We start from the raw sequence: 72,089 nt of genomic DNA, 5'->3' as shown, positions 1-72,089 counted from the left end.
AGAGCTCCAATTTTCACTTTTTTTTTCTTTTAACTGTCAGTTGAAGTATGGAGGAAAGGAAAGCAATTAAAAGAAATTTTCAGTTGGCTAGTCCGAGTGCTTGAACTTGTACATTTGTTAACTGCCCCTCCTACTCTCCTCCTTTCTCTGGCAAAAAAAAAATGTTCAGAAACACTGATGGGAGTTGCCTTCAGAATGGTTTCATAAAATTTATGCTCAGCTAAACACAAGCCATGGGCAGGGTTTTGAGTAGGGACCCTGACATTCGGATCAAATGAGGGTTCTGACCTCGCACTGCGTGGGAAACAGTCACCCAGCAGTGATTTTCCCAATGAGTGGTCTGAAGGCGTGCTCATTGTCCAATTAAGGGCAGCAGTAGTCTCTCGAAGCTGGAGGGCCTGTAGCACAGAAAGAGCTGCACCCTGCCATTGCAGGTAAAGGAGAGAGGGCCATCTGTGTGGAGGGGGAGCCCTATGCGGCTGAAGCTGTGGCCAGGTAGGCAACGGAGGCCTCAAAGCCAGCCTGGAGTGCTGGACCTCAGTCTGCCACTGGGTGGCTGCCTCCAGGCAGCTGGGCTGTTCCTGGGGGATGGGGAAGGGGCCTGGAGGCCAACTGGAAAATTCCTGTCTGCCTTTTATTCACCTTAATTGGCTACCCACCACTTGCAGGTGATAGCCATTTTATCTCCAGGAAATAGCCATGTGGCGGGATGGTACCGGCCAAATGTTTGCATCCTCCCGCCTCTGTACTCGCCTCCATATTTTGTCCAGTATGTCTGCATGATCGTGGTTGATCTTTTTCAATTCTTCCACAAGCTGTACATTCAGTTTTGTTGCCCTTTCAAAACTGGTGATTTTACCATGAATTTTGGGAATTGAAGGCTAGATATTTTGTGCCAGGCACGCAGCAACTGAATTTGACGGCAATTGCCCTCCCCACAATTACTAAATATGGCTGCACCAGTATGTTTTCACAGCTACTGAACTGGATGCAACTATTTTCTGTTTAATACATTTTCAGTTGCCCTTCTGGATAATACAGAAACTATAATCAACTTGTTGCTATGAGGCAGGGTAATGAGATGTGATTTGCGCAGAAATTTTCACTGGCAATTTCAGGGAAATGACTGGTTCCCTGGAGTGGCAACTTTTCAAGTTTTCAGGTCCCACAGTATTATGCGGAAACACTAAAATTACAGTAATAAAGCTACTGAAATGTCAAGAGGAGCTATATTATAACAAAACTTAACTATAAAAATAAAACACCATTCTAACTAATATGAACATCGCTTCCATTTCTTCTTTTTCCTCTTCTATTGTTTTAAAACATTGATTCAGAATAGATATTTCCACTTGAGTCAGCTGTAATCCACTTATGAAATGTTACTTCTCATTTGTGCAGAGATTTAGCATACCTGATTAATCACGAGCAATTCCATTTCCCATATCTGCCAATCTGTGGCTACTCTGGAATAAGCTTATCAATTACCAACAATTCCAAAATGTTCATTCCAAGTCCTCCTTGCATCAATGTAGAATTTTTAAGTTTTTCCCTCTAGCGTTGTCTAATTCTGATTTTAAATTGCTTATTAGCAGATGGTGAGTTCAAAACTAGTCACTAATAAATCCAATAAGGAATTCAGAAGATACTCCTTTTACTCAGAGTGGTGAGAATGTAGAACACTCACTATCACAGGGAGTGGTTGAGGCGAATAGCTTCCATGCATTTAAGAGGAAACTAGATAAGTATATGAGGGAGAAAGGAATAGAAGGATATGCCAGTAAAGTGAGATGAAGTAAATAGAGTGGGAGGAGGCTTTGTGTGGAGCCTAAACACTGCACCTGTGTTGTAAATTTTATATATAAAATAAATGATTGCAGATGTTGGCCACAGGTAATTTTTTAAAAAGTAGAAAATGCAGGAAACATCCAGCAGATCAGGCAGCAAGTGTCACTGTTGAGTGACAAATGAGATCCAGCTTGACTGTAATGTCCTCCATAAGCCTATCAACATTCACTGGGGTGGGGGTGGTAATGGTGGTGGTGGTGGGGAGTGGGGAAATTGGATTGCTCCCATTTTTGAGTGTGGAGATTCCAACTTGTGACTAGCACAAGCCCAGTTCCGTTTGAGGCAAGCAGCATGCGAACTTCATGCCACTTCCTCATTTGAATGATTGCAGCATGCAGCCCAGTGCCAAATGCATTGCTGGTGGGCTGCATGCTTGCCAGGGAGCAAAACAACATGCATGGCTAGCACATGTTTCATCTAGCCAGCCTCCAGCTCTTAAAGGCAACCTGCTCCCCTTGAAGAGGAGCTGCACTCATTATACAGAAGCTGCTGCTTGTTGTGTTTCCTCTTTCTTGAAGCAAACACACCAATCAAGATTGGCAAATCTAAAAAGTGGGTTCTTTTCTTGAAGATACTAACTTTTATATACAGCAATACTGGGAAGGTAGGTTAACGTGTCTTGTTTCTGTAGTTGCTTCCAACAACTGTTTAGAGATCACATGGGTCTGGACATAACATCCTGTCTGGTGATGGACAGCTGTTTTAGATATGCCCCTTAAAGCAATACAACACTGCTGACTCTATCTGTGGAGGAAGTGGCTAAAGGAGAAGTACACCAAATGGAGCAGCAGAGCAGAGAGAGAGCTCCCTAGTTTTCCGACATGGTGCTGGAGACATTGGTACAGGAGGTGCAAAGGAGGAGAGGAGCAATGTTTCCACAGGGGTCAAGAGGCCCTCAAGAAGGGAATGAGAACAAATGGCCAATAAAGTTAATTCCCAGAGTCTCACCCTAGCTGAGGACCTGGCAGCAGTGTAGCAAGAGGTTCAATGATCTCACATGGGTGAATGTATCTTCACAGAACATCTACCCACGGCACCACCAACCTCTTGTGCTGCTCAATGCACCACAAGTACATCACTCACTCAGCAATCAGGACTCATGCCTAACATTCAGAGACACCACCTCGCCCTCACACATGTACCATTGCTGCCAGCCTCACATCCACTTCTCACTGCTTCCACATGCCTCCAGCTATTCAGCTGTGACAGGCACATCACCCAAATGCATTAACACACTCACTGACATTCTTCCCTCTATTGTGGGAGAAGGTAGCCCACAACCACAGGGAACAAAGCAGAAGGGGATAGACATGCCTGCATCACCTGAGCCCTCTGGAAGAGACGACTCTCTGCATCATGTGACGGCTATGGCAGAGCCTTTGGCATTTGGCATCATCAAAAACATTCAAGATGTTGGTATGTTCCTGTTTTATGTCCCTTTTTCCAGTCCCGCCTCACCCTGATCCTACTGTATGGCATGAAGTGAAAGCTGCAGATGGTGTGACCATAGATCTCTTACTTTCCACTTCACCTACACATCCGTCACCCTAACCCTCCCTTTCTGCTTTTATGTTTTCAAATACCAAAGAACTGCCAACCGACCACCTGCTGCAGCCTCCTGAGGAAGGACGAGAGCTGCTACAGATCTCTGATTAGACACTCGCAGCCACCAGTTCAGATATTGGCACTGCAAATAACTTAGAGACTAATATAGAGTCGGGATTGTTGTGGGATGACTAAGAACAGATCACCTTAAGGAGCTGTAAGTGAAAATCACCAGAGGAAGTGATGGCGTGTTGCACGTGATCAGTCAGTTGTGGGTGGCGCCCAAAACGGTGAGACGTGCCTTGGTGTGCGTGTGTTAAAATCCACGTTTTCTTTGGATATTACTTGTAGTCCTGTGAGTCTTACAATACATGACACCCCAAAGGAACAAGTAATATTACAGGGATCTGCACATGGTGAGTTAACGGGCCTGACCGGGCTATAGTCAGAATGGGGGAAAGGACAGTTCTTCTGCCAGCTCCCTGGAGGCCACAGATGAGTTTTCATGCAGGGGACTTGTATGAGGACTTTGTTGGGGTGGCATATAGGAGAATTCTGATCAACATGCACACGGAGATGCTGGGTACATTGGCAGTCCTGCCAGACAGCTTCCTGTCACTCCAAAGGAGCACGGAAGAGTACGGCTCCAACTGACAGGACTTTTCGCACAACTTGGAACCTATCCTTTCAAGCATGGAAGTAGTGGCCAACTGTGTTACAGCACTTGCGGATGCAATTTCTGACGGCCAATGTCTCTGTTTCCATTGCAGCACAGGCGGCCACCCAACATCTCAGTGCTTCAGTGGAAGCTCAGACTGAGGTCATGAGATCTAAGCTTGCTGTCAACCAGTCTCAGACTGCTGCGATCATGAATGTGGATCCCAGTGTTCAAATGGACATGCAGACTCTTCCAGCAGTCCAGAAATCTCTGATCCAGCATATTTATTGCTGAGGCATTGCTTTGGGGGAGTGGCAGTGGCTCCCTGGAGCACAAACCTGTGGTCCTGTCTCAGGTTGCCCATATTCATGCTCCTACCACTACCTCTTCTCCAATGCCCTTGCTGTTGCCTCTCGGCCAGCCAGCCTAGACTGCTGCTGCCCCTGTCAGATGATGCAGTTCAAAGCCAGGTTCTTGAAGCCCAGAGCTGCTTGATGTTATCCTGCAGTCTTCCCCCACTGAAAGTCAGCAGCTTTCTTCCAGCCATGCTGCAACCACTGGGGTAGCATTGCTTAGGAACACTAGGACAGACAAAGACCCAGAAGACAGGCACAAGGGTGAAAAATTAGGTTTTGCATGCATCCTTGGATGCATTGTTGGATAAAGTTATTTTGGAAAGGCTTTTTGTTGGTGGCTTTTATTTCAGGATTTTGGCCAAGAGGATACTGTGATAGATTGAAAGATGGGGAATTGTCAAGCAATGGTGGTAATGGAATGACGTCTTAGGGGAACTGGAGTCTGATTATCTGCTCATAAACATCCTGTCTGGAATGAAGGGGTCCTGCATGCTTCTCTTCCTTCCTCCAGAGTTGGCCTTTGAATGCCTGGTTGTAAGGCCTGCATGTTCATGAGTGAGGTTGTGGATGGCACAGTAGATCAGCATGACTTGGACTCCCATTCTGGTGAGTACTGGAGGGCTCTCCCTGAGCATTCCAGGTAGCAGAACCATTGCTTCAGGACGCCAGTATTTGCTGCATGAGTCTTGTTATAGGCAAGTTGTTTGGATACATTGGTTTCTATCCCATCATCTAAGCCATTAATGACTACAGTGAATTGTTGAGGGCAGTTCTCCTCTGACCTGCCTGATAGGATGCTGCAACATTGCCTTCAAAATTCAACAAGTCATCAAAACTTCTCCAATAACACACCACCGCACTTCCCCAAATTTTGCAAAAGTAAGTCAAAAGCACCTTTTTATTTGCAATTTGGATCACTGGCCTATTAAATAATGTTAGTGGGGGCAGTCCCTCGTGCAGCTGGACGCATGAACAGCTGGGAGTGAATAGAAGAGGATGTTAACTAGTTCTGCACAATGCAAAATGGCAGGTCAGCATTAAATCAGCCAAACAGGCTGATTGATGTCACAATCTGCTCACTCTGCAGACATTCGGCACACACCCAGCATGCCTGTGCAGCATCCTGTCAGTCAGGGCACACCACACAGGCTGTGCCAGAGGTGCCCAGAAATGTTCTGGCCTACATTAGTTTCTCCAGCTTTCATAGCATCATCTTCAGTGGCACTACTGAGCCAAATTTGCTGCCACTTTCTAGGCCTACATGGAAAAAAAAGAATGCTTGGGATAGGGACCAAAAGGCAGCCACTGGCAATCAAATTGCAAAGGGCTAGTGTCCTGGAGAAGATTGGAAGAGGGGAGAAACCACATTGTTGCTCATCAGTATCATCTCCATGGTTTGTGTTTCTGCAGCTACTCAAATGCTCAGAAAACTGGAGCAGCGCTAGATTAGAAAGGGTGAATGTAGCATGAGATTTGCAGGTATGATTTGATCCTGTTCAAATTGGCCTAAATTTTCCAAGTCCGCACTATTGGCATGAAACTCTGCCAGCCTCTCAGTGCACTGTCTGCAATTTTTCAATTCAAAGCTTGCAAAGGCTGAGATTCCTCACTGATGGCATACACTCGGTAAATTTTGGACCATTCACTCCACCCAAAGAGCAGTTACATTACAAGAAAAACTAAGAAAACATTGCTTTGGATTCAGTATTTGTAAGAATATAACTACATTTATCATTTTGATCACCTGAGTGTATATTGACCTCCTTGGAATTTGTTTAAAAACTAACTTCACCTAAAATAACTTCAAAAATTGAGGGTGTTATAATTGCAAAAATGAAAACTAGTTTTATCCTTTTCCAACTCTGCTGTAAGAATTATTACTGCCCATTACTGAGAGCTGCCATTTATGTTTACTTTTTAGTAGGATACATTTGGTTGGCCTGTGTTGGCAGAATGTATTTTACCTTCAATAATCCTGGAGAGGATTTTAATCTTCACTGTCTGGGTAATAATATGCCAGGATGGATTGTCTGCCCTTTATAGAACACACCCATTGAAATCAATGTAATGAAAATCAACCGGGTTCTACAAATGGTAGATGATCCACCCTACTAGGTTGCTACCCAGGGCTGAAGAGGAAAATCTATCCCTTTTTCTTTACAATCTGGTACTGCTACTTCTGTTGCTATAACCAACATCAAGAACAAACTACAACAAATGCAATGTGACAAAAATACCAGGTCATCTCTGAACAGGGGTTGCACCAGGAATAAACAAAAACAAATCTCTTGCTATCATTAAGGGTAGACTGGGTGGCCTGGTGTTCACTCCTGTGGGATTTGGGTCTGATTCCAGTCCAGACAGCAGAGATTAAGGTCTCATCTCACTGGTTGATAATGGTTCTAAATTAAATAAAATAAATTTGGGCAATCTTGAGTCAAATCTCACTGCACCCAAGTCCATAGCCCTAAACCACCCACAGATCTAATACTGATTGGCATTAATTCTGTGTGAATTCAGAGGCTGTAAGAATAAACTGTATGGGAAAAGGATGTGTAGGAAGTTAATTTGCAAGCCCACGACAGTGGTGAGGAAAGTTGCCTGCTGCCAGCACATATCAAAACAGTAAGGGTATTGCTTCCAATTTTCTGACGTGTGGTTGTAGCGTGCACTCAAAAAGCATTTAAAGTGTAATATCTTTGTGTGCCAGTCCTTATGGGCTACTACATAAAGATAATTTGCTGGTAAAACCTGGGAGTCAAAAAGTAATTTGCTGAGGGGGAGAAAGTATTGGTGTTTGCTAGCGGCATGTTGCATATTGAGTGCAGTGCTTCAGGGATTGGTGTTAGGTCCTTTTTTTTCAATGTAAGTTCGTAAATTGATCTGGTTTCAGAAAGTTAGTGCAAGCTAATGAAATTTATAGACCATATCAAACTGGGAAGGTTGGACTATCAAGCAGCAACTAAGGACTTTTTAATAACTAGAAAAATGGCTGGTGCAGTTCAGCATAGATAAGGGTTAAGTATTGCACATTAAAAGAAAAAAATGGATGACATTATGTCATAATAGCTAAGGGTGAAAGTGAGCTAAGGACATTAAACATGGCACTTAATATTTCCAGTCACTGTGGAGATGCAATCAGAAGAGCAAATAAAAACATTGAGCTCTATAGGCAGATCGGAGTTCAAGCTGGATGATGATGCCACCCTGCAGTGGTATAGTCAGTCTTGGCTTCCTTTTTGTCCAGTTATACTCATCAAGGTATTGACGCATCGGAGGCAGGAGAATGGAGAGCCACAAGGGAAATGCTTGATCAGTGAACAGAGCAAATGACAGAAGAAATTTGGCTCCTCAGCCTTGAGGTTACTAAGAGGTGATCTCTTGTGAGGTATCAAAGATAAATCCAAAATGCTACTTCAATTGAAATCATAGTGGTGGAACAAAGGAACACTGGTTCAATCTGGACTGAGAAATTTCCTGATCCAGAATGATTAACGTTTGCACTGGATTTTTCACAGGGTAGTGGAGGTCAGAAAGCTTAATTGTTTAAAGAAATAGTTGAATGCTATGCTAGGGAGACCCTAAGGTATTTTTCTCTGGATGGATAGAATGGCATTTCTTCATCCATATTAATCAATTTGGTATAGCTACTCTGGGAGCAAGCCGTAAATTTATTTTTCTTTGTCGGGGGAAATAATTTCCTAACAGTGACCGCACATGTGTTGATGTAACTATTTTTGTTGAACAAAAGCGTGACTATACAGAAACCTTATTCATTACAGATAATCATATGAGTAGAGTGCATGGTGGATCACTGTGTACTAAAAATAGTTAACCAATTGCTTAACCCAAAAATAATGCTTTGTGAATTGGTTATAATCGTTTTCTCTGTATAGTTAAACGGCAGCGTCTTCAGAACCAGTATTTGGCATAGCATTTTTTATTTATGAACAAATGATACAATGCCATGAATTATAGGAATACATTCATTATGCCACTTGCATTTGTCCTAATGACAATGATACATTGCTATTCTTCCTTCCTACACAAAAGGAACTTATGTAGACACTATCCCTTTAAATATTGTTGGTGGTATTTGTCGGCCTGCCTCTGTTTATTCTAAGTGCATCATGAAAGTACCACTGAGTCAGCTTTTAAAAATAAACTGTGAAATAACTTCAGTGGAGTAAGTGATAAGTGATGTGCTTAGTATCTGGCTGTTGCACTGGAAAAGTTTCTTGTCTTTATGTGCTGTAACTTCGGAAGTTCCATGAAAACCTCACTTTACTCATGCAGATGGGCTTTCTACTGAACTTCCACCAAATGTTATGGCAGCGGACTGGGAGAAGCTCTGAGGAATTCCCCAGCGATGGACTCAAATGCCAGGCCAATTTTATGGACATGACATTTAATTTGTACCTATATAGTTTTGTTGATCTCAACCATGCCACCTGTTAAGGTGCTAAATCTCACACTTCCTGCAGGGAAACAGGCTGATCAACTTAGGAAGTGTTTGTACATAGTCTGAGGATCGCCAAAGAATGACATTTGTGGTCTCCTGGTAGGAGATCATCAGCTTTTTTACTCAGCTGAAGAAAACATGTGACAAATGAAATGGCCAAGGTGGTGGTGTGTATTTTATGTGTGGATCTCCAGTATAAATGTACCACTTTCATCTCTCCCATAAGCTTGTATGCAATTTCATAGACAAAAAAATGGATGGCCAACCTACTGCAAGGTTTCTATCAATGTTGCTTTACATTGCCATCAATCAAAGGTGTGTGAGTAGTCCAGGTTGACCTGCATTTCAATTCATCTCTTGATAGTCCATCTGAGATTGGAAACTGGCTGTGGGAATTATTTCCTCTGTGTACTGTATGTAATATCATAAAACATTTTCATAAATAATTTTTATTACTCTGAGCACTAAAAGGGAATCTCTTTCTTTCACCCATCTCTCTCTCTCTTTCTCATCCCCTCCCCCAATATGGAAAACTCACGTCACCCTGCCTTGGCACATAATAGCACAGCACTTTAGATTGTCTGTCTCTTCAAGCTCTAAAATTACATGTTCTCTTACACCACCTACATCTTTACAGTATTACAATTATAGTAAGAAGTACCTTTTTAAAATGTTGGTTTATTGACTACCTTGACTACTTTTTAACTACATTATTTTCTGATGGGGTTGTGTAGGTTTAAAATGTTGTTCTACCCTCTCCATGCACAGCGTACTACCACCACGCGGGTGCACACATTCACATGAACGCCCTGTCTACTGAGTTTGCTGGAGCTGACATACCATAACCATAATTTGACTACTGTGAAATCTTTTTGCTATTGGATTTCAATAGCAGCATTTTTGCATGTCCTGCTTTCTGCTTGTCAAAAGGTTTTAATTGACAATTGCTGTTAGTAATTCATTCTTCTTTATATGCAGGTTAAATTGAGATATACCTGGTAGTCAACTGAGAAAGGTGTGCTTTATTAAAGCCAGATAAAATATCACATACTCATTCATTAATTATTGATTCTATTTTTAAATTATGAAAATGGTGCTGTTTTTTTCCAATTCATTCTATGAGTTCTCCTCTGGCACTATAACAGCTGCTGCTGTTCACCCATCCTCATTTCTGACTTCAAAGCCTTCATCAAGTCATTAAGAATCTTCCACCTATGTTGTTCCTTGTTGCAGCTGCATCTTTGCAGATCTTCATGTACCCAGCGCTCAACCAGTTTGGTTGTTCACTGCTGAATTGACTGGATCATAATCAAGCATTCCCATATTTCCCTCCCTACAATCAACTGCTCTTATCTTGAAAGGCAAGAATGACTCAGGACGCCTTGTCTCTGACAAAGTGGCTCCGCAAATTCCTTTCACTCGTGGAACGTTTCTTCAAGAAACGTGTGGATTTCTTCTCCAAAGGTGAAGATAATTTGCACAATTTTCGCTCGTGCCATCGCTCCTCCTTTTTCCCCCACCTACCACTTCCTAATCCCTCACAAGTGGCACAGTAGTTAGCACCGCAGCCTCACAGCTCCAGCGACCCGGGTTCTGTTCTGGGCACTGCCTGTGCGGAGTTTGCAAGTTCTCCCTGTGACTGCGTGGGTTTCCGCCAGGTGCTCCGGTTTCCTCCCACAGCCAAAGACTTGCAGGTTGATAGATAAATTGGCCATTGTAAATTGCCCCTAGTGTACGTAGGTGATAGGAGAATTGAGGGAAGGTGGGGATGTGGTAGGAAATATGGCAGTAATGTAGGATTAGTACAAATGGGTGGTTGTTGGTCGGCACAGACTCGGTGGGCTGAAGGTCCTGTTTCAGTGCTGTATCTATGATTCACATAGCCTACCCTGACTCTCCACCTCACTTTGAACCTTCTCTTCCCATCTTTCGGCCTACTTCCTCCAAGCACATTTCCTTTATGAAATGCATCTCCTGTCCTCTCTATAGAAGTACATGAAACCATGTAGCAATTACAACATTGTACTACATCCGTCAGCCCAGCCAGTCTGTGTTTGTGTTTATCCTCCATGTAGGTAGTCGTCATGATGCCATTTGTCTGCTCGGCTTCTATTTTGAGGCAATTATCATGCTGTGGTGAGACAATGGGCATGAGTGGGCTGCAGCCAGGGCCATTCTACAATGGTAGAATAGATGCCAGCTTGCCAGAGAGTGAGGTTGCACAAGAGTTCTGTTGCAGAGGACCCAAATGAGGTGGCATAAAGAAGGATGATGGGTATGCACACTGAAATGCTTGGGCAGGCCTGCCAGAAGAACTGCAGTCAATGCCAAGGAGCATGGAGCAGCCTGGCACCAATGTTGTACAGGCATTGACCAGAACCTGGAGCCCATCCTCTCCAGTGTGGAGGTAGTGGCCAAATTCATAAGAATATTTGCAAACCCATCGATGATGCAGTGTCTGATGGCCAATGTTTCAGCTTCTACTGCAGCACAAGCAGAAGCCATCCAATATCTGAGTGGCGCAGTGGAAGCTCAGATTTAAGTCATGCAAGCTTGGCTTGCTCCCACACAAGCTCAGACTGCTTTCTTCCCACCCTGCCAGTGCCCTTGCTATGGCCTGTCAACCAGCCAGCCCAGACTGTTGTCGCCCATGCCACAGTCTTGCAGTGAAAAGCCTGGTCTTCTGGAGCCACAGCTGCTGCAAGGCCATCTACAGTCTCCCCTACTGAAGGTGATCAGCAGCCTTTCACCAGCCATACTGCAGCCATTGGCATAGCACTGCACAGGAGCACTAGAACAGGCAAAGGCATAGGGAAGACAGGCACTTTGAGAATGCACGTGGGTGATTAGTTGACTTTTGTAAGCAGTATTGCAATGTTTGATTTCTAAATTTTATTTGGAATGTTTGTTTTATGATGGCTTTATTTTAGTATTGTAGCCAAGAGGACGCAGTGATGGCTAGTAACAGAGGGGTGGTAAGGTGTGAGATTGTTGGTGACTGGAGAATTACGGTTGCGTTCTCTGCTATCAAATTCAGATGAGTCAATCATGGACAGTCTGGTCATTGGTTGCCTCCTCCCTCCCTTCTCCTCCACCTCTTCCTCCTCCCTCTCAGCTGCTCGCTATACCACTGGGGGCAAGGGCTGTTCTCTCATGATGGTGAGGTTGTGGATAGACAGAGGATCATGACAAATCTTGGCACATGCTCTGCCAAGTACTGCAGGGCTCCTCCAGAGCAGTCCAGAGAGCAGAAGCATTGCTTAAGTACCCTAATGGGTGTGCTCTATCACATTTCATGTAACAGCCTGGCTTTTTGTTATTACGCATGCTGCCCACATGTACCTGGGTAATGCACTGGAATCATGAGTCATATGGTCAGTGGATAGCCCTTATCACCCAGTAGCCACCCTCTGGGTTGTCACAGTGGCTCAAACACAAATGGTAAAAGGCATCCCGACTGCTGCTCGGATACTGAGCATTGATCTGCATGATTGGTTGGGTATGGTCCCACACCAATGGGGTGTTGAGGGAGTGGATTCCTTTCCCATTGTGGCATATCTCAGAACTGATGTGGTGCCCACAAAGCAATGTGCATGCAGTCAATGCCACCCGGCACCATGGGGAAGCCTATAATCCTTGTGAAGCTGTGTGCTCACTCCACCTGCTTCTCTTTGGCAAGAGAAAAAGAAATGTATTCAGCTCTCTTGGAATAGAGTCTCCATGAGCTCCTTATGCAACAGTGGACAGCAAACTGGAAAATGTTGCAAATATCACCTGCTCCAGCTTGGAAGGAACCAGATGCAGAAAGGTTTTTGATGACATTCACCCCCACAGCTGTTAGGGCTAATTTCCTTGTCCTACTGAAAGGCTGCAGTTGTGGCTACAGCAGGTGACAGATTTCAGTGACGACCTCCTTAGTGAAGCAGAGACATCTGACACATTCTTCCTTGTTGAGGTTCAGGTTGGAGAATTGCTCCTTGAACACTCTCAGCAGATATGGCCTCCTGCTGAGAGCCCTTCTCCCCGCTCCTCCTCCTCTCCCTTCCAGCAACTTATCTGCTCTGTGTTGCCTCTGCTCATTCTTCCTGACATGCTTACAACACCCATGACTGGGAGTGAGTGGTCCGTGCAGGATCCTCGAAGTGAGAACAAAGTCCTTCAACACATGCCACACCTCTCCCTGTGGACCTGCAACTTGAATCAAACAATCTCTTCTTCAATTGCAGCCAAGAGCCAGTAGAAATCAATCAGGAACTAACCTGAAAGCATTGATGATCTCTGTAAATAGTGCTGGTGAGGGATGGGATCCATCCTGCTGCTGAATGTGTTCAGTTGTGCAAGTTTAGTTTAGTTTAGTTTAGAGATACAGCACTGAAACAGGCCCTTCGGCCCACCGAGTCTGTGCCGACCATCAACCACCCGTTTACACTAATCCTACACTAATCCCATATTCCTATCACATCCCCACCTATCCCTATATATTTCCCTACCACCTACCTATACTAGGGGCAATTTCTAATGGCCAATTTACCTATCAACCTGCAAGTCTTTGGCATGTGGGAGGAAACCGGAGCACCCGGAGGAAACCCACGCAGACACAGGGAGAACTTGCAAACTCCACACAGGCAGTACCCAGAATTGAACCCGGGTCGCTGGAGCTGTGAGGCTGCGGTGCTAACCACTGCGCCACTGTGCCGCCCTAACTGCAAGGTTAAGAGAGAGCTCCAAAATGGCAGCACTGGCATCAAATCAGCGTTAATGTTGATCAGCGTCATGATCTGCCTACTCTGTATGCTTCTGGCATAAGATTCCTGTATGCGTGCTAATGCCCTCAACAAAATGGCGTCCAGTATGGCCAGCACTGGAAGTATGTGCGTTGCTATTTTGGAGGCAAAACGGCACCCAAAGTGGCGAAAAGATGAGTGCTACGCATTTGAATTTTGCGGCATTTGTATTTTGTTTTTACTGACTCTTAACAAGTGGAAAGTTTTTCAAAATGCGCTTTTACAATTTAGGCCAGTTTTGTTCTTGCCATTCTCTCCACAAAAGCCTTTGCTCAAAACTAATAGTTGTTAAGGTATCTGTCTTCATACAATTCATATAATTTGTTCACTTATTGACTCAAAGCATTGCATCGCCTTTGTAGTAAACTATTTGTTACAATAATCCCCTTAATTCAGGAGGTGATTTACTTCCAGTCATTCAGTGTGCTCTTGCTCCAACACTCATAAAACTGCTTTGCACAGGAAGTGATTCAATTTTGACAGAGGTTCTATAAGATTTCTTTAAATGGGACATAAACTGTGACTTGTTAATCTGGTTTTCATTATTCTGAAGTTGGCTGAATTTCACACAACATATGTGTTGCTAACTATATAAACATTTTGAAAACTTGTGGTTTGAATTATCAAATCATCAGCTTGATTTTTGATTTGTATGGATTTCTTTATTAATATACTCAAATCTCTTTGGAAAACACCACATAGGTTGATACAGATCAGCAATTAAAATCCTGCAGTTTAAGTGTTTAATTATGGTTGCTTTCTCTGGTTTTGCTTATTTAATTAGATACTGCACTCTGCTAATCAAAAAATATTGCTGTGTTTCAATTATTATATTCAAAAACAAATGTGGTTAGAATGCTTCTGTTGACTCTTCCACTAAGTAATACATGTTCTATTGAACATAATTTATATCCATCATATATGCAAGATGGTGGCAACAACAGAAGGGTAGCGGTGAGATGAAGATCAACAAAGCTTTGAATGTGATCTCTTTGAATTATTGTCTATGAACTTTAGATTTAACTTCTGCACCGGATCTGGTCTGGATGAATGTCATTTCAGAGACAGATCCTTATCTCTTAAACATTTCCTTTGTTTCCTTTATTCGCTGGGCTTTACCATCTTGTTTCATTATGAGCTGCTCCAAGCTTTGATCTTGCAGTAAGTTCTGGCACACATCAGAAACCTTTTCTTTAGTGATACGCACACAAGGACACGGCCGACTCATGCAAATCTAAACATTCAGCAGCCTGCCTCTCTACTGTGGTTATGACGTGAGGTAAATGGACTAGTTCCAGAAATATAGGCCTCCCATTATGCTATGGGAAACTAAAAATTCACATGAGTATTTCAATTTTCAGAAAGGCACCTGTTGATAGAGGAGGGGAGAAAGAAAGGCTACACTCAGTGTCTTTAATTGTTTCCGACTTCTTTGACTGATTAACAGAAGCATCTTATTTTCAAAATTTCCAAAGTTCGGAGATACTTTATTTTCAATCTGAGTATTTTTATTCTAATACATCCTGTTCTATTCCAATGGAAACAATGTTGTATGGCACTATAGCTAAGACATCACTCACTCGCATTTCCACTGTTTTGAGCCCCAGGACTGACTCAGATACAAATTCACAAACTCTAATGAATGGGGTGGTTGGGTGGAAATTATCCATTCTCGCATTCTCATACAAACATACAAACTAAGAGCAGGAGTAGGCTAGTCGGCCCCTCGAGTCTGCTCCACCATTCTACAAGATCATGACTGATCTGTTTGTGAATTCAACTCCACTTTCCTGCCTACCCCCAAAACCCTTTGACTCCCTTGTTTGTCAAGAATCTGTCTACCTCTGCCAAGGGAGTTCCACAGACGCATGACCCTCTGAGAAAATAATTCTTCTCTCTGTCTTAAATGGGAGACCCCTTTTATTTTAAACAGTGCCCCTTAGCTTTAGTCTCTCCCACAAGGGGAAATCCTTTCAATATCCACCCTGTCAAGTCTTATATGTTTCAATAAGATCACCTCCCATCCTTCTAAACTCCAATGAATACAGATCCTTTTGGGTGTTCTGTGGGTTATCCTATGGTAGTATTTGACACCCTGCCCCTACCCCCACCCCACCTAGAGAAAAAATGAATAGAGTTTAACTGTCTCTCTTCAATGGAGTCCGAAAATATATCTGACCATGAGTTATGCATTTCTTTCATTAGTACTGAAGGCTCCTAATTCACAAGCGCTACAGCGTTGCATATGTTATGGTATTTGCTGAAATCCTTGGTGCTTGTAAAGGCTGGCAGTAAGTGCTGCTGCCTCCGTCTTCTGCCCTTCATTTAATTCAAACCTTGCCTATCTCTGTTCAATGCTGTTTCTCTTCGATATTCTACCTGAGGCCACTCACCCTGTCCACAAAACCTACCATCTGCTCCCATTATCCCTGCCTATCCCAGCTCCTGACCACCCAATGTACCCTCCTCAGCCCCATGCTTGCTAGCATCATTAACCTGTCTCATTCCCTTGACATTTTCCCCACCTTTTTAATTCCACCATCACCAATCTTCTCTCCTCTAAATCTATTGCCTGTACCTAACCATAGCTTTCTTTTCATTGTCCTAGACAACAATGTGTTCCTGTAACTGTGCTTTCCACCACTCTTTGTTCAAGACCCTCTCCATCCCCTTTGATGACATTGATTATTCCATTCTCTTCCAATGTGTCTCTGCTGCAGTCCACTTCTGGGTGGGATTGCACTTGTATTCCGACTGATTCCGGTAAATCTAGGTACTAATTACCTACATAGCTCCAATTACCTCTCCTCCTCTGCTTACATGGACCCCTGGGTACAACAGTGGTGGCATCTTTGGTCCCCTTCATCATTTAGATGCTGCCCATTTGGCAGTACATCCAGAATCATGAGGCCAGCTTCCACATACAGCTAGATTTTTTTTTATCAGAATGAATAACCCCCATCAATCCAAATGTTGCTTCGTTCTCACACAGTCTGCCTGACATCAAGACAGATGAGTAAGCATCTCTCCGCTTAATGTTGATAAAAGCAAAGCCATCCTCCCATTAACACTTAAATTCTGGTCTTGACTCCATCAACCTCCCCAGCTGCCACCTTAGGAGCGAGGAAGTGCAGAATCTTGGTGGATTATTCAACCCTGAGCTCAACTGCCGTCCTACATCCACTTCATTTACCAAGACCACTTTCTTCTTCCAATGTAAATTACCTCACTCACTCACTCACTCACTCACTCACTCACTCACTCACTCACTCACTCACTCACTCCAACCAAAACCCTAGTTCTGTCTTTGTCACTTTAAGATTTGACTTCTCAAACATTTACTTACCTGACCCACTCACCTCAACCTTCTAGAAGTTATAGTTCATTCAAAACTCTGCAATTCATGTCCCAGCCAAGTCCTGCACTCCATTATTTTTATATTCGTTCATAGGATGTGGGCATCACTGCCAAGGCCTGCATTTATTCTCCATTCCTAATTGCCCTTGAGAAGGTGGTGGGTGAGCCACTGCCTTGAACGTCTGCAGTCCACGAGGTGTACGTACACCCACAGTGTTATTAGGGAGGAAGTTTTAGGATTTTTGACCCAGCGACGGTGAAGGAATGGTGATATATTTCCAAGTCAGGATGGTGTGTGATGTGAAGGGGAACTTGCAGGTGGTGGTGTTCCCATGCCTCTGCTGCCCTTGATCTTCTAGGTGGTAGAGGTAATGGGCTTTGGAAGGTGCTGGTGAAGGAGCCTTGGTGAGTTGCTGCAGTGTATGTTGTAGATGATGCATGCTGCTGCCGCTGTGCACTAGTGGTGGAGGGAGCGAATGTTTAAGGTGATGGATGGGGTGCCGATCAAGCAGGCTGCTTTGTCCTGGATGGTGTTGAGATCCTTTATGCTGTTTACAGCTGCACTCATCCAGGCAAGTGGGGAGTATGCCATCACACTCCTGACCTGTGCCTTATAGATGGTGGACAGGCTTTGGGGAGTCGGGAGATGAATTACTTGCCACAGAATTCCCAACATCATCTGTACTGCTCTTGTAACCACAGTATTTATATGGTTGGTCCAGTTAGGTGTCTGATCAATGGTAACCTTCAGGAAGTTGATAGTGGGGGGGGGGATTCAGCGATTTGTAATGCCATTGAATATCAAGGGGAGATGATTAGATTCTCTCTTGTTGGAGATGATCATTGCCTGGCACTTGTGTGGCACAAATGTTCATCAGCTCCTCATGCCTCAATGATTTTGCAAAATTTCATTTTCATGTTTTGTTATAGTTTTGCCACACCCTAAATTGGAGATCGACAGTCCCCACATGCATCCTGTACTGCTTTTAATATCAGGCTATTCCTTGTGTTATGACCAGGTGAGAAAGGGGTCTCAGGCTCCTCTCTGGCCCCTTTCCTGGTTTGGCCATAACTGGGTTTAACTTTTAAAACAGTATTTTTATCTTTACCTCAGTGAGTCCTTGCTCACTGCCCTCTGGTTCATTTACAATTACAATTAATCAGACAGGCTTTCTTGGGTTTAAACAAGAAGGATGTAAATTTATTAATATTATCACTATAACTCAGTTAAAATTACTAAAGATACGTGATGTAACCATGGTAGCATGCATACGAGATAAACACACATGCAAATAGATACAGAGGAGGAGAAAGAATTAAAGGGCAAGGGTTTGGTGCAGTAGATGGAATTCAGTTATTGACTTTAGTTTTGCTGTAAAGTCTTTAGTTGGCATTGCAGTCTGGTAGTTCTTGCTGGGGCCCAATGCACACGTTCAAACTTGCTTCTCTGGTACCAGAAGGCTGACTAAGTCCTCTGTCTTGAGGCTTAAGTTGCTTCCATGGGTCCCTGGGACTTTGCTTGAGAGAGAGACTGAGAGACAGAAGGAGATAGCTTCCTGTTCTTTCGTTTTCAAATTGCAGTCTGCCCCAAACCTTTCTGTGAGGCACAATTCAACAGTTCCCAGTCTGGCCAGCAGGTAAGTCATGTGACCAGCTCTTTGAAACAGCATCTTCTGGCAAGGACTGTTGATTCTTCAAAGCTTACTAGAGACATTCGGTGGGGTGGAGTGCTATCTCTTACAAAGCCAATGGCTCTCAATGCCCTTTGATCACCACAGAGACTGCTTGAGTTGTGTACCTATCATAACCTCTGCATCACCAACTCGTTCTTTCACACAAAAACCTGTCACCAGGTTTCTTGGAGGCACCCAAGATCACGTCGTTGGCACCAGCTGGACCTTAAACCTCCTTAAACAGCGTTCAAATCACATGCAGCTTCCACAGTGTCGACTGCGACACCGACCACTCCCTGGTGTGCAGCAAGGTTAGACTCAAACCAAAGAAGCTGCATCACTTCAAGCAGAAGGGCCACCCGCGCATCAACACGAGCAGAATTTCTTATCTACGGCTGTTACATAAATTTCTAAATTCACTTGAAAAAGCCCTTCAAAACACTCCCACAGGGGATGCAGAGACCAAGTGGGCCCACATCAGAGACACCATCTATGAGTCAGCTATGACCACCTATGGCAAACGTGTGAAGCAGAATGCAGACTGGTTTCAATCTCACTTTGAAGAGCTGGAACCTGTCATTGCTGCTAAGCGCATTGCACTGTTGAACTACAAGAAAGCCCCCAGCGAGTTAACATCTGTAGCACTTAAAGCAGCCAGAAGCACTGCACAAAGAACAGCCAGGCACTGCGCTAATGACTACTGGCAACACCTATGCAGCCATATTCAGCTGGCCTCAGACACCGGAAACATCAGAGGAATGTATGATGGCATTCAGAGAGCTTTTGGGCCAACCATCAAGAAGATCACCCCCCTCAAATCTAAATCAGGGGACACAATCACAGACCAACGCAAACAAATGGACTGCTGGGTGGAGCACTACCTAGAACTGTACTCAAGGGAAAATGTTGTCACTGAGACCGCCCTCAATGCAGCCCAGTCTCTGCCAGTCATGGATGAGCTGGACGTACAGCCAACAAAATCAGAACTCAGTGATGCCATTGATTCTCTAGCCAGTGGAAAAGCCCCTGGGAAGAATGGCATTACCCCTGAAATAATCAAGAGTGCTAAGCCTGCTATACTCTCAGCACTCTATAAACTGCTTTGCCTGTGCTGGGATGAGGGAGCAGTACCACAGGACATGCGCGATGCCAATATCATCACCCTCTATAAAAACAAAGGTGACAGCGGTAACTGCAACAACTACCGTTGAACTTCCCTGCTCAGCATAGTGGGGAAAGTCTTCGCTTGAGTCGCTTTAAACAGACTCCAGAAGCTGGCCAAGCGTGTCTACCCTGAGGCACAGTGTGGCTTTCGAGCAGAGAGATCCACCATTGACATGCTGTTCTCCCTTCGTCAGCTGCAGGAGAAATGCCGCGAACAACAGATTCCCCTCTACGTTGCTCTCATTGATCTCACCAAAGCCTTTGACCTCGTAAGCAGACGTGGTCTCTTCAGACTACTGGAAAAGATCAGATGTCCACCAAAGCTACTAAGTATCATCACCTCATTCCATGACCATATGAAAGGCACAATTCAGCATAGCGGCGCCTCCTCAGACTCCTTTCCTATCTTGAGCGACGTGAAACAGGGCTGTGTTCTCGCACCCACACTGTTTGGGATTTTCTTCTCCCTGCTGCTCTCACGTGCGTTCAAGTCTTCAGAAGAAGGAATTTTCCTCCACACAAGATCAGGTGGCAGGTTGTTCAACCTTGCCCGCCTAAGTGCGAAGACCAAAGTACGGAAAGTCCTCATCAGGGAACTCCTCTTTGCTGACGATGTTGCATTAACATCTCACACTGAAGAGGGTCTGCAGAGTCTCATCGACAGGGTTGTGGCTGCCTGCAACGAATTTGGCCTAACCATCAGCCTCAAGAAAACGAACATCATGGGACAGGACGTCAGAAATGCTCCATCCATCAATATTGGCGACCATGCTCTGGAAGTGGTTCAAGAGTTCACCTACCTAGGCTCAATTATCATCAGTAACCTGTCTCTCGATGCAGAAATCAACAAGCGCATGGGAAAGGCTTCCACTGCTATGTCCAGACAGACCAAGAGAGTGTGGGAAAATGGCGCACTGACACGGAACACAAAAGTCCGAGTGTATCAAGCCTGTGTCCTCAGTACCTTGATCTACGACAGCGAGGCCTGGACAACGTATGTCAGCCAAGAGCGACATCTCAATTCATTCCATCTTCGCTGCCTCCGGAGAATACTTGGCATCAGGAGGCAGGACCGTATCTCCAACACAGAAGTTCTCGAGGCAGCCAACATCCCCAGTATATGCACCCTACTAAGCCAACGGCGCTTGAGATGGCTTGGCCATGTGAGCCGCATGGAAGATGGCAGGATCCCCAAGGACACATTGTACAGCGAGCTCGCCACTGGTATCAGACCCACCGGCCATCCATGTCTCCACTTTAAAGACGCCTGCAAACGCGACATGAAGACCTGTGACATTTGATCACAAGTCGTGGGAGTCAGTTGCCAGTGATCGCCAGAGCTGGCGGGCAGCCATAAAGGTGGGGCAAAAGTGTGGCGAGTCGAAGAGACTTAGCAGTTGGCAGGAAAAAAGACAGAAGCGCAAGGGAAGAGCTAACTGCGTATTTTATCTGCAGCACCTGTGGAAGAGTCTGTCACTCTAGAATTGGCCTTTATAGCCACTCCAGGCGCTGCTCCACAAACCACTGACCACCTCCAGGCACTTACCCATTGTCTCTCGAGACAAGGAGGCCAAAGAAGAAGAGTCACAAAACCCATCTCACTAATTGAATATGTGAGCACGCCCATTGTGTCTCTATGCAACTGTCTCACGGAATGCAAATGTGCAACCATGTTTTAGCTGTTCAATTCTGTGGTCCTTTTAAACAAGTTATGGTCAATGTCCAGTAAAAAGGGTTCAAACAGAGTTCCATATAACAAAATTAATATGTTTCCATTTGGCTGGTGTGGTTTCCGTCACACTTGTTTCCTTCTACACCATTGATGACTGTTGTCCACTATGCTCCTGTCCATTGGAATAACCTGTCCCTTCCACCTTACCACCTGTCTTTCAAAGACATCTTTGATCTGCCTTAGGTCTAACCTAATCATCTCTGTTCTCCTCCATTTTCCCTTTTTTACTTCTGCTCGGTAACCCCATTTCCAGTAAAGCACTTTGCGACATCTTCCTGCACGTGTGGAATGCTATAAGAAATGTATAAGGTTTAGGTTTTGATAATTAGCTCCCACAGCTTAATTAATAATCTTGCCCACAGATTAAATTCTCTAATTTTGTAAAATAAGTTTTTATTTTTCTTGAAGAAAAAGCTTATGCTCCTGCTTCTCTGCCTGCCAAGTTAGCCATAGATAAAGTCCTTTGGAAGTTGTCCCATAAGTATACTTGAAAGATGTTCCCAAACACGTTTTCAGGCACACAGATAAAACGCCAAACTGCAATGGGCTGAGCTTCAAATTGCACTTTCACATTTATTCCTTTTATTAAAGTTATATCCCACAGGCTATTTTTGTGAGGTTTGGTGGTTGTCAGCTGAATGCAAAATGTCTTTGGAAGGGAGTGAGAAATCGTCAGCAGCCTGTCTGATTTCTAAACATTTAAAAAAGTTTACCACTGAGTGTGGAATAAATAAAATATTGGAAACGTTTAAAGTTTCAATGTGCAGGAATTGCATAGAAACCAGCTATATTCACATTATCTATGAATTAATTTCCAAACTCACTAAAGCAAATTCTGAAAGCCAACCTTTCTCCATTAATCAGCACCCTCAAAAAATCGATCACTTGGTCTTTCGTTTCATAGTAGTTTGTGGGACCATGTGCGTAAATGACTGCATTTATCAATATAGCAGAAACTGCACCTCAAAGTAATTTCTTGCATGTGAAGCATTTGTAACGCTTGAGCAAAATGACAATGGACTATATATATTCAAGTCTTTTTCACTTGTGTAATAGTCAATTCTAAAATGAAATGCTAGTAAATGAGTAGAGCAGCAAATAGACATCTGATTAATGTTTTCAAATCGCCCACTGAAAGCTGTAATGCATCTTCAGCTAAAGTTTTAAGAGTAGCTTTTATTTACTTCAAATAGCAAGTTCAAATGTTCTTCCTTGTGTTTGTGTCTTATTTTAATGATGCCTAAAGCTTTCTTCAGGACATTAGATCTTGCGTTTTGGGGGTGAAATGTCATTCTTCCCCTGTTTGCCATGTTTTCACATACTAGTTTTAATAACCTGGGAAAGCCTTTCCTGATATCACCTTGAGAATGCTGCAAAGCTGAATTTGGAAATGGAAAATACTTAAACTTTAAGAAAAATTTCCATGAAGTATAATGCTTCTGTCAACAACTTCCTTTGGCCTCCATGTCTCAAGAGACAATGGGTATGTGCCTGGAGGTGGTCAGTGGTTTGTGGAGCAGCGCCTGGAGTGGCTATAAAGGCCAATTCTAGAGTGACAGACTCTTCCACAGGTGCTACAGATAAAATTGGTTGAGGGGGCTGTTACATAGTTGGCTCTCCCCTTGCGCTTCTGTCTTTTTTCCTGCCAACTACTAAGTCTCTTCGACTCGACACACTTAGCCCCGTCTTTATGGCTGCCCGCCAGCTCTGGCGATCGCTGGCAACTGACTCCCACGACTTGTGATCAATGTCACAGGACTTCATGTCGCGTTTGCAGATGTCTTTAAAGTGGAGACATGTACGGCCGATGGGTCTGATACCAGTGACGAGCTCGCTGTACAATGTGTCCTTAGGGATCCTGCCATCTTCCATGCGGGTCACATGGCCAAGCCATCTCAAGGGCCACTGGCTCAGTAGGGTGTATATGCTGGGGATGTTGGCCGCCTCGAAGACTTCTGTGTTGGAGATACAGTCCTGCCACCTGATGCCAAGGATTCTTTGGAGGCAGCGAAGATGAAATGAATTGAGACATCGCTCTTGGCTGACATACGTTGTCCAGGCCTTGCTGCCGTAGAGCAAGGTCCTGAGGGCACAGGCTTGATACACTCGGACTTTTGTGTTCCATGTCATTTTCCCACACTCTCTTGGCCAACAACACCCTTTTGAATTTTGCAATGTGATGCAACCACCAGTAGTACCCCTCAGCCACAGTCTAGAAGTAGTCATAACTTCTGCTTCCGTTGCAAATCCTGTTTCCCATGCGATTTTGTATTTCAATTAGCCATGCGGCGACAGGTATGGGGAACACATGGGATCATGCGGCAGAGGCAGCCTTTCATTGGTGGAATCCACTGTCACTGCCCCAAGCACCAGGATCGCCACAGATATAAAATATTCTGCACTTGCAGCCTCAAGAATCAGCAGTCTTCCTTTCATGTATCTTAAGAACTTAAATTGAAGCTTTGACTTAAATCAAAAAGTTTTTGCCTCCCTTATTTTGTGAAAGTCACCATCAACTTCAGATCATTTATTTTCCCTATAGCCAAAGTGAATCAAATGGCAGCCAGCAGGCAGCGTCCCATCCCTTGGTTCAGTGATGCCTCCCTGAAGGTTCTCCTCCAGGCTATCAGGGAAAGGCGGGTGGTCTTCTTCCCTGCAGCTGGAGTGCGAAGACTCTCCTGCCTCACCAAGGTGGCCTGGAAGGAGGTAGGGGAAGAGGTATCGCGGGGTCACTCGGAGAACATGGATGCAGTGCTGTAAGCGCATCAATGACTTGCTCAGATCAGCGAGGGTAAGTGGTCCGGGCGAAGCTGCTCCATTGATTTCTTCCACGGCTCCGAATTTTTAAGTCAGAGGGTACACAAGGAATGCAGTGGAATGTTGCACCAAGATGAAGATTGGTATTGTTTGCGTGATTGGATGTGTTGTGCGAAAGCCAGTGCAGAATGAGTGATGTTGTTGCATGTATGCAATAGTTGTGATGCATCATTTGCCATGTCGTTAAATCTGCGTTCTCTGCTGCAGAATAAACAAAGCCACAACCAGCATGAGCATGCTAAGAAGGGTCCCTGACATATGGCTGCTGACCACAGCTGAGGAGCAGGCATCTGAGATCGCAAGAGAGGAGAGAGGCAGGGTGAGAAGAGATGATGAGGCAGGAGCCACAAGGCGTAAGAATGAAGTGACATCTCTGCTCTTGTAGCCGTATGTGGAAACTGAAGGAAATTGTGTGAACTCATGTGAAGCATGCTTAAAGTGTCTCTGTTTGTGTCTCCACTGCAGGTGTCCACACTCACAGAACGCTGCGTGGCCCAAGAATCCTCCTCTGGGGAGGAAGGATAAGCCAATGCCCCAGAGGGTGTACCATCACCTGCCTCTTCCACCACTGCCAGCGCAAATATATCCACATGGTCCGTGGGGGTTCAATATTAGAATCTGGGTCACAAGCTGGTGTGCACAACACAGACACGTCCCAGCAACTGAGGGAGCATGTTCCAGCTGGGTCCCCTGACAATTGGAGGACTGCTGAGGACCAGTCCCCTGTTCAGCCCCACGCTCATGATGATCCTCTGTTTGTTGGTACGAGAAGTCTGCTGGATGTGCAGCAAAGCCATGTGGAAAATATGTCAGAGATGCCCGAGGTCATGCACGGCTTTGCGCAAGCCATGGAGGAGTCTATGCAAGCCATGATGCTTGCCATGTCCCAGATATTTGAGCATATGACTTCATCAGTCGAGAGTTTGGTAAGCTCCATGGTGAGTCTGGTTGAGAACTCGAGCCATATGCGATCTGATCAGCACTCCATCGCAGTTGCTGTTGGCTCCATGCAGCAGAGTCTAAGCAAGAGGGGGTCGAGGAATCTGGACCTCCCTCCAGGTGCTCCTTCCCCTCAAGGAGACAGGCAGTTGTCATCGTGCACACAGATGGAGGAGGAGCGCAGGCCAGCTGTCCCAGGGCCTTCCTCTCAGAACACCCTAGGGTAAGCAGAATCTTGTCCTCCCCCCGACATTGACCCCCTTACCTCCAGGTGAGCACATGTGGGGTGGGGGGTGGGGGGGATACTCAAGCACCATTGCTGCAGCCCCCCATTAGGATGGAGCCATCAAGGCCCCGTTCTTCCAGAGGACGCCCACCATGGTCATCCACAGCAACAGGGCTGTGCACTGAGCAGACCGCCTTCACCTCTGCTGCTAATGTCAGAGTAGCACCTAGACGTAGTGGGAGAAAAACAAAATTAAAAGAGTTTTGATCACGAAGGTGGCATGGGTGCTCTACAAATTGACTCTATTGAAATGATTTAACATTTTTATTTCTTGCAAAATTTGATCCACTCTTGGTAATGGTTTTGCTTGGTTACAGATGGATACAAAGATGTTTTTTGGAGACCTATGGCAGGAAAGCAATGATGTTTGCAAAGCATCTCAGGAAATGTGCAGCATCTATATCTCATTTGAATTCAAGCCTTCAGTCTTCAATGATGGCAGTTTTCCTATTGATGATTAATAACTTTTCCAAATATGGTCATGCTTTAGTTTTCTACGGTCGTAACTTAATGCTGCTTGCAGTGGTGTGTAGGCACATTCATTGTAGTCCATAGATGATTTCAAATGCCAAATCATATGAAAGTGCAGCAAGGCTTCATTAAGATTGCAGAGATGAATAAGACCTCTTGCAAAAGGGAATTTCTGTAGGGAATTATGTTTCTCCTCCCAATGTTCCTTGATGATGTTGCTTATTGTTGGCTGAAACCTGCCTAAATTAGGTTCTCTCTGATGTCCCTTACATGTCTCTCCACGGCCCTCATATCGATGACTACATTGTTGTCCTCCTCCTCACCCTCTTTATAGTCATCCTCATCTGAGGAGGACTGGTGTTCCTCCGCCTGCAGACTGTTGCTGCATCTAATTGCAAGGTTGTGTACAGCAGAAAATGATTATTCGTGACACCCTCTGTGGCACGTACTGAAAAGCCCCTCCAGACCGGTCAAGGTAGCGGAATCGCATTTTAAACATGCCAACATTCCATTCGTGTCTCTAATTTTTAAGAAACTGGCTATTAAAATCTTAATTATAACAATAGCTCAGTAAGAGAAGGGTAGGTGTTGTCCATTTATGGCAATAACTATTATTTATAAATCAGCCTTTGATCTTATTGTTCCATACATTTAACAGATCATAGCAGCAAAAAATTTATTTTAGAACCTGAACATGATACATTTATTAGTTGTTATCAGAGTACCAAGTTTAAACCCCATTTCAGTTTATGCCTAGTAATGGGTAATGAATACACTAACTGTACTAGGACCACACAACACACAAAATTCTGAGTAGTTCACTTACATAAATTAATTCAAAGTAAAATGTAATCAAGTCTTTGCGGCCACATAAGTACAACCAAACAGAATATTTGGAGTTTATTCTTTTCAGCAAGGATATGGGGAATACAAATGTAGTTAAGAGTAGATAGATGCTTTTATGCCCTCCTTTCTCAATTTCCTCTCATCTTTCCCACCATCTCCCCTACTCTTCAAGTAAATTAACGGATTATAAAGTGCTCAGATATGTAAGCAACTTCAACAATAGCATTAAGACAATTTGAATGAGTTATAATTCTCTCACTGTACATGTATACCACCTCAATTCTGCTCTCTCTCTCTTATTTGCCTATTAGCAAATAAGTAGATGATTTTTCCACTTCAAAGCACAGGAACATAGAGCTTAGCTAAAGTAATTCATGATCTGGAACTTCTGCTCCTGCTGTCGGGAATGCCGCGGCACTCATAAGATTCCACCCTAAGTGTTGATGCATAATGAAAACTGAAGGTCCATTTTCAAGCTGCTCTACTCCTTTGCTTCTGTAAGTACAGTGCTAGTTAGGTTTTGTGAAACGTGTTGCCATTTGTGGTAAACTGTTATTGGACTTTGCCATTAAAAATGAAGAACTGAAAAGTGCTCATTAATCCTTGGGATTTATTTGATTTTAAACTCAATGTTAACAACTACTGAACAAAAGATAAAACATTTTGGTTTTTTTCCTTTAATAGTGACTATTCTTTATTGCAAGTTTGTCATAAATGAGAGCAAGATCATTGTTTTAATATTCATCAAGTTTCAAAGATAAAACAATTTTCCACCTATAAAATACCCCACCAACATGTGAAAATAATTACAAAGATAACTGGGAGTGACTATCCCAAGTACAAATATTTTACTAAACAGCAAAGCTCTGTTTTTAAGATTTAATATTCACCATCCATAAAAAGCTATTAACCTATTTATCCATAAGGTTTCTCTGTGTGGGCTGAGGGAAAATGATCTGCAAAAGATAAATCTCTTTATCTATAATGTTCCTCAGGAACTGTCCTACCAAAGTGAAGATAAACTGTTTAATGGACTTGATCAAGATAATACTTCTTGCTTGTCTTTTTTTCTTTTTAAAGGCCAGCTGCAGTGAATCTTAATTATTATAGCTTTGAAGTACCTTTCTGATTGAGATCTTCACCAAAAGGAAGTTTCTGACTCAATGGCCTGTGAACAGTATGTGTGATTAATGCTGCTTCATAACTATTTGTGAATTCTGTTGCTCTTCATGGAAATCAGCAGGCATTGGAAGTTTTCCTTCTTCCCTGTGTTTGGAAAGAGCAAGTAAACATTTACTTCCCGTTTCCTTTGCTAGCGTCTGTATTGAATCATGGAACAGATGAACTCTGCCTGTTAGCCACGTGTAAATTGAATACGGCACTGAAATTGACAACTCCTTTTAATCAGTGTGTTAATTACAATTTAGAAATGTTAGCTAAGAACTGGGTTTGCTAACTGGCTCTATTTGGACCAACCTGGTGTTTTATGGTAACTCCATCAGTATATTGAGTCAGGAACTAAAAGCATCATGTGCAATGACTCTGAATTTTTTAACAAGCATAGTAACTACATTTTGGTATCTGCCTCTTTCACCACACAGCATCTTGGAACAGGCAACTACTCTGCATTGAATTTCCCCACTATGTCCTTTTTTGAATTCGAACAACCAACAATCATGATCACTGCAATCAGTTCTCAAGGTGATAAAGCAATTACTTTTACGAATACAGTATAAAGTTTGGGTGTGTTCCTGCCCAGTAACCCTCACTTGAATTAAAAACTCTGGCATTGCCACAGACTAGTGCTGGTTAGCCAAACCAACATCTGTGAGTGTCCACCCTACTGAGGTTTTTGATGTAATTCGTCCTCATTACTGCTATGTCAGTTCACCAGTCATCAATTGAGAGCTTTAAGTCTTTGCATATGGTAAAGACTATCTTAGCAATATCTTGTATTACCAACCAATTATTGAGATACACAATGTTTGTCAAGGCAAAAATAACATTTTGCATCTCTGTTCTAAGCCAAGTTTTTGGGAGTTTCTCTGCATTTTTGGTATGGAATGCTGCCCAAATCATGAAATAACCTCTTGAAGTTTGAAACAGATTTTTAAAAAAAAATCATTTTGGGATGTGAGCATCGCTGGCAAGGCCAGCATTTATTGCCCATCCCTATTTGCCCTTGTGCAGGTGGTGGTGAGCCACCTACAACTGAGTGGCTTGCCAGGCCATTTCAGAGGGCAGTTAAGAATCAACCACAGTGCTGTGGGTCTGGAGTCACATGTAAGCTAGACTGGGAATGATGGTCGATTTTCCTCCCCAGAAAGAGGACATTAATGAAGCAGATGGGCTTTTTTACAACAATGTGTAGTTTTTATGGCCATTATTAATGAGAGTAGCATTTTATTCCAGATTAACTGATCGAATTTAAGTTCCCCCAGCTGCTGTGGTGGGATTTGAGCTTGTATCTCTACAGCATTAGTCTAGGCCTCTGGATTACTAACCCAGTAATATTATCACTCTACCATCTCCCTGTATTTCAAGCCTGTTCCCTTCATGCAGCTTTATATACATTTGATGCTCAAATGTTGCATATACCAAGTGGAGTGCTATTATATTTCTGCATATTACCCCATATTGTTGTTACCCTTCAGAAGTTCAATATGGCTCAATAAATGTAGTTATGCTGCAATGTAATGCAAACATTCTGCCAACATTTTGTAGTATTGTATTGTGGCTATATAATGTGTTAAATAGAAGCAGAAGGAGTACAATGCATTTTTGTTAAAGTCATGCATTGAATTTGCCAACTTTATAACTCTATCTCTTTTCCAGACAGTAGCTGACCTGCTGGTGAGTAATGCTTGTACTATCAAACAAATTGGTATCAGTAGCTTGTTTTTAAAAAATACTTACTTTGTAAAGTGAACATCCTTCCCCTGAACTTTTTACAGTTTGATTTTGGTTGTATTTTTTGTTTTTGCAAGTATGTCTATTCTAGGTTTGACATGGCCATGGTCTTGTGTTTAGATTCCAGGCTGGTTACAGCAAAGATTATAGGAATTAATCAGAGTTTCCATTTTTTTTATGCAGGCTCTTTTGCAAACATTGAATTCATTTTGTGGATTCTGATAAAAGCTGTTATAGCTCAAGATACTGCTTGTCTTTCCTTGTGTAATACAGGAGGAGACAATTTTTCTTTCAGCTGAGGTTAGTTTGACTAACAACCTCTCTTAGTTTCCCAAGCCACAAAAATTTCTAAATGATCATCTCTGTAAGAATTCTGTTTCTCATTGTCATAAGGATTGACATTAATTCCAATAGCTGAGTAATTTTGTTCCTTTCTAGTACGGCAGTTAATTTCTTTGGTAATATGAACATTTTGAAAAGTAAAGGAGCGGTCATTTTACCATCTGGTGACTGTTCCCATATTTATGACAATAATAAAACACAAAAGTACAGACAGCACTTTTGTTTTTATTTTTCTAACTCTGGAAGTACTCCATTAACCCTTTCCGAGGATCGAATCATACAAAAACGCCAAAGCCAGTATGTAAAAAAAAACTGAATTAAAAAATGTCTGCCTGCACACCTCCCAATTCTAATCCCTTCCTTCTAAATGTGTACACTGTTCAACATTTTTATGTACATTTTTCCAAAGCCATTTTCGCACAGTCATATGAATTTATCATTTACTGACAATGATATAGCAATATATGAGTGTGTTTCCCTGTTTCAGCACCATTTTCCTTAACTTTACTGACTAGGTCCAGCACTATGGATCGATCATACAAGTAGTAGGACAGTTAAAATGTTGGACTTCCAGTGCATTTGCAGAAAAGTAACAAACCACTTATTTTATGCATACGAAACATGATCTTTTTGGATGTGTTCTAGTTGAAATATTTTGATATATATATATATATATATATATATATATATATATATATATACTCAAAGTGCAATAATTTATAAAAATTATATTCTATTTTGTCAATGGACGTAATTGCTGATCAGCCATTTATTTTAGTAAAAGAGGCTGTATTAGCTACAAGAAGTAGGCAAGGAAGCAGGTTTAATCACTGTTCAATCCTGTCCAGCGAACAGAGCCAAATGCTACAAGGTGGACAGTTTGCTGGCAGGTTAATGTTTATAATATTAATTAGCATACAGCAACAAAAGAAATAAAATCATATTGTACATATTGCAAATCATCCAATATTTTGGTAGACATAATAGGTTTAGCAGAATACCTCTGGGGGACTTGGTTATGCTGTTTCAGCTCTCTACCTGTCAACACATTAGCAACAACACTAATTCTTGCCAAAGTCCTAAACTACTTTGTTCCGTTCAGTAAGAGTGATTGTGTTCCATTTTTGGCTCCAGTCTAAAGCGAATGCTCGCCAGTAGTTCAGAAATATTCTTTTCTGCATTATAGAAAAGAATTGAAAAATTAAGCTTGGTTTGTAGTCCATTTTGTGACATAGCTGCTAAGCAGCTTCAAGCTGTGTATCTGTAAATCTATTGAGCTTGAGCATCCAATTGATGCATTGTATATACAGTTTCCCTTTCCAGAAATTTTTTTCTTTCTTTCCAGTGACCTTATTTTTACAATGTTTCCATCTTCTTATTCACCACCTTGTTTCCAAACCCATAGGTGATAGTCTACAAATTACTTACATAACTATATTGTCGTTTTATCAAACCAATTATATTCTGTAAACCACTTCACTTTTCAAAAAAATTGTCTCCTCAATATGTATGACTGAAATGTTTGAAGAAAATGTGGCAGTCATTTGGAATCCTAAGGATAAGTTTTTTCTTTTACTAAATACAGTTTCAGGGTATTGAAGGTCTGTCATAAACCTCCATTCCAGAACCAGTTATTACTAAAATGTGTTTGTAAGGCCATCTCGGAGTATAAATAACTTTTTAAAAAAGTTAATCTGAGGATTCTGTCCTTGGAAATATCACTTTTACTTTCCACTGTAGTAAAAAGACGACAGTATATTTCTTGCATTATCATCTGTTAATTTTGGCTTGAATATAGACTACTCATATTTTTCACGTAGGTCACAATATATGAGTAACCTCTACAGATCAGTACAGAGCTCCTTCCTGAGTCGCAAACTGAAGAGCTAGTCAATGCTAGCCGCTTGTTTTCCAGTGTTTTTGCTAAATGGAAGAAGGTACTGTTAGTGGTGGAAGAATTCCAGTGGAAGTCAGAAGTCACAATACTTTTCTTACCTCTTAAGCACGTCAGCTTTGGTTCTTTGCATGTTGAAAATGTTTACATTTGCTGATTTTAAAAAAAGCTTGTAGTTATTCCCCACTTTTTAGCAAGTTCACTTTAGTCTTTTACCGATGCCTCCTGCCTTCATAGTTCCACTTATTAGGACAATTTGGACTATAGATTTCTTCAATGATGCCATTTTGTAGTGTGGTTTGCTTTAGTGATTCAGCATCCATCGTCCTCCTTCCTATCCCAATTTGGAGTTGCTGGACTCTTTTCAGATTCTGAAAAGGAATTCTCTATGAAATAGGTAGTGTTAAGGATTCTAATGACCTAGTTAAAATAGGTTTAAGAGTTTGTTGTCCACTCTTCTGGTCTGTGGTTTGAGCCTGGACTTCTGTGTTGCTTCACATTCAAACTGCAAGTGAGGGAGGAAGAGGAAGCAACAGGAGGCCATCTTGCTTCGTATTGAGTGTAATTCCTGTCAGCTGAACAGCGAATGACTGACATTGCCAATAAGGGTCATTCATCCGAAAAACTGTTAAAAGAGAAAGGAAAAATATACTGCAATTCAGTTACAATTATACTGATTAATATTTGCTTATTATCATAGAATTTTAAAGAAACATGTTATGCATTTCTACATAATTAATTTATTGTGTTTGAATAAACTCCAGTTTAGTCTTTTGATGACTCTGCTGTTAAATGTCCTAGTGGTATAGAACTGAGCCATACAGATCAGAAAGGTTACTAGTATGTGCTGAGTTAGTTAGCTTTTGTGGTGGGTGTGATGCATTTGGTCTCGGTGCTCCTGGATGAGGAGGGCATGGGGGGTGGAAAGTCAGCCAAGCTTCCTGTTCTTGATTGTAATGTAGTAACCCCATCTGCTTATGGGTTGGCAGAGATCAGGGAGAATGCAAATATTTGTAAATTTGAGGCTCATTGTATTTTAGCTCCTGAGCCTTATCAGCCAATGTGAAACATGCAGAAAGTGGCAGATGGCAGGCAGACAGGAGAGGAAATCTGGGCCCCAAGATGGAAAGTTTATGACTTACCTTGGAGGGCTTTGTCTTCCTCCCAACAGGTGTCGATCTAGATTTATCTCCTGTCCACAGGCACCTCCGTTCGCTATCAAACCAGTGTCCTTTTAAAATTTGAAATCACTGGGAACACAGCAGGAAATTAAGGTGCTCCATTTTAAAGGCCACTGTTTTCACTGTGCAGAGTGCATTTAAATTCTGTGTATGTAGTGAGGATACAGCCATCAATGTAAATCTGCTACTGCCCATTTTGCACCTGCACTAAAGTTGAGTTTTACCCCCATATTTTATGTGTGACCCTAAATAGAGTGTAAGTAATTTAGGATACAGAAAGGGAAAGTAGTAGCATGTGTGGATGAATAGCAATGTAGAGGGATGGTGAGGCTAGTGGGCATGGTTTCAGTGAGGGCAGGAATTGTCTTCTCCATGAAATGGCAGTCATTTAAATGTAAAGTTAAAATGAAGAAAGCCTACACACTGCACACTGAGGCTGACAAAGGTGCTATTTTTCTGATTAGACCTTGCACTGAGTATTGCTGGAGGGCACAGAGTGTGAAGAAGGAGTTTGGTAAGTTAGGGAGTTCGATAAGGAGGGGAACTATAAATTGAGACAATAAATTTGCCTGCACTCGGAGCTACTTTGAGTGCACAGAGTGTAAAGTGGGAGTTGGTGCGTGAGGGAGTTCAGCGACGGAGGGGCTCCTTTCTTTTTATTTCTTCTACCTTTTTTCAGCCTCCAGTAGCTGCCTCTCTCTTCGGTGCAGGGGAAGAAGCTGATTGGTGAGTAACTGGTAAGTTATTCTACTTCTCATTGTAATAAATAGTTTTTAAAGTTATAGTATGGCAGGGCAGCTTGGTCAAGTGGAATTACATCCTGCTGTATGTGGGAAGTCATGGATGCACCATGTGTCCTAGACGAACACATCTGCAGGAAGTGTCAGCAGCTGCAGAAGCTTGAGCTCCGGGTTTTGGAACTCGAGAGGCGGCTGGAGTCACTGTTGTACATCCGCGAGGCAGAGGACTAGGTGGATAGCACATTTAGGAAGGTGGTCACACCACAGATTAGAAGCCTGCAGGCAGAGAGGGAATGGGTGACTGCCAGGCAGTCCAGGAGAACCAGGCAGGCAGTTCAGGAGTCCCCTAAATCCATCTTGCTTGCTAATCGGTTTTCCATTTTGGATACTGGTGAGGATGATGGTTCCTCAGGAGGGTGCAGCCAGAGCAAAGTCCATGGCACCACTGGTGACTCAGCTGCACAGGAGGTGAGGAAGAAGAGTGCAAGAGCAATAGTGATAGGGGATTTGATCGTCAAGGAATCAGACAGGCATTTCTGTGGTAGTAAACGTGACTCCAGGATGGTATGTTGCCTCCCTGGTGCCAGGGTCAAGAATGTCACGGAGAGGCTGCAACACATCCTTCTGGGGGAGGGTGAACAGCTAGCGGTCATGGTCCACATTGGTACCAATGACATAGGTAGGAAAAGGGATGAGGTCCTGAAAGCAGATTTTAGGGAGTTAGGAAGGAAATGAGAAAACAGGACCTCAAGAGCAGTAATCTCAGGATTAATCCCAGTGCCACGTGCTAGTGAGCATAGAATAGGAGGATTGATCGATTGAACAGGTGGCTGGAGAATTGGTGTAGAAGGGAGGACATCAGATTTCTGAAGCATTGGGACCGGTTCTGGAGCAGATGGGACCTATACAAGATGGACGGGCTACACTTTAACAGGACCGGGACTAATATCCTGGCAGGGAGATTTGCTAGTGCTGTTGGGGAGGGTTTAAACTATCTTATCGGGGGATGGGAACCTGAGGGGTAGTTCAAATTGGAAGGAAGTAAAGCTGGTAACAGGAGGTGGAAAATTAGCAAGCGACATTAGAAGGCAGGCAAAACAAAGGCAGGCATCAACTAGGTTTAGAATGCAGAATAATGTCAAGAAGACAAGATTAAAGGCACTCTACCTGAATGCACGCAGCATTCGCAACAAGGTAGATGATTTACAGGCCCAAATAGAGGTAAATGGGTATGATCTAATTGCCATAACAGAAACGTGGCTGCAGGGTGACCAAGACTGGCACAGTGCCGCAGTGGTTAGCACCGCAGCCTCACAGCTGCAGGGGCCCGGGTTCAATTCTGGGTACTGCCTGTGCGGAGTTTGCAAGTTCTCCCTGTGACCGTGTGGGTTTTCGCCGGGTGCTCTGGTTTCCTCCCACTGCCAAAGACTTGCAGGTGATAGGTAAATTGGCCATTGTAAATTGCCCCTAGTGTAGGTAGGTGGTAGGGAATATGTTCTTTAGCCTCCTTATCTCGAGAGACAATGGATAAGTGCCTGGAGGTGGTCAGTGGTTTGTGAAGCAGCGCCTGGAGTGGCTATTAAAGGCCAATTCTAGAGTGACAGGCTCTTCCACAGGTGCTGCAGGGAAATTTGTTTGTCAGGGCTGTTACACAGTAGGCTCTCCCCTTGGTTCTTGGTCGGCACAGACTCAGTGGGCCGAAGGGCCTGTTTCAGTGCTGTATCTCTAAATAAAATAAAAAAATAAAAATAAGTAAGACTGGGAACTGAATATTGAAAGATATTTGACATTTAGGAAGGATAGGAAGAAAGGAAAAGGAGGTAGTGTTGCCCTGATAATAATCAGTACATTAGTAAGGGAGAATCTCAGATCAGAAGAACAAAATGTGGAATGTGGATGGAGCTAAGAAACAGCAAGGGGCAGAAAACATTGGTAGGAACAAGAAATGCTGGAACCACTCAGCAGGTCTGGCAGCATCTGTGGAAAGAGAAGCAGAGTTAACGTTTCGGGTCAGTGACCCTTCTTCGGAACTGACTATTATTAGAAATGTCAGAGGTTATAAGCAAGTGAGGTGGGGGTGGGGCAAGAGATAACAAAGGAGAAGGTGTAGATTGGACAAGGCCACATAGCTGAGCAAAAGGTCATGGAGGAAAGGCAAACAATATGTTAATGGTGCGTTGAAAGACAAAGCATTAGTACAGATAAGGTGTTAACGGACTGAATATTGAACAGCAGCAAGTGCAAACATGAAAAAAAACAGTGGGTAAGCAAACTGAACAAACTAAGATGAAATGAAATAAATGCAAAAAAAGTTTGTTCAGTATGAGGGGCAAATTGGCTGAGGTGGATTGGGAAAATACATTAAAAGTTATGACAGTGCATATAGTCTTCAAAGAATTATTACATAGTTTACAGCAACTATACATTCCTTCAAGGCACAGAACCCCCAAAAGTAAAGGCAGTCAACCATGGCTAACAAAGGAAGTTAAGGATTGTACAAGATTAAAAGAAAAGGCCTATAAAGTTGCCAGAAATAGTAGTAAACCTGAGGATTGGGAGGATTTTAGATTCTAGCAAAGGAGGAGCAAGAAACTGAAAGAAAGGGAGATTAGAATATGCATGTAAACTAGCAAAAAACATAACAATGGACTGTAAAACCTTCTATAGGTACGTAAAAAGGAAACGTTTGGCTAAGACAAAGTGGTCCATTACAGGCAAAGTCAGGAGAATTTATAATGTGGAATAAAGAAATGGCAGAGAAGCTAAATGATTGCTTTGTGTCTGTCTTCACTGAGGAAGATAGAAGAAATCACCCAGAATTAGAGATCCAAGGGACGAGGGAGAATGATGAATTGAAGGAAATTAGTATTAGTAAGAAGGTTGTATTGGAGAAATTAATGGGGCTGAAGGTTGTTAAGTCATCGGGACCTGATATTCTACATCCCAGAGTGTTGAAAGAGGTAGCTATGGAGATAATAGGCGGCACAGTGGTGCAGTGGTTAGCACTGCAGCCTCACAGCTCCAGCAACCCGGGTTCAGTTCTGGATACTGCCTGTGCGGAGTTTGTAAGTTCTCCCTGTGACCGAGTGGGTTTCTGCCGGGTGCTCCGGTTTCCTCCCACAGCCAAAGACTTGCAGGTTGTTAGGTAAATTGGCCATTGTAAATTGCCCCCAGTGTAGGAAGGTGGTAGGAGAATGGTGGGGATGTGGTAGGGAATATGGGATTAATGTAGGATTAGTATAAATGGGTGGTTGTTGGTCGGCACAGACTCAGTGGGCCGAAGGGCCTGTTTCAGTGCTGTATCTCTAAATAAATAAATAAAATGGTGATCATCTTCCAAAATTCTATAGATTCTGGAACGGATCCTGTTAGCCTTACATCAGTAGTATGGAAAATGCTAGAATTTATTCTAAAGGATGTGAGAAATGGACATTTGGGTAATAATAATCTGATTGGGCATAGTCAACATGGATTTACGAATGGGAAATCATGCTTGATGAACCTGTTGGAGTTTTTTGAAGATGTTGCTAACAGAATTGATAAAGGGGAGTTGGTGGGCCTAGTATACTTGGATTTTTAGAAGGTTTTCGATAAAGTCCCCCACAGGAGGCTGGTTGGCAAAACTAAAGCACATGGGATAGGAGGTAATATACTGGCATGGATTAAGGATTGGTTAATAGGCAGAAAACTGGAAGTAGGAATAAATGGGTCATTCTCGCGTTGGCAGGCTGTGACTAGTGGGGTAGTGCAAGGATCAGTACTTGGGCCCCAGCTGTTCACAATATATATCAATGATTTGGATGTGGGGACCAAATGTAATATTTCCAAGTCCGCGGATGTCACAAAACTAGGTGGGAATGTGTGTGGTGAGGAAGATGCAAAGCGGCTACAAGGGAATTTAGACAGACTTGGTGAGTGGGCAAGAACGTGGCAGTTGGAATATAATGTGGAAAAATGTGAGGTTATCCACTTTGGTAGGTGGAATAGATGTGCAGGGTATTTTTTAAATGGTAAGAGATTAGAACGTGTAGATGTACAAAGGGACCTGGGTGTCCTCGTCAATAAGTCACTGAAAGCTAACATGCAGGTGCAGCAAGCAATTAATAAGGCTAATGATATGTTGGCCTTTATCACAAGAGAGTTTGAGTCCAGGAGTAGTGAAGTCTTGCTTCAATTATATAGAACCTTGGTTTGACCACACATGGAGTACTGTGTGCAGTTTTTGTCCCTTACCTTAGGAAGGATATTATTACCATAGAGGGAGTGCAACAAAGATTCACCAGACTTCTTCCTGGGATGGTGGGACAGTCCTATGAAGAGAGATTGGGGAAACTGGGCCTATTTTCTCGAGAGTTTCGAAGAATGAGAGGTGATCTCATTGAAACCTACAAAATATTTAAAGGGATAGATAAGTTAGATGCAGGTAAGATGTTTCCCCCAGTTGTGGCGTCTAGAACCAGGGGTCACAATTTCAAAATAATTGGGAAACCACTTAGGACAGAGATTAGGAGAACTTTCTTTACTCAGAGGGTTGTGAAACTTTGGAATTCCCTACCCCAGAGGGCTGTAGAAGCTCAGTCATTGAGTATGTTTAAAGTAGAGATTGACAGATTTCTAAATACCAATGACAGAAAGGGGTATGGGGATAGTGTGAGAAAAAGACATTGAAGTGGATGATCAGCCATGATCATATTGAATGGTGGAACAGGCTCAATGGGCTGAATGGCCTACTCCTGCTCCTATGTTTCTATGCATCTAGGACTATAAATTATATGAATGTAGTACTGCAAAATCCATGGTCTAACTTTCCTCAATGTGTTTTTTTATGTATGGGACTTTTTGATCTCTTTAATTTATAATGTTAGAAACTATATGCATACATTTTTTAAATTTCTTGCGAAAATAAATTTTAATGAGGGTCTTGGTTCTTAAATATTTTTCCCATTTTGTTAAAATGAGGAAATTTCCTAACATAACCATTTGTGCCATTCCAGGCAAACTAGACTGACTGATTTGGCAATGAGGCTGTCATATGCAATGAGATTGTCGTATGACTGATTATAAGTGTGGATGACTGTGTACCATTTTATACTTGGGAAACTGAGTCATACTGATAGTGGTCAGGAATGTACAGCTGCAGCCTACTCACCAAGCTACATTTAAATGGTGCCCTTGGGTGGCAAGAATAGTATATCAGACGCAATAAATAAAATACTCTGGAAGAGGAAGAAGGCGTATCTTCCTTTCACAGCCCAATCCAAATAAAGTCTATCAGAAAGACGTATTAAATATGAGCTATACTTGTCTCCACTTCCAAATATGGAACTAAATACAGAACAAGGGAATACCATTTTATAGGCTACAGTTCAATGGGTGGTGGTTTTCCTCTGATGCTTCTCCATGTGATCATTCTTCTGAGTCTAGACCATGAAGGTCAGTGGGGCCATATCACAGCTGAACCACATCCTTACTTACCATCCATATATATACTTCCAGCAGGAGTCACATTACACTGATCACAAAGCCTAGCCAAATGTTTTTCTCTCCCTATCTTGGGGTGCATCACCAGACACAGATTTACTAGTGTGGCATCAGGTTTCCAGCATCTGCAGTATTTTGCTTTTATTTTTGCTGGTGTTGCCCTCGCTGAGAGGGCTGGATTTTTAAAGCCCGTTGGGTGCTGGGGTGGGTGCGAGTATGATTTAAAAATTGCATTCTCAGAGGTTGGCACTGAGTCCCACTGCCTCCGGAATGCGACATCATTTTTAAAGGGACACCGGAAGTGAGGGAACAGCAACCCTACACACATCCAATTAATTGCCTGTTGAGCTCATTGAGGAGCTCATTAACAGGCTTGTCAGCAGCAGCTTTCAATTTTTAAAGGAAGGGAACTGGGAAAACGCCATGTCTGGCACATGGCAAGGTTTAGAAGTCATGAACACTGTGGGGCGGCCATGAGGACTATGGAAAAGGCTGATTAAAATAATGCAGAGGCACAAAATAAAGCTCAGTTGCTTCAAAAGTGCCACACAGCCATTGCTGGAGCTGTAAGACTTGTTTTTCTCAGTGGTGAGTGGCTGGAATGAGAGGCATGAGGCAGCTGACATCACTTGGGGGCACCTGGGGTTGGCAGGGGAAGGCCTGGTGAATGAAAGAACCCCAGCTGTGGGAGTTCAGATGCGAACAGGCTACTCTGACATTGGGCAGAACAGCCAGGATGAGTTTCAGCAGATGCAACCTGAATTGGAAGCCAGAGGAACACAGGTGGGCTGCAAGGGGAAGAAGACGCTACCCAAGACCTCGGGTCTACCGCCCAAGAGTCAGCCACCTGTAAATGACAGAGCGCCAGTACTGTAGAAGGCTGAGCCTATCCAGATAGTCTTGGTCTTGTGTGCTCTGACCCACCATGACCTGAGGCCATACAGCCCCCATGGCAGTCCCTTTATCTGCAGCCTCCAAGATCACTGTTGCCCTGAATTTCTATGAAACTGGGTCATTCCAGGGATCAGCTGCAGATCTAGGTGGCCTCTCGCAATCAGTAGTTCATCACGCCATCAGGAAGGTCATGGATGCCATATTCCAGAGGGTGCAGTGTACATCCACTTTGACACAGATGGGCCTGCGCAGACACAGAGAGTTTCACCTCCATCGTTGGATTCCCCCAGGTACAGGGCATCATTGATTTGCGCCCCTGTGACCATCAAGGCACCCAGTGGCTGGCCAGTGAGATCCATCAACCGGAAGGGCTTCTACTCCCTCAATGTCCAGCTGGTCTGCAGCCACAACAAGAGCTTCCTCCATGTGTGTGCTCGCTTTCCTGGCAGTTACCATGACTCCTTCATCGTCTGCCAGTCTAGGCTGCCTTGGACCTTCACTCCATTCTCCCATGTGTGGATGGATCATAGGGGGCAAGGGATTCCCTTGAGATGGCTACTGACTCCTCGACAGGAGCCACAGACAGAGGTGATATATCAATGCACCTGCTCAGCAGACCAACCATTGAGCAGGCCATCAGGCATCTGAGGAAATGATTCCAATGCCTGGACTGGTCAGGTGGCACTCTCCAATACCCTCCTTCAAAGGTCTCTGCCATTGCGGTGGTCTGCTGTGCTCTCCATAGCCTGGTCCTCCAGAGTGGTGTAGGCCTTGAGGACAGTGAGGCCCTGGAAGGAGACAGTTCATCGGGGAAGGAGCAGGAGGGAAGAGGGGGCTGAGGGGGTTAAAACTGAAACATTGAAACATAGAAAATAGGAGCAGGAGTAGGCCATTCGGCCCTTTGAGCCTGCTCTGCCATTCAATGCGATCATGGCTGATCGTCCAAACTCAGTACCCTGTTCCCGCTTTCTCCCTGTATCCCTTGATTCCTTTAGCCCTAAGAACTATATCTAACTCTTTCTTGAATATATTTAATGATTTGGCCTCAACTGGTTTCCATGGCGGAGAATTCCACAGGTTCACTACTCTCTAGGTGAAGATATCTCTCCTCATTTCAGTCCTAAATGGCTTACCGCTTTATTCTTAGATTGTGACCCCATGTCCTGGACTCCCCCGCCATTGGGAACATCCTTCCTGCATCTAGTCTGTCCAGTCCTGTTAGAATTTTGTAGGTTACTATGAGATCCCCTTTCATTCTTCTAAACTCTAGCGAATACAAACCTAATTGACCCAATCTCTCTTCATACGTCAGTCCTGCCATCCCAGGAATCAGTCTGGTGAACCTTCGCTGCACTCCCTTCCTCAGATAAGGAGACCAAAACTGCACACAATACTCCAGATGTGGTCTCACCAATGCCTTGTATAATTGCAGCAAGACATCCTTGCTCCTGTACTCAAATCCTCTCACTATGAAGGCCAACATACCATTTGCCTTTTTAACTGCCTGCTGCACCTGCATGCTTACTTTCAGCGACTGGTGCACAAGGACATCCAGGTCTAGCTGCACCTCCCCCTTTCCCAATCTATCACCGTTGAGATAATAATCTGCCTTTCCATTTTTGCCACCAAAGTGAATAACCTTGCATTTATCCACATTATACTGCATCTGCCATGTATTTGCCCACTCACTCAACCTGTCCAAATCACACTGGAGCTTCTCTGCATCCTCCTCACTGCTCACACTCCCACCCAGCTTTGTGTCATCTTCAAGCTTAGATATATTACATTTAATTCCCTCATCTATATCATTAATATATATTGTGAATAGCTGGAGTCCTAGCACTGATCCCTGCGGTAGGCCACTAGTCACTGCCTGCCATTCAGAAAAAGACCCATTTATTCCTACTCTTTATTTCCTGTCTGCCAACCAGTTCTCTATCCATGTCAGTACCTTTCCCCCAATCCCACGTGCTTTAATTTTGCATGCTAATCTCTTATGTGGAACCTTATCAAAAGCCTTCTGAAAGTCCAAATACACCACATCCACTGGTTCTCCCTTATCTATTCTACTAGTGACATCCTCAAAAAAATTCCAGTAGATTTGTCAAGCATGATTTCCTTTTGTAAATCCATGTTGACTTTGTCCAATCATGTCATGAACAGAGAGGTGTCCTCCTCCTGCCACCCTCTGGGAACAGGGCCTCCCTCCTTTCCCTCACTGCCTTCAGCATTTGATCCAGGTTAGCTTTGATGAAGCGAGGGTCTGCCCTGCCCCTAGTGCAGGGCTCCAGCTCCCCTGTGACATCTCGTTTCCCGCTGGTCTTATGCAAGGTTTTGGCACAAAATGCAGATCCTTCTCTCAAGACAGCAAGCAGCCTCCATGATGGCTGCCATGGAGTCTACATGAGCCCCACACTTGATCTGACCCACCTCCATTCCCGGCCCCACTGGCTGTTAGTGGACAGGAAACCATCTCCATGTCAGTTAAGGCCTTGCCCATTTGAAAATCTCAACCTGAATTGGTTCTCACCAGTGGCAGGTTTCTGACCCAGAACCAGACCCTGCTCCTGTTTCCCACCTCTGTAATGAAAATCCAGCCCTGAGTATCTGCTATAATAAAAGCAAAAGTACTGCAGACACTGGACCTGAACTTAAAAATGAAAATTCAGCACTTTGTGTTCTTCTCACAACTTGCTGTCCCACCTTTGTATCGTCAGCAAATTTTGATGCATTACATTTGGTCCCTTCATCCAAGTCATTAATATAGATTATAAATAGTTCAGGCCCCAGCACTGATCCCTGTGGCACCCCACTAGTCAGGCTCCGCATCGGTGCCTGACCACTGACGCAAATTTCAGAGACGGCCAATCGGACCCGATGGCACATTCACCATCCATTTAAGGGCGGTGGATGGGGTGAGGAGGCGGGAGTTGGACATGGTGAGCATGGTTTAAAGCGCAAATGGCAGCCATTATCGTGGTTGCTGATTGATCTTGGAATGCAACCTGAGGACACATAGTGCTCTGGAACATTGAAAATATGGGTTGAATTTTACTGTGGGCTTCAGGACCCCAATGTCAGGGTGAAAAGCGGTCCCGCGCCCCCACTTGCCAATAATAGGACCGGCTCGGTGATTTTACCGCAGGTGTCCTCCTAATTGGCCACCTTTGGGCTCACTGTCCAATTAAGGATGACGAATTTACTATAGTTTTTTGAGGATGTAACTAGTAGGGCAGATAAAGGAGAACCAGTAGATGTAGTATACCTGGATTTCCAAAAGGTATTCGATAAGGTGCCACACAAAAGGTTCATTGGCAAGCTGAGGGCTCATGGAGTTGGTGGTAATATATTAGCATGGATAGATGATTGATTAACAGATAGGAAACAATGATTGGGCATAAATGGGGCATTTTCAAGGTGGTATGCAGTAAATAGTGGAGTGTTGCAAGGATCAATGCTGGGGCCTCAGCGACTTACAATCTATATTAATGACTTAGATGAAGAGAGAGAGTAATGTTATCTAAGTTTGCAGATGATACAAAGGTAGGTGGAAAGGTAAGCTGTGGGGAGGGCACACAGAGGCTGTAAGAGATATAGACAGGTTAAGTGAGTGGGTAACAAGATAGCAGATGGAGTATAATGTAGGGAAGTATGAAGTTATGCACTTTATTCGTAAGAATAGAAAAGCAGAATATTTTTAAAAGGTGTGAAACTTTTATAAGTGTCGATCTTCAAAGAGACTTGGATGCAGAAAGTTAACATGCAGGTACGACAAGCAATTAGGAAGGCAAATGGTGTGTTGGCCTTTATTGCAAGGGGATTGGAGTACAGGAATAAGGAAGTACTGCTATAATTGTACAGGGTTTTGGTGAGGCCACATCTGGAATACTGTGTGGCGTTTTGGTCTTCACATTTAAGAAAGGATATACTTGCATTGAAGGCAGAGCAGCGAAGATTCACCAGATTGGTCCCTGGGATGAGAGGGTCGTCCTATGATGAGAGACTAAGTAAATTGGGCCTGTATTCTGTTCTGTGGAGTTTAGAAGAATGAGAGGTGATCTCATTGAAACTTATAAGATTCTAACAGGGCTGGATAGGGTAGACACAGATTATTTCCACTGGTTGGGGAATCTAAAACATGGGGACACATAGGGACTGATCATTTATGACTGAGATGAGGAGAAATTACTTCACTCAAAACGTTGTGAATCTTTGAAATTCTCTACCCCAAAGGGTTGTGGATGCTCCATCGTTGAATACATTTAAGGCTGGGGTAGACAGATTTTTGGTCTCTCAGGAAATCAAGGTGTATGGCAAGTGGGCGGGAAAGTGGAGTTAAATCCTAAAATCAGCCATGATCATTTTGAATAGCAGAAAAGGCTTGATGGACCATATGGTCTACTCCTCCTCCTATTTCTTGTGTTCTTGTGTTGTGTTCTTATGTACAACTATTAAATGCATCTGCCTTCCATGATTGGCTCCTCTTCATGAACATTGTTGTGACCCTGTGTGTTCCCTATGACTTCCCTCCAAAATCGCTTTCTGCCTTATAATAAGCTCTCAATTGGCTTGTTTGCATGCTCAATTAAAGACCTGCCACTTTTGGACAGGTTGCTGCTACACAGTACCCAATGCCTCTACAGAAAATCGTTGGGAGGTGGGACCAGGTCAGGAAGTGGCACGCTGCTCAGGGATGCAAAATTGCTGGCTCGCCAACCTCCAGTCCCGCCTCCTTAGCCCAACAAATATTCATCCCAAAAACCATTTGCCGAGGCATATAGTTGGGTTAAGTGTGTGGGCAAAAATTTGGAGTATAATGTGGGAAAATGTGAGGTAGGAAGAATAGAAAAGCAAAATATTATTTAAATGGAGAGAGACTGCAGAATGCTGCGGTACAGAGGCATCTTGGTATTCTCATACATGAAACACAAATGTTAGCATGCAGGTACAGCAAGTAATTAGGACGGCAAATGGAATGTTGGCCTTTATTGCAAGGTAGATGGAGTACAAAAGTAGGGCAATCTTGCTACAACTGTACAGGGTGTTGGTGAGATCACACCTAGAGTACTGCATACAGCTTTGGCTTTCTTATTTAGGGAGGGATATACTTGCATTGCAGGCAGTTCAGAGAAGGTTCACTAGGCTGATTCCTGGGATGAAGTGGTTGTCTTTTGAGGAAAGGTTGAGCAGGTTGGGCCTATACTCATTGGCATTTAGAAGAATGAGAGGTGATCTTATTGAAAGGTATAAGATTCTGAGGGGGCTTGACAGGGTAGATGATGAGAGGATGTTTCCCATTGTGGGGTATCTAGAACTAGGGAGCATAGCTTCAGAATAAAAGGTTGCCGATTTAAGATGGAGATGAGGAGGAATTTCTTCAGAGGAGTGCAAGTCTTTGGAATTTTCTACCCCAGAACGCTGTGAAGTCTGAGTCATTGAATATATTCAAGGCTGAGATATACAGATTCTTGAACTATAGGGGAGTCGAAGATTATGGGGAACAGGCAGGAAAGTGAAGTTGAAGCCAAGATCAGATGAGCCATGGTCTTGTTGAACAGTGGAGCAGGCTCGTAGGACTGTATGACCTACTTCTGCTCCTATTTCTTATGTTGTATTTTTTCCCTCATTGCTCTGTGTAAAATTCACCAAATATCATAACAGGCTGTAATCATTTTAGCCACAGCATATACTTCATGCACTCCAGGCCGGGTGGACTAATAACCCCATATTCATAGCATTGAATATAGCAAAACTACAGCTGGGTCTCTATCCATATCACTATAATAAAGGCTGGAGATTTAAGTGTGAGGCCATTTCCCTTTGGGCATAAGCAGATGTATGTGCTTAGTCATTGTTGCCGAATATGACATAAGTCATAAACATTTCACTTGTTTATGTAAAAGAAAATGGCAAATTTATTCTTTTGCCAGCCTTTTTGACTTGTTATTCCTGCACACTGCATATTGTTCATACATTTATGGTGTGAACAATGCTCTTGGCACTGGGATGAGTCCAAAGCCCCTACTTGTATAATCTATATAGTCTGCAATATATTCAACTTAATAGGCAGTGAGTTTGGTTTTCTGTTTTAAACTTAATTTTTATTCCTGTTTTATTGCTACCCATGTTTGGATAATGAATCTATGCATGCGATAGGACATCTCCTTAGCTATCATTAATGCTACTCTCTTCAACTGGAACTGTACTTGGTGTGCAATCTTTACAGCAAATCTCATTTTGTATTTATTTAGTTAGTTATTTATTATTCCCTGAAATTTAATAACCTGATCCTTTTGAAACATTTCTTCTTGTGAGAATTATTGAAACTTGGCATAGAGAATATTTGAATTTAAATGTGCATTTAAATGGGATTAGAGTGTCTTGTTGTTTGGAAGTCTATGCAATCATTATTGTAAAATACATTGGCATAATCTTTATAACATTAAGACCCTTTCTTATCTTACTGGCTGGCATTTCATTGAATCAGAACCTTTTATTGTTAACAGAGTAAAAATCTTACATATGCTTATATATGAAAAGTTATTTCTTTACTTCATACACAAAAGTAAAATGAATTCAGTTCTTAGTATGCATATTTAAATATTCTCAAACCATGCAGAATAGGGAAATGACTTAATAACTGCAATACGACCAATAAATCAAACTGCAGTATTGTTTAGAACAAGATTTTAAATGCCTGAATCGTTCAAGGAAATTTTATATCTCCAGAAACTAGAGAACCAAGTGCTCAGGTTTGTAAATTAGCTTCTTCAGAGTTGCTTCTGATGATGTACATTTGGCAACTGAGACCATGAAGACGCTGGTGTTTTAAAATGGACAGGGTTGGTGTACATTGTCATCTTACCAGAGCAGATCAGAAACTGGAAGGGGAGCTTTTATGAGTAGCAATGCTTGACAATGTTGGTGGGAAACTGTGAATAGGGTGTGTACATTATATTTGTCTCTAATCTGCAAGACCAGTCTGATCTGAGAGCTCTCTGGCACTTTTCAGAATTGAACCAGTCTTTGATTTTGTATACTCCTTAAACATACACGAAATGTGCATAAAAGCTGTACTCTTGCAATATTTGGAGAAATGTCTGGTGGTTGCCCAGTCTTTCTCTTGCAACCTGTGGGAAGCTCTGATCATTAGACAGCAGGGATTTATGAAAGTCCTAAGTATTCTTGCTAGTCTAATCATTTATTAATAACTCTTGGCAGGGTGGAGTGGTGGTGGTGGGGGGCGGGGGGGGGGGGGGGGGGGGGGGGGCAGAAATGGGATTAAATGCCAAATAGCTAATGTAACTATTAACAATATTTCTTTGGGGGATATCTAGCCTAACCAGTAGTCCTCAAAGGGCTTGCTGGAGATCATCCAAGATGGGGTAAGTAAACGTTTTATCACTTGCCCTAATGTGGAGCAAGTTGGAGCAGGAATGCTGCCTCTGGCAGAGCAATTCTCTGGGCTGCTGCCAGCCCATGTTAGTCATCATCCCCCCAGAACCTACCTGAGGGTTGCTGCCAACTTCCAAGCCAGTAAATCCTGCTCTGGGCCTGAGCAGCGATCTGCATTGGGATGCCTAGTTGGCACCCGCAGCTTGCTGGTTTCATGGTACTAAGAACAAATCCTTGGGCTGATCTCTTTGATACATTGCACCATTGATGGTGGCTTGTTTACTGGCTCTTTTTTTGTTGCTGAGACTTTTTTACTGTGCCATTTTCTATCATGTTCAATGAAAAAAACCTCTCGCAAGTAACATTGCGTATGTTTGTAAAACCAAGTGTATCCCTAAATTAGAATTCAATTTAATAATTGACTTTTCTTGGGTTTGCAAGGTGTAATTGTAATCCAGATATTTCTATTGGCTGAGTTGAAGGATCCATTTGTTATGTGTTATGTTCCGGGTTTTCTTCTGGGTAGTCAGTAGGGTTGTTTGACTACAGTGCAGTACTTAGAAAGAGTCAAGACCAGTTCTACGAGGAACTCCATAATATCATTAGTAGCATTCCCAATACCGAACATTTGTTCCTGCTGGGGGACTTTAACGCCAGGGTTGGGGCCGACCATGACTCATGGCCTTCCTGCCTTGGGCGCTATGGCATTGGAAGGATGAACGAGAATGGACAGAGACTTCTGGAGTTGTGTACCTATCATAACCTCTGCATCACCAACTTGTTCTTTCATACTAAACCCTGTCACCAGGTTTCATGGAGGCACCCAAGATCACGTCGTTGGCACCAGCTGGACCTCATCATCACAAGGCGAGCCTCTTTAAACAATGTTCAAATCACACGCAACTTCCACAGTGCAGACTGCGACACCAACCACTCCCTGGTGTGCAGCAAAGTTAGACTCAAACCAAAGAAGCTACATCACTCCAAGCAGAAGGGCCGCTCGCGCATCAACACCAACAGAATTTCTTATCCACAGCTGTTACGTAAGTTTCTTAATTCACTTGAAAAAGCCCTTCAAAACACTCCTACAGGGGATGCAGAGACCAAGTGGGCCCACATCAGAGACACCATCTATGACTCAGCAATGACCACCTATGGCAAACGTGTGAAGCAGAATGCAGACTGGTTTCAATCTCACTTTGAAGAGTTGGAACCTGTCATAGCCGTTAAGCACATTGCACTGTTGAACTACAAGAAAGTCCCCAGCGAGTTAACATCCGTAGCACTTAAAGCAGCCAGAAGTGCTGCACAAAGAACAGCCAGGCGCTGTGCAAATGACTACTGGCAACACCTATGCAGTTGTATTCAGCTGGCCTCTGACACCGGAAACATCAGAGGAATGTATGATGGCATTAAGAGAGCTTTTGGGCCAATCATCAAGAAGATCGCCCCCCTCAAGTCTAAATCAGGGGACACGATCACTGACCAACGCAAGCAAATGGACCGCTGGGTGGAGCACTACCTAGAACTGTACGCCACAGAAAATGTTGTCACTGAGACCGCCCTCAATGCAGCCCAGTCTCTGCCAGTCATGGATGAGCTGGACGAACAGCCAACAAAATCGGAACTCAGTGATATCATTGATTCTCTAGCCAGTGGAAAAGCCCCTGGGAAGAATGGCATTACCCCTGAAATAATCAAGAGTGCCAAGTCTGCTATACTCTCAGCACTCCATGAACTGCTTTGCCTGTGCTGGGATGAGGGAGCAGTACCACAGGACATGCGCGATGCCAATGTCATCACCCTCTATAAGAACAAGGGTGACCGCGGTGACTGCAACAACTACCGTGGAATCTCCTTGCTCAGCATAGTGGGGAAAGTCTTCATTTGAATCATTTTAAACATGCTCCAGAAGCTGGCTGAGCGTGTCTACCCGGAGGCACAGTGTGGCTTTCGAGCAGAGAGATCCACCATTGACATGCTGTTCTCCCTTTGCCAACTACAGGAGAAATGCCGCAAACAACAGATGCCCCTCTATGTTGCTTTCATAGATCTCACCAAAGCCTTTGACCTAGTCAGCAGACGTGGTCTCTTCAGACTACTAGCAAAGATCGGATGTCCACCAAAGCTACTAAGTATCATCACCACATTCCATGACAATATGAAAGGCACAATTCAGCATAGCAGTGCCTCATGAGACCCCTTTCATATCCTGAGAGGCGTGAAACAAGGCTGTGTTCTTCCACCTACACTGTTTGGGATCTTCTTCTCCCTGCTGCTCTCACATGCGTTCAAGTCTTCAGAAGAAGGAATTTTCCTCCACACAAGATCAGGTGGCAGGTTGTTCAACCTTGCCTGTCTAAGAGCGAAGACCAAAATACGGAAGGTCCTCATCAGGGAATTCCTCTTTGCTGCATTAACATCCCACACAGAAGAGTGTCTGCAGAGACTCATTGACAGGATTGTGGCTGCCTGCAATGAATTTGGCCTAACCATCAACCTCAAGAAAACGAACATCATGGGACAGGACGTCAGAAATGCTCCATCCATCAACATCGGCGACCACGCTCTGGAAGTGGTTCAAGAGTTTACCTACCTAGGCTCAACTATCACCAGTAACCTGTCTCTCGATGCAGAAATCAACATGCGCATGGGAAAGGCGTCCGCTGCTGTGTCCAGACTAGCCAAGAGGGTGTGGGAAAATGGCGCACTGACACGGAACACAAAAGTCCGAGTGTATGAAGCCTGTGTCCTCAGTACGTTGCTCTACGGCAGCGTGGCCTGGACAACGTATGTCAGCCAAGAGCGAAGTCTCAATTCATTCCATTTTCGCTGCCTCCGAAGAATCCTTGGCATCAGGTGGCACGACCGTATCTGCAACGCAGAAGTCCTTGAGGCGGCCAACATCCCCAGCATATACACCCTACTGAGCCAGCGGCCCTTGAGATGGCTTGGCCATGTGAGCCACATGGAAGATGGCAGGATCCCCAAGGACAAATTGTACACCGAGCTAGTCACTGGTATCAGACCCACCGGCCGTCCATGTCTCCGCTTTAAAGACATCTGCAAACGCGACATGAAGTCCTGAGACATTGACCACAAGTCATGGGAGTCAGTTGCCAGTGATCGCCAGAGCTGACGGGCAGCCATAAAGGCAGGGCTAAAGAGTGGCGAGTCAAAGAGACTTAGCTGTTGGCAGGAAAAAAGACAGAAGCGCAAGGAGAAAGCCAACTGTGTAACAGCCCCGACAACCAATTTTATCTGCAGCGTCTGTGGAAGAGTCTGTCACTCTAGAATTGGCCTTTATAGCCACTCCAGGCGCTGCTTCACAAACCACTGACCACCTCCAGGCGCTTACCCATTGTCTCTCGAGACAAAGAGGCCAAAGAAGAAGAAGTAGTGTATGGAAACAAGGGTTGCAACAATGCCTTGGGCACAGAAAGAGGTATTGATGACTAAGAAATCTGGTAGTTAATAAGTATGGCAATTGGAACTGTTTTAATTTAAATGCAAGAGTATTAAAGGGTTATGAGTTATCTGAGATACAAGTGAATATAGCATCTGCAGTACATTATAGGGAAAGAGAGTTGCCCATTGCAGGCTTCCAGCTGCTCTAATAGCAGCCACACCCAGATTAGCCTTGCTATACATGGAGTTAAATTGGCAGTGGTTATAGCTCTAAATTTACTAAACTATCTTTTTAAAATGACACCATTTTGTATCCAGAAATAAGTTTTTATATAACCTACCGTTTAGTGTTGATGAGTTGAAAAGAGAGTTTGTATTCTGTCAATTATTTTTAATAGGAGCATTAACACACAGTGCTGCAAACTGTGGACAGAGGCTTGTGTTTTTTCCCCCCTCTCCTGTTCTTCCCTCCACTCTACTGGGCACATTCTGCAAGATAATTCATGGTCAAATCCCTGGGAGTAGTTTCCTACTCCACGTTCTTAACTGCTGTTGATGCATGACCTGGGAAAATGAACAAGTAAAGTAGAAGCAGTTTACCCTCAGTGACTTAACATGACTGGATTCTGCACTAATTATTCTTTTTAGTGATGGTGTGTAAAAAAAAAATAATTATTCAAGTAATATCAAAATTTTAGAATTTAAGGTGGCTGTAAATAGAGATGTTTCATATTTCTAGAATTTTTTTAAAAATAGGAAACTTACACAAAAATCTGCATCTGCTTCAGGCAGATTTACCTATTTTTGAGCAACAGAACACATTCAATTTATCCACAAAGACTCTCAGTGACTCAATGAGTTTTACCACTGAGCAGCTAGTTCGCACAGACAAGTATTGTCTCATGTTAAATCATGGCCTGTGGTGAGTTAGCTGGAATGACAATAAAAAGATTACAGTTGGCCTCAGCACCCTAGGGATTGAGTCGGGTAAATTGATCTATTGTTTGTGCCCCAATTGCTATCCAGTGACCCCTACAAGAACAGTGCACATCTGGACATGGAATAAGGACAAGAGCACTTGGCAGTGCAGCCTTTTGCAGTCAAATAGCATGCTGACCATTGCTACCTCAGGTACACACAATAATAACTGTCACTTGGGTGAGCTAGGAGTTAATCCTTTTGGAGATAAGGGGAGACCATTGACAGGGTCGGGCTGGGTGATTGCATGATAAAGGATGAACTTGTAACCCTAAATTACCTGAAGAACAATAAAGAAATGTAAAATGATACCAGCAGCATTGTGTTCCTGAAATATGTGCTGCATGTAATGTCCTGAAATTTCCTGGTAGCATACTGCACATGAAAACCTGAGAGATAGACTTATAACCTTATGATTATTTGCTTGTAAAGGCTTTTTCAGAGCATTTAATCTAAAGAATTCTGGTTTAATTAGGTGTTGCTTTCAAAGCATGGTTGAAGTCCTTGGTGTGAAAGAGATGAATAAAAGAACTGAAATTTGCAAAGAGACATTGATCGATTAGGTGAGTGGGCCAAACTATGGCAGATGGAGTTTAATGTGCAAAAGTATAAGGTTATCCATTTTGGACCCAAGAAAGATAATCAATAAGAGTATTTTCTAAATGGCGAGAAGCTAGGAGAATTAGGGGTCCAAGTACAGAAATCATTAAAAACTAGTGGACAGATGCAAAAAATGATTAAAAAGGCTAATGAAATGTTGGCCTTTATCTCAAGAGGGCTGGAATACAAAGGATGGAAGTAGGGCCTTACCAAATTCATGGCCGTGAAAAATGCGACATGGACTGTGAAATCTTGGGTCCTCCGTGAAATCAGCCATTTTGCGAACTTCACGTGTTTTAGTGATTGGCACAAGGCTCACCTCGCTGATTGGTAGATGAGGGAGGGCTTCTGGTGCAGTTTTGAGAGAAGCAGTCTTAAGTAATAGCAGACAAGTGAGAATGCCAGAATGAGCAAATCAAAAATGGTCAAAACTATTACTGCAGCACATCGAGTGAAAGAATTTGGAAGCCAAATTCTGCATGCCGATGGTGGAATATAAAGGCCTGCTACTCGACCCGAACCCGATATGTGTATGGACTGGATTTTATTTTCCTGTCGCCAGCAGTGGCGGCGGGCGAAAGAAATGGCAGCCCAACCACGCCGCTGCAACCTTGAGTGCAGCGGCTCATTTAAATATGCAGAGCAGCTGTCCCCCCCACCAACCCCCCAAATAACATGTGGTGGGGGCGGCCTCGGCAACGCTGTAAACGGCGTCAGCTGTCTCTGCGCAGGTGCTGGCTCCGCTTTTAAAGGGCTGCCAGCCCAGCTCAGAGAATGTAGAGTTGCCCCCGTTTCTCCCCCCCAACTACACTGAAAAGAAATGTTTGCCCATTATTTACAACCCCCCCCCCCCATGCACTAACATTGCACAGTGGACCCCTTTTCCGCCCCCCCCCCCCATAACTGCACAAAGTACAGAGGTCACCCCTTCCGCAGCCCCCTACACTAGAAATGCAGAGTTAACTCCCTTCGCCGCCCCCCCCCCCCCAAAACTACACTAGAAATGCTGGGTTCCCCACCTTGGTGGCACCAGCTTTCCCTAGACAGGAAAGTGAAGGTGAGTGAGTGCTGCCCGTCACTGAAGATCTGCAGATGCCAGTAAGATCGCTGTGGGTTAGGTTTTAATGAATGCAAACATCCTATTTAAATATTTAAAGTTGGGTCCCGTCGTTGAGCGGGGTGGGGGGGCTGGGCTGGGGACGGCCACGGAGCCTTGCTGTCACCGGGACGATTGGGCTTGGCAATCCCAACATCAGGCTCTGTGGCGGGCCACTGCAATCCTCCAGCTCCCACCCCCGGCCCCGCCACAGAGCCCAATGTGGCGAGCTCAACAAAATTCAGCTCATAACTTCTCCCTCCATCTTAAATGTATACTCCCTCCACAGTGGCAGCAGTGTGTAACATATAAAAGATGCACTGCCGCAACTCACTAAACCTCCTTTGACAGCTCCTTCCAAACCCACGACTTCAACCACCTGGAAGGACAAGGGCAGCAAATTCATGGGAACACCACCACCTGCAAGTTCCCCTCCAAGTCACATATCATCCTGACGTATCATGATCCTATATCGCTGTTTCTGCACAGTTGCTGGGTCAAAAAGCTGGAACTCCCATCCTAACAGCATTGTGGGTATACCTACACCACATGGACTGCCGCCGTTCAAGAAGGTGGCCCACCACTACCTCAAGGGCTATTAGGGATGGGCAAGAAATGCTGACCTTTCCAGCAATGCTACATCCCATGAAAGAATAAAAACAAAACTGAGCTAAATGTAGGTATTCAATGGGGCGGCACAGTGGCGCAGTGGTTAGCATTGCAGCCTCACAGCTCCAGCGACCCGGGTTCAGTTCTGGGTACTGCCTGTGCGGAGTTTGCAAGTTCTCCCTGTGTCTGTATGGGTTTCCGCCGGGTGCTCCGGTTTCCTCCCACAGCCAAAGACTTGAAGGTTAATAGGTAAATTGGCCGTTGTAAATTGCCCCTAGTGTAGGTAGGTGGTAAGAGAATGGTAGGGATGTGGTAGAGAATATGGGGTTAATGTAGTATTAGTATAAATGGGTGGTTGTTGGTCGGCACAGACTCGGTGGGCCGAAGGGCCTGTTTCAGTGCTGTATCTCTAAAAAATAAAAAATAAGAATGAATAGTTGAGTATACTATTATGGACAGGTAGAAAGGGGTATGGGTGGTTCCCACTGTTCACTTTCCAAATGACCACAATCATGTTTTGTTAAAACTGCTGAGTCAGTCCCCGAGTGTTTTTTTTAGCGTCAAATGAATAGCCAAATAGTTTGTGTAGTTTTAAAAAAATTTTTTTTACATAATTCCTGAAATGTTTGCAATCTCAACCACACACACATTCACAACAAGAATAGATAAATAGAGAAAAAAAGGGCAAGCAGTTTAAGATATGAAGTGAGGTAGGTGTTCCTGGTTTATGGTAAACCTGTTGAATTTTCTCAGGTAGACAGTCTCTTTTTTAAAGGTGCAGGCCTGGGTGTTTATATTCTTAAAGTTGTTGAGATGTTGTAGATTTTCCGGTGGTTCAAGTTTCAGCCTGGAGGTGGTGGTCACTTTAAGTTCTCTGCCGAAGCTAGTTGAAGTGTAGAATTAGCAGCAGGGCTTCTTCCTTGCTTAACTGGATCTCTTTCACATTCCCTGGCTGGACTGCTTTCTCAAGGTGTTGCCTTGATATCTCTCTCTCTCTCTCTCTCTCCAGAGAGTCACCTTTTTAAGGTAAAAATTCATCACATTAGAGTTTCTGTTAGGAGAGACATGGCCTGCTCCCCTGGTGTGACCACACAATGGACCAGGATGTGGAAACCATGGCTATCGATTGATGTCTAAAATGGGCATCCTTCTGTTAACTCTGTGCTATTTCACACCTATTCAATTTTGGTTTGTGCTGGGAGTCTGTCTGTCTCCAGAATTCTCTGTTAGTTCCATTCTTATAGACAGGTTTGTTGGTTTCCTGTAATGGAAGGGTCATGTGACCACTACTCCATTTTGACTATGGTACAAGTGTCCATGTCCTTGTGGTTTTGTTTAACTGTTGGTTTTTCAAAAAAAAATCATAATTCTTCCATTTCTGCTCCTTCCCTGCATGACACTACAGTAAACAGAAACTGAATATCATTATTGTATAACAATAGAGTATAAAAAGTTAGAGTTTCTGAAATTCTATGGCAGGAATTTAACGCGCCCCCGGGAGAGGGCTGGGAGGCGGGGATGGGGTGCCATGCCCATCGCATACTCACCCCTGCTGCTATTTTACCAGATGGTGGCAAATGGACCACCCACCCCAGGTTAATTGAGGTACTTAAGTGGCCAATTAATTTCCACTTAAGGGCCTCCTTCTACCAGTGATGGATGGGCACTTCACTTATGAGCTGGGGGTGGGGGCCCTCCTGATATGATACCCTGTGTCCACAGAAGCCCCCACCAGCAGCACTGGCCGCCCTCGCTAAAACTACACCCCTCCACCCCCTGCCCTGCTCTCCAACCCACCACCAATCCCTCGCCAGGGCCTAGCTGATTGTTCCTGGTGAGTCCCGATCCCACTTGCCTGTTCTGTGACCAGTGTCCATCGTGGCTCCTTGTTGGGTGCAGTCCCAGATGTGACCACTGCTTCTGCCTCAGAGGGGTGGAAGTCCCAACCAAGATCAATTAAGGGCATGGGGCACGCAAAAGAGCAGCGTGGCTTCCACGTCCTTTGGAGGTGGGCTCACCCCTGAATTTTCAGCCGGTGGGCAGAGCCAATGCCTCAACGTTAAATTCCAACCTATATATTTCAACCTGATAATATTTGTTTGAGATGGCTATATAAACACAGGAATCATTAGATGAAGAAAAACCAAGGTTCATCCAGTTCTTCTCCTATCATCCTGACAGTCACATTAAACTATGATGATGGAGTTATTGTCTAATCGTAGCCATCAAATTCTGAGACCAGGAAAAGCCCAATAGGCTTCAGAACCATAGATCCAAAGTCACCTGTTCCTCCCAAGCATGCTACACTTGCCTTTGGCATGCCTCAAATTACTCATACTGTATTCCCAAAAATTTATTTTCTGTAAGAAATCTCTCAATTGCATTTGAATCAAAACTATCTTTTCCATCGTCTCTCTAGAGAGCCTTTTTTTCACTCTCACACTGATGTAATGGGAGGAATTTCAACATGAAGTAGCGCTTGGGTGGGTTAAAACCTGCAAAAATGCAAGCATGTCGGGAAGCCAGCTACAACCTGCCAGCTTCCTCATTTAATTTAGGTCCGTTAGGTTGTTGTACACAAAATCCCTGGGGGAGGCAGATTGCCTATTTACCAATTGCTCAATTGGAGCCCTTCCACAGGGCAGCCTGCAGCCGTAGCTGAACCCATGCAGGCAGGAAGGAACTCTAAGCCTGCCTGGAGTGCTGGCCCCATATCTGCTGCTGGGAGGCCAACCCCAGGCAGCTGCACTGTCCCCCGCCTGCGGAGACCTGGAGGCCAACTGTAAAATACCAGTCAGCATCCGACAATAGGCCTTTAAGTGCCTCACTTGGCTACCCGTTGCTTGTGGGCGGGTAGCCCTGCTGCCTGTTCCATCCCTCCTCCAGCAAAATGGCCTGGAGATGGGATGGAGGTGGGGAACCGGCACTCCGGCAGGCGGTTTGAAATTCCGTGCCCATCCGCCTCTGTGCCCGCCCCCATCAGGGCTAAAAATTCATCCCCAAGAATGGGCAACACAGGAAAGTGGTGTAAGGTAATAAGTTTTATGTGATACTGCTAAAGAATGGAAACTTCAGAACATAACATTTCTCACATGTATTTGCATACCCTTGGTGAACTACAAAGCTTTACTCTTCATTTTCATGTTACTCCTACATGATGCAAGCCCTCTGGCTTCAGCAGAGGTTGAAGCAGGCTGCTCAGATCCCTGCAACAAAAGCAAAATACCATGGATGCTGGAAATCTGAAATAAAATCAAAAATTGCTGGAAATACTTAGCAGGACAGGCAGCATCTGTGGAGCGACAGACTCTGCCAATGGGAGAGGAAGCAACATGTCAGGTACTGACTGAGGCAGGTGGGGAATGGGTGAGAAGTGTGTGCTCTTTAAACAAAGTCACCACTTCCACGTCCCCTTTCCCTATTGTTCCTCTCATGGGCCAGCCATACTTCACTGCTACCACTGTGTGCTGGACAGCAGCTTGGTGCAGATCAGTGAGGTGCTGTAAAGCCAATGTTCGGGTATCTAACATCCTATTTTAGGCCCCAGACATGTTGGCATCCAAAGTGTGCGCGACCATAGTCAAGGTGTGGATGAACTTGTTTCAATTGTCGCTATTGATGCTCCAGGAAGAAGGCCTCTCTATCCATGCAAGAAGACATCGCAATGCCCTGTGACATCAACCCATTCATGTTTGAGGTGGACTCCTCCATTCTCTCTGCATTTGTGCTCGGAAGGCCTATGAGTACACTGCACATTTCATGGTGTTCCTCAATGAATACGCTTTTCATTGATGGGGTACAACATTTGTGTCCAGCTGAGCAGAGCTTGGAGAGGGTTGTGCCCTCCAACGTGGACTCTCCACAGCTGATCCTCCCATCAGTGACTTCTCTTGCTCACTTGTGAAGTATGAGTCACAAGGTGAAAACCCAACTATCTGTCCCCTGGAACCACTGAAGATTGAGTATCTGAGTTGGTGCAAGGTAAGAATGAGGCCTGTGACGGTGCATCCTTAGAAACATAAGAAGTAGGAGCATGAGTAGATCATACTGCCCATTGAGCCTGCTCTGCAATTCAGTATGATCATGGCTGATCTTCGGCTTCAACTCCACTTTCCCGCCCCTTCTCCATATCCCTTGATTCCCTAAGAGACCAAAAATCTGTCTATCTCCGCCTTAAATATACTCAATGATGGAGCATCCACAGTTCTCTGGGATAGAGAATTCCAAAGATTCACAACACTTTAAATGAAGAAATCACTCCTCATCTTAGTCCTAAATAATTATCCTTATCCTTATCCTGAGACTGTGCCCCCGTGTTCAAGATTCCTCAGCAAGGGGAACCAACCTTTCAGTGTCTACCCTGTTAATTCCCCCTCTGAATCTTGTATGTTTCAATGAGATCACCTCAGATTCTTAATTAGAGAGTATAGGCCTAATTTACTCAGCCTCTCATCATTGGCTGCTGGGATGAGATGGTTGTCCTATCTAGTCAACCTTCACTGTACTGCTTCCAATGGAAATATATTCTTCCTTTAAATATGGAGAACAAACCTGCACACAGTACTCCAGGTAAGGTCTCACTAAAACCTTGTACAATTGCAGCAAGACCTCTTTATTCTTGTACTCTGATCCCTTTGCAATAAAGGCCAATATGCTATTTGCCTTCCTAATTGTTTGCTGTACCTGCATGTTAACTTACTGTGTTCCTTGTACAAATACACCCAAATCTCTGAACACCAACATTTACAAGTTTCACACTTTTTAAAAAAAGAATTCAGCTCCTCTCAGGATTAATCACCTATGAGGTCCATGGACTCCTGCTACATGTGTGAAGACTCTATAAAGCGAAAAGATATGAATTTGTACTAGCAAGGTAAGAATGTTACAGCTTATTTATGAAAATGATCATATTTCACTCCTCACTGCTGAAATCAGGGCAAGACTGTGGAAAATGGATTTCAATGTAGGCAAATGTGAGGTTATCCACTTTGGAACTAAACAGGATAAATCTAAATGGTGAAAAGCTAGAAACAATGGAGGTCCAAAGATACTTTGGAGTTTATGCACATGGATCATTAAAATGTCATGGACAAGTACAGAAAATAAACAAAAAGACTAATGGAAAATTGGTTTACATCTAGAGGGTTGGAATACAAGGGACAGGAGTTATGCATCAGTTATGCAAAGCCCTGGTTAGACCACACCTGGAGTGCTGTGTTCAGTTCTGGACATCACACCTTAGATGGATTGGCCTTGAGCAGGCAAGTGCAGTGTAGATTTATCAGGATGATTTCTTGATTCAAAAAGGGTTAAATTATGAAGAGAGCTTGCACAAACTAGGGTTGTATCCCTTGGAATTCAGAAAGTTAAGGGGTGACTTGATCAAAGTTTTCAAGATATTCAGGGGAACTGATGGCATAGATAGAGAGAAACTACTTCTGCTGGTTGGGGAATCTTGGATCAGGATACAGCCTAAAAATTAGAGCCATGCTTTTCAGGAATGAAGTTAGGAAACACTTCTACATACAAAGGGTGGTAGAAGTTTGAAACTCTCCGCTGCAAGAGGCAGTTGATGCCAGGTCAATTGTGAATTTTAACCCTGCTGACTTTTATTAACCAAAGATATTAAGGATATGGGGAAAAGCTGGAAAATTGAGTTCGGTTACAGATCAACCATGATCTTATTGAATGGCGGAGCAGACTCAAGGGGAAAAATGTCCAACTCCTGTTCCTATCATCCAATGTTCCCTAACATGACTGAGTGTTGGGGTAGGCGGTGGCGTAGTGGTATTATCACTGGACGAGTAACCCAGAGACCCAGGGTATTTCTCTGGGGACAAGGGTTCGAATCCCACCACAGCAGAAGGTGGAATTTGAATTTAATTAATAAATCTGGAATTAAAAGCTAGTCTAATGATGGCCATGAAACCCTTGTCGATTGTTGTAAAAACCCATCTGGTTCACTAATGTTCTTCAGGGAAGGAAATCTGCTGTCCTTACCTGGTCTGGCCTACATGTGATTCCAGACCCACAGCAATGTGGTTAACTCTTACATGCCCTCTGAAATGGCCTAGCAAGCCACTCAGTTGTACCTAACCGCTACGAAGTCAATAAAAAGGAACGAAACCAGACGGACCACCCAGCATCGACCTAGGCACCGGAAACGACAACGGCAAACGCAGCCCTGTCGACCCTGCAAAGTCCTCCTTACTAACTTCTGGGGGTTAGTGCCAAAGTTGGGAGAGCTGTCCCACAGACTAGTCAAGCAACAGCCTGACAAAGTCATACTCACGGAATCATACCTTACAGACAATGTCCCAGACACTGCCATCACCATCCCCGGGTATGTCCTGTCCCACCGGCAGGAAAGACCCACCAGAGCTGGTGACACAGTGGTATACAGTAGGGAGGGAGTTGCCCTGGGAATCCTCAACATCGACTCCGGACCCCATGAAATCTCATGGCATCAAGTCAAACATGGGCAAGGTAACTTCCTACTGATTATCACCTACCTCTCTCCCTCAGCTGATGACTCAGCACTCCTCCATGTTGAACACCAGTTGGAGGAAGCACTGAGGGTGGCAAGGGCACAAAATGTACTCTGGGTGGGGGACTTCAATGTCCATCACCAAGAGTGGCTCAATAGCACCACTACTGACCGAGCTGGCTGTGTCCTAAAGGACATAGCTGCTAGACTGGGTCTGCGGCAGGTGGTGGGGGAACCAACACGAGGGAAAAACATACTTGACCTCGTCCTCACCAATCTGCCTGCCACAGATGCTTCTGTCCATGACAGTATTGGTATGAGTGACCACCACACAGTACTTGTGGAGACGAAATCCCGCCTTCACATTGAGGATACCATCCATCGTGTTGTGTGGCACTATCACCGTGCTAAATGGGATAGATTTCGAACAGATCTAGCAAAGCAAAACTGAGCATCCATGAGGCACTGTGGGCCATCAGCAGCAGCAGAATTGTACTCAACCACAATCTGTAACCTCATGACCCGGCATATCCCCCACTCTACCATTACCATCAATTCAGGAGACCAACCCTGGTTCAATGAAGAGTGCAGGAGGGCATGCCAGGAGCAGCACCAGGCATACCTCAAAATGAGGTGTCAACTTGGTGAAGCTACAACACAGGACTATCTGCGTGCCAAACTGTGTAAGCAGCATGCCATAGACAGAGCCAAGCGATCCCATAACCAACGGATCAGATCTAAGCTCTGCAGTCCTGCCACATCCAGCCGTGAATGGTGGTGGACAATTAAACAACTAACTGGAGGAGGTGGCTCCACAAATATCCCCATCTCCAATGATGGGGGAGCCCAGCACATCAGTGCGAAAGATAAGGCTGAAGCATTTGCAACAATTTTCAGCCAGAAGTGCCGAGTTGATGATCCATCTCGGCCTCCTCCTGAAGTCCCCAGCATCACAGATGCCAGACTTCAGCCAATTCGATTCACTCCACGTGATATCAAGAAACGACTGAAGGCACTGGATACTGCAAAAGCTATGGGCCCTGACAATATTCCAGCAATAGTACTGAAGACCTGTGCTCCAGAATTTGCCATGCCCCTAGCCAAGCTGTTCCAGTACAGCTGCAACAATGGCATCTACCCTGCAATGTGGAAAATTGCCCAGGTATGTCCTGTACACAAAAAGCAGGACACGTCCAACTCGGCCAATTACCGCCCCATCAGCCTACTCTCAATCATCAGTAAAGCGATGGAAGGTGTCATCAACAGTACCATCAAGCGGCACTTGCTTAGCAATAACCTGCTCGGTGAGGCTCAGTTTGGGTTCCGCCAGGTCCACTCAGCTCCTGACCTCATTGCAGCCATGGTTCAAACATGGACAAAAGAGATGAACTCCAGAGGTGAGGTGAGAGTGACTGCCCTTGACATCATGGCAGCATTTGACTGAGTATGGCATCAAGGAGCCCGAGCTAAACTGAGGTCAATGGGAATCAGGGGGAAAACCCTCCGTTGGCTGGAGTCATACCTAACGCAAAGGAAGATGGTTGTGGTTGTTGGAGGTCAATCATCTGAGCTCCAGGACATCACTGCAGGAGTTCCTCAGGGTAGTGTCCTAGGCCCAACCATCTTCAGCTGCTTCATCAATGACCTACCTTCAATCATAAGGTCAGAAGTGGGGATGTTCGCTGATGATTGCACAATGTTCAGCACCATTCCTGACTCCTCACATACTGAAGCAGTCTGTGTAGAAATGCAGCAAGACCTGGACAATATCCAGGCTTGGGCTGATAAGTGGCAAGTAACATTTGCGCCACACAAGTGCCAGGCAATTACCATCTCCAACAAGAGAGAATCTAACCATCTCCCCTTGACATTCAACGGCATTACCATCGCTGAATCCCCCACTATCAACATCCTAGGGGCTACCATTGACCAGAAACTGAACTGGAGTAGCCATATAAATACCGTGGCTACAAGAGCAGGTCAGAGGCTAGGAATCCTGTGGCGAGTAACTCACCTCCTGACTCCCCAAAGCCTGTCCACCATCTACAAGGCACAAGTCGGGAGTGTGATGGAATACTCTCCACTTGCCTGGATGGGTGCAGCTCCAACAACACTCGAAGCTCGACAGCATCCAGGACAAAGCAGCCCGCTTGATTGGCAGCCCATCTACAAACATTCACTCTCTCCACCACCGACTCACAGTGGCAGCAGCGTGTACCTTCTACAAGATGCACTGCAGCAATGCACCAAGGCTCCTTAGACAGCACCTTCCAAACCCGCGACCTCTACCAACTAGAAGGACAAGGGCAGCAAATACATGGCAAAATCACAACCTGCAAGTTCCCCTCCAAGTCACACACCATCCTGACTTGGAACTATATCGCCATTCCTTCACTGTCGCTGGGTCAAAATCCTGGAACTCCCTTCCTAACAGCACTGTGTGTATACCTACCCCAAATGGACTGCAGCGGTTCAAGAAGGCAGCTCACCACCACCTTCTGAAGGGCAATTAGGGACGGGCAATAAATGCTGGCCTGGCCAGTGACGCCCACATCCCACGAATGAATAAAAAAAAAAGTATTGTATGACATGTGTACATTATATTTCATTCTGTCACCGGGTAGCTGGGAGGTCTCCATCTCCCCATCTCTGGTCAGGGACGGCAACATGCCACTGATCTTCAGCGCTTCTTCGCCACCAGTTATCAGTTGTGAGATCTGTGGTGGCCCACTTGCAACTCTCTTTCTGCCAACCTTGTGTTATCCATGCTTTTCTCCTGTAGCAGGGAAAAGAGCAGACCTATTAAGGAGCATAATGGCATGCGTTCACCCGTTGGATGGAGTGCGTTTTGTGAGTATAACTACCAGGGTGAGGCATGAAGTTACATAGAATGAGGGTAAGTGGCAGTGGTGGATGGATAAATGGGGATGTGAGGGAGAGCATAGAAAGAGAAGAATGTGTGGCCCTGCAAGTGATGTGATGGAGTAGATTTCACAATGCAGAGTTGGGGGATGCGGTGCCAGGAGGAGAGGTGGGGCTGGATTTAGTGAGCCTGTTTCTGGATCCGGCAGTGGACCCAGAAAGGGGCACCATCCCCGCTCATCACGTGTGCGGCCAGCCCACTGCAATCATGTGGCGGGCCGCCGATTATAATAATGGAGGCACCAAATACAGCGTCAGATGACTCCAGAGCAGGTGCTGGCACCGTATCTCAAAGGCTACTGCCTGGTTTAAAAGAATGCCTTCGTGAGTGTCCTCTGCTGCCCCAGGACTCCTGTTGCCTTTGTTGCCTGATAGACAAAGAGCTGAACATGAGCCTGCAGCGACCATGGCTGAAGGAACACACTGGGTCGCCACACGGTTCAGCGATGCCTCCCTGAGAGTCTCCTCCAGGCTGCAAAGGAAAGGCGGGAGGTCCTCTTCCCCAGTGATGACAGGAAGAGGTCCTCCTACCTGACCAAGTAAGCCTGGATGGAGATCACCGGGAAGGTCAGCAGCTGTGGGGGTCACCCACCCCACCCCAAACAAGGGTTCAGTGCCGCAAGAGGGCCAATGCCCTCTCATGCAAGTCGTCATCTGTAGGAGACTCTAGTAGAAAGGGAACCTAATTCCACCTCTGAGGAGGATCAGGAGTCCGAAGATGCACTGTCCCATGGCTCTCTGCACCTTCCACCAGCGTAGATATTTTCACCTTGATAGATTTCCATTTAGAATCAGGGTCACAAACTGGTGAGAGTACCGTACACACGCCTGAGCAGCTGGCTGGTGCGTCTGACAGTCAGAGGACAGTGGGTGGCCAGGCCCGTGCTGAGCCCCAGGATGATAACGAACATCTGGTGTTGATAGCACAGGGCATGCTAGAGTTGTAGAGAGAAGTAAGGAAACATCTGGCAGAAATGCCAGAGGCAATGCACAGCTATGAGTGGACAATGGAGGAGTCCGTCCATGCCATGAATGCTGCCATGTCTCAGGCATGTGAGTGCATGGCTTCCTCCATCGAGAGCTTGGCGACCCTCATGAAGAGCCAGATTTCACAAGTACACACAGACCTGCACACCAGCACCTTGGCCATGAGCTCAATGCAGCAGTGGCAAGGTGAGAGAAGGATGAGGCCCCTGGACTCTTATCCAGCTCCTCCTCCTTCTCTGATCAGCAGGAAGGTTCAAGTGAGCCTCGAAAGAGAGGAGGAGAGGCTGACCTCCACAGCTGAGGGCTCTCCTCAGGGTGCTCTGAGTGTGGACTGTGGCTCTTCAGCCCCTCTGCCAGTGAACCCAGCTCCAGTAGCCATTACACCAGAGGAGAGTCCTGCACCAGAAACCACAATCACTCCTCACAATCCAATTCCACCATCCCCTCATCTATTCTGGTTGCTTTCTTCTGTATCCTTTCAATAGTTGTGATATCCCTTTTTGTACTGTGGTGACCAAAACTGTACACGGTATTCTAAGTGCAGTTGCATCAATAATTTATAAAGTGGCAGGATTACCTCACTACTTTGGCTAAATATTGACCTTTTTAATACATCCCAAAATCTGATTTACTTTACTTACTGCCACCGTGCATTCCTGTAATAGCTCCAAATTATTGTCAATAAGGACCCCCAGATCTTGTTCATGTCCATGCACATTATTATCTTTTTAAGTAATAGTCCTCCTGCTATAGCTTATCCTGTTCACCAACTTTTGGAGTCTACAATCAATAGCTAGGTATCGTCTGCAAATTTAGCCAATGTGCTTGTGACTCCTTGCTCCAGATCATTCATAGAGATATTAATCAAAACATTCTCAAAATAGACCCCTGTTAGCTCAGACTGGTGACATTCTCCCAGGCTGATCACATTTCCTGTATCACCGACCTCTGTCGGTCAACCAATTACATATCCATTGTAAAAATATTTCCACTGATACCTGATTTCTTTATTTTTGATACCAGCCTTTCCAGAGAAACCGTATCAAAAGCCATACTAAAATCCCAGTACATGACAACACATCTTGTCCCTTTCAAGCTCCTTTGTCATACTGTCAAATGAAAACCAGTAGGTTAGATTAAGAAGAATTCCCTTTCATTTACCAATATCTCCTATGATTTTATTTCTATCCAGATGCTCCATGATCTTATCTTTGATAAGGATTTCCATAACTTTACGCGCAATGAACATCAAATTCACTGGTCTATACTTTCCTGAGCCTCTTATAGTATTCTTTTTAAAAAGTAGGAGTAACATCTCTCTTTCTCTAATCCCCAGGCACTTCTCCAGGTTTTACTGATATCTGGAAGATTTGTGCCCTGATTCCTGAATTTCCTCAAATGCATCTTATCTGGCCCCTGAGATTTATTCAGCATAAGTTTACCTAGCTGTTCAGCAATAATGCTGGTGGTAGTAATGTGAATAGTAACACAACTTGCCTCGACAACACACTCTAGCTCCCTTTCCAAATCAAATAAGTTACCTGTCTTCATCTTGATTAAAACAGAGACAAAAAAGTAACATTTTTGTAGCCTACGCAGCATCAGTTGTTATGCTGTCAAGTGATCCCACTTTCTGTTGGTCAACTCCATCCTTGTTTCTCTTTTTCTCCTCATATAACAAAAAAAAATTATCCTTCACTTCTCTTGCCATGTTCAATTTGAAATTTTTTTTTGCTATTTTGACGTCCTTTATATATTTCAGGCATGCCTTTTTGATAATGCCTTTGTCTTAAAGCTGTGCCATTTTTCCTCATGGCCTTTAATGTCATTTTTCTTTGAGTTTCTTTGTAGTCCCGTTCACCCAGGCCAGAGTTCCCTTTAAGCTTGGTATGTTTTGGTTTCCATGGATACACATTGGACCACTGCATTCAGAATCCATCTCAATGAAAAAACTGCATAGATTCTCCACTCTCAAATCTTCCATACTGACACTCTGACAAGACTTCTCAATTACACAAAGTTCATCCTCTTAATATTTGGCAATCTTGTTTTGGTTTTAGTATCCTTTCCAATTCTTGTAATGCCAAATATGATCAGATTATGATCACTGTTACTTCAAGTTTCCCCCACATTTGTGTCGGAGATTTAATCATCCCTATCACTCATGATCAAATCCAGGATGTTTTCTCCTCTTGCAGGCTCTTCTACAAACTGAGTCATAAAACAGTCTTCCATTAACTCATGACATCTAGTCGATGTCTTGCCAGTGGAGAAATTATAATTTCGGTCAATTTCTGGTAAGTTGGAATCTCCAACTACGATTGTTGGTCGCATACTAGTGGCCTTCCTTATCAAATCCCATAGCTTCAGATCAAGGCTTTCACCCTGACCCAGTGTTCTATAGAATGCCCCCAGTATTAGTTTACTCTATTACAATCTATTAAATTTACCCAAAGTGATTCTGTATCTAAAATAAAAGCAAAATACTGCAGATGATGGAAATCTAAAATAAAAACAAGAAATGCTGGAAATACTCAGCAGGTCTGGCAGTATCTGTGGAGAGAGAAGCAGAGTTAACGTTTCAGGTCAGTGATACTTCTTCAGAACTGGCAAATATTAGAAATGTAAAAGGTTATAAGCAAGTAAAGCGGGGGTGGGGCAAGCGATAACAAAGAAGAAGGTGGAGATAGGACAAGGTCAGAGCATAGCAGACCAGTAGGTCGTGGAGCAAAGGCAAACAATATGTTAATGGTGTGTTGAAAGACAAAGCATTAGTACAGATAGGGTGTTAACGGACTGAAAATTGAACAGCTGCAAGTACACACATGAAAAAAAACAGTGGGTAAGCAAACTGAACAAACTTAGATGAAATGAAATAAAATAAAATAAACACAAATTTTTTTTTTAAAAAGGTAAAAGAAAAAATAACTAAAATGGGGGGCCCGTCATGCTCTGAAATGATTGAACTCAATGTTCAGTCCGGCAGGCTGTAATGTGTCTAATCGGTAAATGAGCTGCTGTTCCTCGAGCTTGCGTTGATGTTCACTGGAACACTGCAGCAATCCCAGGACAGAGATGTGAGCATGAGAGCAGGGGGGAGTGTTGAAATGGCAAGCAACCGGAAGCTCGGGGTCCTGCTTGCGGACTGAGCAGAGGTGTTCCGCAAAGCGGTCACCCAGTCTGCGTTTGGTCTGCCCAATGTAGAGGAGACCACATTGTGAGCGGCAAATACAGTATACTACATTGAAAGAATTACAAGTAAATCGCTGCTTCACTTGAAAGGAGTGCTTGGGGCCTGGGATAGTGAGAAGAGAGGAGGTAAATGGGCAGGTATTACACCTCCTGCGATTGCAGGGGAAGGTGCCATGGGAAGGAGATGAGGTGGTGGGGGTAATGGAGGAGTGGACCAGGGTGTCACGGAGGGAACAATCCCTTCGGAATGCTGACAGGAGAAGGGAGGGGAAGATGCATTTGGTAGTGGCATCACGCTGCAGGTGGCAGAAATGGCGGAGGATGATCCTTTGGATATGGAGGCTGATGGAGTGGAAAGTGAGGACAAGGGGAACCCTGTTGTGGTTCTGGGAGGGTGGGGAAGGGGTGAGGGTAGAGGTGCGGGAAATGGGCCGGACACGGTTGAGGGTCCTGTCAACCACAGTGCGGGGGGAATCCTTGGTTGAGGAAAAAGGAAGACATATCGGAAGTGCTGTCATGGAAGGTAGCATCATCAGAGCAGATGCGTCGGAGATGGAGAAACTGGGAGAATGGAATGGAGTCCTTACAGGAGGCAGGGTGTGAAGAAGTGTAGTCGAGGTAGCTGTGGGAGTCGGTGGGCTTATAATAGATATTAGTATAAAAGCAAAATACTGCGGATGCTGGAAATCTGAAACAAAAACAAGAAATGCTGGAATCACTCAGCAGGTCTGGCAGCATCTGTGGAAAGAGAAGCAGAGTTAACGTTTCGGGTCAGTGACCCTTCTTCGGAATTCTTCGGAATTAGTAGACAGTCTATCCCCAAAGATAGAGATAGAGAAGTCGAGGAAGGGAAGGGAAGTGTCGGAGATGGACCATGTAAAGGTGAGAGAAGGGTGGAAATTAGAAGCAAAGTTGATAAAGTTTTCCAGTTCGGGGCGGGAGCAGGAAACTGCACCGTTACAGTCATCAATGTACCGGAAAAAGAGTTGGGGGAGGGGGCCTGAGTAGCACTGGAACAAGGAATGTTCGGCATATCCCACAAAAAGACAGGCATACCTAGGAACCATGTAGGTACCCATAGCAACACCTTTTACTTGAAGGAGGTGAGTGGAGTTGAAGGAGAAGTTGTTCAATGTGAGAACAAGTTCAGCCAGGCGGAGGAGGGTGGTGGTGGATGGGGACTGGTTGGGCCTCTGTTCAAGGAAGAAGCGGAGAGCCCTCAAACCGTCCTGGTGGGGGATGGAGGTGTAGAGAGATTGGACGTCCATAGTGAAGAGGAGGCGGTTGGGGCCAGGAAATTGGAAATTGTCAAAATGACGTAGGGTGTCAGAAGAGTCACGGATGTAGGTGGGAAGACTGGACCTGCGGAGAAAAGATAGAGTCAAGATGGGAAGAAATAAGTTCAGTGGAACAGGAGCAGGCTGACACAATGGGTCTGCTGGGACAGTCCTGTTTGTGGATTTTGGGAAGGAGATAGAAGCGGGCTGTCCGAGGTTGTGGGACTATGAGGTTTTGAAGCTGTAGAGGGAAGATCTCCAGAGGAGATGAGGTCAGTGACAGTCCTGTGGACAGTCGCTTGATGTTCAGTGGTGGGGTCATGGTCCAGAGGGAGATAGGAAGAAGTGTCTGAGAGTTGGCGCTGAGCTTCTGCAAGGTAGAGGTCGGTATGCCAGACAACAACAGCACCACCCTTGTCTGCAGGTTTGATTAACAATTTCGGGGTTAGACCTGAGAGAACGGAGAGCCTCAAGTTCAGAGGGGGATCAGGTCAGAGTGAGTGAGGGGCGCAGAGAAATTGAGATGACCAATATCTTGCCGACAGTTTTCAATGAAAAGATCAAGAGCGAGTAAGAGGCCAGGGGGAAGGGTCCAGGTAGAGGGAGAATGCTGGAGGCGGATGAATGGGTCTACTGATCGGGGAAGGACTTCTGGTCAAAGAAGTGAGCCCGGAGGCGGAGGCAACGGAAGAAGAGCTCAAGTCATGCCGAGCGCAAAATTCATTGAGGTGGGGGCGTAAGGGGATAAGACTGAGACCTTTGCTGAGTACAGAACGTTCAGCATCAGAGAGGGGGAGGTCAGAGGGTGTAGTGAATACACGGCAAGGGATCAGATCAGAAGGGGTGGGGTCAGAGGGAAGTGAAGGGGAAGAGGATCTGGAGGGGCATTCATCCCCATCAGCTGCTGGAGCTTGCGTTCCTTGACACCTGAAAGGAAGAAAAAAAGATTTTTGTTAATGCGTCGGATGAGACGAAGGATGAAATGAAACTGCGGAGTAGAACAGCTTTGAGATAAGGTGAGGCGGTGCTGCTGGAGAGAGAGGTTCAGTGTGTACATGTGGCGGCGCATAGCACTGAGTGTGGATCTCAGGATGCGGCGAGAATAGCAGTCCGAGGAACGTTGTATTTCTCGGAGATACCTGTAATCCTGGGTGGATTCAAAACATGATGGGGGAAACTGCAGTTGGAATCCACGTGGAATAAGTCGGAGCTGGAGACAGTCACTGAGGAAGGAGATGTGGCTGTGAAAACGAGTTTTGGTAGATGCTTTATCAAACACGAGGAGGGAAATAGAAAGCAATGAAGGTGAACAAGGTAAAAGAGACAAACGAAAATCCCGTCGGAGAGAAGAGCAGAACTTCTTCAAGGTAGGCATTCCTGGAAGAGAAGTGGCAGTGAATTAAACACTAAAATAAAGGCAAAATACTGCGGATGCTGGAGATCTGAAATAAAAACAAGAAATTCTGGAAATACTCAGCAGGTCTGGCAGCATCTGTGTAGAGAGAAGCAGAGTTAACATTTCAGGTCAGTGACCCTTCTTCAGAACTGGCAAATATTAGAAATATAAAAGGTTATAAGCAAGTAAAGCAGGGGTGGGGCAAAAGATAACAAAGGAGAAGGTGTAGATAGGACAAGGTCACAGAATAGCTGACCAGAGGTTCGTGGAGCAAAGGCAAACAATATGTTAATAGTGTGTTGAAAGACATAGCATTAGTACAGATAGGGTGTTAACAGATTTTAAATTGAACAGCTGCAAGTACACACATGAAAAAAAAAATGGGTAAGCAAAATGAACAAACTAAGATGAAATAAAATAAAATAAACACAAAAAAAATTTTAAAAAGGAAAAAGAAAAAATAACAAAATAAAAGTAAAATGGGGGGCCCGTCATGCTCTGAAATTATTGAACTCAATGTTAGATTAGAGATACAGCACTGAAACAGGCCCTTCGGCCCACCGAGTCTGTGCCGACCATCAACCACCCATTTATACTAATCCTACACTAATCCCATATTCCTACCAAACATCCCCACCTGTCCCTATATTTCCCTACCACCTACCTATACTAGTGACAATTTATAATGGCCAATTTACCTACCAACCTGCAAGTCTTTTGGCTTGTGGGAGGAAACCGGAGCACCCGGAGAAAACCCACGCAGGCACAGGGAGAACTTGCAAACTCCACACAGGCAGTACCTAGAATCGAACCCGGGTCCCTGGAGCTGTGAGGCTGCAGTGCTGGCAGTTCAGTCTGGCAGGCTGTAATGTGCCTAATCGGTAAATGAGGTGCTGTTCCTCGAGCTTGCATTGATGTTCACTGGAACACTGCAGTAAATCTGTATCTGTTCTTTCCTTTTATATATCTTCTCTCACTTGTGCCTCAATACTGGAGTTTATATTTACTGTCACTCTGCCTCCTCTTCTCCTGATATGGTCTCTTCAAAACTATTTATATCCTTCCTGATATACTTTCCATTGATTGGAATTATTTTGCTCCATCTGTGTGATGCTTATGATGCCCATTCTACCGACACTTGCAAGACCTTTCCTATCACCCAATTTATTTGCCAGACATCTTGTACTAATGCAAGCACAGGTCCAATGTTTTTTCACTTTTCTCTTTTATTTTATTAACATTATTTTTACTCTCCCACCATTGAAATTCAACGTATTCAATGAGCTCTGATTTGTGTTTCCACTGGGGTACCATAAGCTTTGCTCCAATAAATATGGGTGCTCTCTCATACCTCCGCCACTA

Source organism: Heterodontus francisci, chromosome 9, assembly GCF_036365525.1.
Source record: "Heterodontus francisci isolate sHetFra1 chromosome 9, sHetFra1.hap1, whole genome shotgun sequence".
Lineage (NCBI taxonomy): Eukaryota > Metazoa > Chordata > Chondrichthyes > Heterodontiformes > Heterodontidae > Heterodontus > Heterodontus francisci.
The sequence above is the reverse complement of the archived record's forward strand: the minus strand, read 5'-3'. Positions refer to the sequence as shown.